The sequence below is a fragment of the Mytilus galloprovincialis genome, chromosome 5 (assembly GCF_965363235.1).
Source record: "Mytilus galloprovincialis chromosome 5, xbMytGall1.hap1.1, whole genome shotgun sequence".
In the NCBI taxonomy this organism is placed as follows: domain Eukaryota; kingdom Metazoa; phylum Mollusca; class Bivalvia; order Mytilida; family Mytilidae; genus Mytilus; species Mytilus galloprovincialis.
The window spans coordinates 30,497,524-30,569,612 of NC_134842.1; the positions used below are offsets into that span (position 1 = coordinate 30,497,524).

Below are 72,089 nucleotides of genomic sequence, written 5' to 3' on the forward strand. Positions count from 1 at the left end.
TCAAAGTTACATTTAATTTTTTAATTGCTTTCTTAATTCATTTCAATCATGTTCTATTTATTTACTATTTTACTGAGAGGTTTTTAATAAAACAACAAGATAACTTCATTTTATTTTCTGCAATCTGTTTATATAACCTCTTTAAAATATATTCTTTTTATCACATACCATTTATTTTTTTACGTCATACCTTAATATTGTCATTTCTATTTTTAAAAGACATAAAAAATCTGTAGACAAGTATGTGACACTTTAATGAAATAAATTATTATTATTATTATTATTATTATGTTATGCTTTGAAAAAAATACAGGTAAATCTTAGGTGAAATTCTAATTAACCTTGATTGTTATAAAAACAAATTATTTATCAAAACATCTATTGTTATTTGCAAGTGGGAATAGAAGGAATAGTATTTTTAAAAAGTGGGAATAGGAGGAAGACACCATTGAAATGATAACAAGTAAACAGTTATTGTAAAAGCAGAGCAGTCTTAAATTTTAATAGTTTTGTCAAAAATGATTCAAAGTTTTACCGATGCAACGATATTTTATATATTTTGAGTTGAAATGGCCTAGCGGTAGTCTGATCACTTCGAATGCAACACGCTTAATCTTTGCTGAGCATTCGTAAAGTTTTTAAACTAAAATAAGATCTTTATTATTAGCTATCAAAACATATGTTATGTGTAAGCTATCTATTATAAATCTACGAGGAGTTTCAAGAAAAATGGTGGTGGGTGGAAAAGGGGGGCGGGAGAAGGGCATTGAAGTCTAACTTTATATATAAAAAAAATAAAAAAAGATCGAAATGTGGTATTGATTGCCAATGAGACAACTCTCCAAAAGCATGAAAAGATATTAACTTCATAAAGTTATAATAACTAACCCCTTTCAAGACAGACTTTGTCATTTCTGCGGCTCAAGAAATACCTGTGACGAATATCATTATATCATGACATATTAAGTGTTGGATGTAGCTACAGATAGACAGACATTTTATACTGGAATATTGCTGCAAATTTTATATAAAAGGAATCGCTTTCACATTCTATACTATTCTGTACTATATTAATACACACTTAATCATGTTTTTTAAAGTTCAAACTCTGAATTGAGACAGCACTCTCGGTCATCTTACATAAAAATAATCTAAATTTCTACAAATGTTACAGGTAAATCGGTCCTGCAAGCTACATGCAAGTTAAATCAAGTTTTTTTTCAACCAATGTGCATGGTATTAATAATTGTAAATATATATTTTCTCTGTTACTATGAAATGTAGTTCTAAGGTAATAAAGTTCATTCGTTCATTAAAGTATTCTTTTTTAGATACTGATCTGTCTTATTAAGGTTAAATTCTAAATATTCTAAATTATATTTCTAAACACAAGGACACCAGTATGGTTTAAGCCAGAGAGCTTCCGAAAAGGGGAAATCCCACCTATGTTTACCTAACCAAATCACTCATTTCTGCTCAAAATATCAAAAAGAAATTTTACAGAAATTCTCTTAGATGACCTTACATTCACATTATAGCAATAAAATAGGGGAAAATTCAAAGGAAAGGCAAAAAAAAAAAATTTAAGAAAAAATATATTGAAATTAAAGGGAACTATATTTGTGAACGAAAATTGACAACGAAAATTGAAGGGGGATAATTGTGTTTCCGGACCAGTACTAACAACACAATTCATTAACAAAAATAAGATAATCCGATCAATTTTGTCGATTCAGGGACTTTCCTTCTTGGTTGGATAATAAACGGCTCAGTAATTGGTGTAATTTTTCCATAAGAATTAACAAATCTAAGTTCGATTTCAAATTCTAACAAAATTTAACTCTTAGATAAGCAGCGTGTAACGAATATATGCATCCATCCTGTGTGCAAATACGATGAATATGAAGGATCCTGAGTGCACATTGTATGTCCTGAGTGCACTCAGGAGGCCATTAGCGGTATTCAGACGTACCCCAAATAAAAGATTGGATTTTTTTAAAACTAAGCGCACATGCAATGCACCACCTCTTCGGAGTCCTCCAAAAAGGTAAAATTCACCTGTATTGGTATGTCTGGTGTATGAAATTCATTGTGTATATTACACGTTCCATCGACAATATACGGAAATGACACGGCCGGGTATTGTAAAGCTATTGAGTGACTTTTAATGTCAAATTCATATCCCTGGGCGAAGAAATTACCGGTTTGTGAAAACACTGTGTGAACGGCTTATTCTCATTTCGCCTTAGCTGTCAAAATATATCTATAAAACTAAAATTACTAGGTCCAATTTGTCACAGGCGCTTGGGTCTATGATACAGATTTTTTTTTTTTTTTTTTTTTTTATTAAAATATTCAATTTTCTATATGTATAATACATATCTATCACTTCTGTACATGTCTCACCTAGTTTCGAGTGATTTAAACGACCCAGAGAAAATACTCAATTTTACTATCCATACTAAGAAACTTTTCTCTGGGTCGTTTAAATCACTCGAAACTAGGTGAGACATGCACAGAAGTGATAGATAGGTATTATAAATATAGAAAATTGAAAATTTCAATAAAAAAAAAAAAAAAAAAATCTTTATCATAGACCCAAGCGCCTGTGCAATTTGTCAGCCGTCATCACGTAAAAACGACGAATCAAAGAATTCAACTTTATATACAACTAATATAGTACAAAGGTGTAGATTAAAAATTACACCAGTCCAGGTCTTTTTGTTTTCCACGTAATTAATATTGCCAATAATTAGGAAGTTCCGGGTCGAGTCCGATACCGATACCAATAGTATAATCACCTGTTACCTATTACCTTATCTGTACGTTCCGCATCTGACAGGCGCACCACTAAACATTGTATTCAGGATTAATATGCTATATACACGGGTCATAATCACAGGGTTGACACTACTAAATTGTCAAATTGTTACCTATTGTAGTATTTTAATCCGTAAGTCTTTCTAAGATAACAATACGGATACTAAAAATCTGGACTAAAAATAAGTTTCAATTTGTTAGCGGGCATGACGTAAAACAGCGAATCAAAGAATTCAACTTTATTTATAACTAATATAGGACAATGCTGTTGATTAAAAAATACTCCATTCCAGGACCTTTTGTTTTCCAAATAATTAATATTACCAATAATTGATAAGTTCCAGTTCGACGGGTTCAAACAGAAAGATTTGAAAGCAGAGAAAATTGTGTATCTTATAATCGGCGTGACTTTATTAGATGACAGTACTAATACTAAAATAAGGCTTGCGCATAATTATATACTTTAATTCAGTCACGGACCCGCGATATGACGGGTGTGTTCTAGTATATAATATTAATCCCAGTTTGCCTTAGTACAAATTTTCAGGTACACAAGAATTAACTAAGGCGAAATGGGAGCTTCTGTAAACAATGTAATTAAGTTAAGTTTTGTTAGTATTGCAATTATTTGATATTTGTTATTTTGACCCATTTTGATGTCAAATTCTACCATGAAATACTTTTTAAAGGAAAGATATTTTTTGGGGTCGCACTTTTTATAGTTACTCTTTTTTTTCTGAAAGTGTTTGTTTGTTTACTCATGTGTTATATTTTGTAAATAAAGTCTTATTAGAGATTCATATTTTAATGAATAAATAAAGACAAATATCATACAAGTACAAGGCACTGATATACACATATGAATGTTCAATGTTCATATAGTTTCCAAGTTAGAGGATAGATGCTGCATCACCATACTGAATATTATTAGTTACATAGTGTGCTAGTGACCTAATACGGTATATATGGGGTCAGTAAATTCCACATGGGTGCCAGCCCTCTAAATGCTACTTGTCCTTTTGTCTGGTGGTGGTTCCAAGTTGGTTGTGGGTATCTGCCATCTCTTCATATCACAATTATACGTTAACTTGGTGCAGGCATTAGTTTGTGGTGCGTTGGTTAAGTATTTGGTAAATGTGATTGCAGTTTTGTCTGATAGAGTACTAATCTCCTGCTTTCGAATACCAGGACTTATAATAGTGTGTTACCTTGGTTCTGGTCTTTCACGCTGTCAGAATGAAAGGTTGAGCAATTTTTGTAGGTAATAAATGAAAAAAGAAAAGTCAAATTTTTTAAGAGAACAGAAAATGGGCTTTACAAACGTGTCTCTGACGATAAAAAATGTAGATTATTTAGATCATTCGAACTTGTGTAAATAATGAATATTTAGTTGTTAAGACTCATTCATATAATTGTTTTTTATTTATTTTATTTACAAATTTTATACAAACTTATGTCGATTCAGACCTTGACCTTTTGTGTAGACATCTGTTTCTTGTTGGAGACTAAACATGCGCTCTTGATTCATTTATGATTTTTTGTCGTTTGGTTGTTGTCAAATTGAAATATATCCCACATCTCCTATAGTATGTGTTCCGTTTGATTAAAAAAGGTAATTATATTTAGAGATAGATTATTTAAATTCCAACGATCACAAATCTAATCTAAATCCGATTTCAATTATTTCGTAACATACGTTTTTTGACAGAAATTACCTTTATCTGATTATCATAATAATCCCAGTTTAAGGAAAAGAAAAGACATTTTTTCTATATATTTTTTACAAAGTTGCTAATGGTTTAATTATGTCCTAATTTGCTAGGTCAGTGTCGGATTCCGGGCGACATAGCGTACACTTTCCTTTTAATTTTTAGCGTTATTAATATCGTAATTTTTGTATCCTTGCTATCCTTGCTAAATCTTTTACTGTATATCACAGCTAGTGAATAAGTCTAAATGTCCGTAAATTGTATAGTAAGATCTCTTTTCCACACATGGACATTTCATTAGTATAGAAAGTTCGCTATAGTGTTCCTTCATGGTCTTAGTGCAGTTTCGAGAGCTTATAGTGCACCGAGGCGGTCTAGGTTATTTTTAGACGCACCGTAATGTCCCTGTAACACCATTGCAACAACGTCCTTTTTTGATAAATTTGTTAAAATGCGGGGACCATGATACTAGTAGTATAATATTTCCCTTTTAAATAGTAATTGTTATGAATGATAATATTTTATATGTATGCTGTCTTAGTTTTTAAATAGTTATTTGGTTAATATGGTGTCTCGTAAGTCATTTTTGGACAGGATATTTTTGTTTTATAGTGTATGTATATTCTGCACGAATAATTTTAATCGCTATCATTATAAAAAACTAGACTATGTGAACCGTATGAGATCGCACACAAGACAGCTGATTGGATAAATGGGATGAATTATTACGCCTACATAAAACTGATATCCAATCGAATGCCAGCAGACACCTGTCAGTAAAAACAAATTGCAAGCGTGGATGGTTAGGGATTTATTTGTGTATTCGATATTTGAAAAATAAGTTACATAGTCACTATTCGTTTTCCCTTTTTTTCAACCGGATTTCAATAACTGTTTTTACACTTTCTTATTTAACAGAAAGGTATATAAATAGAAGCGCACCACATGTAACAGAGATTTACAAGCATTTAATATAGCGACTTGTGTTTTCCGGAACGTCCTATTTTCAATAATTCACAGACTTTTGCAATAATATTAAACCTTTTTTTAACGAATGCTTCTAAATCTGGTATGTAAGAAAGTTATAAATGGCTTTTGGATTATAGACACAATAAAAACAAATATGGAAAATCCCCAAATAATCTGTTTTCTAATATTAGAAAAGTGATTAGAGAATGTTGATAAACCTCCTCCTGTTTTAACCCAACTTGAAATTACTTGTAAATAAAAATCGGGTATTTTTGCAAGTCCATCTATTGATTTAATATTATCTAAATTCATGTTAAAGACAAGCAAGTTTTTACCAAGATTGTTAAAATATTTAGTAGGAATAATCTTCCAGTTCGGCATATTGGTTGTTGTTAATTTAGAGACCCATGAGGCTTTCAGTGCTGTAAAATAACTGTCAAAATCGATCATTCTTAACCCCCCTTTTTGGTATTCGCCAATAAGTGTGTTTCTTTTTACTTTGTCATTTTTTCCTTCCCAAATATATTTGAAACAGCAGCTTTCAATTTCTTTCAAGTAAATATCTGGAACTTTGCACGAAGTAGCCAAAAATGTAAATTTTGGTAATATTAAAGATTTTATGATCAATATTTTCCCAACCATTGTTAATTTTCTTTTTTCCCATGTTTTAATTAATGATTTCATGTTATCTATTTTAGGTTCCCAATTTAACTTTTCACATTGAAGTTTATCGTGACCAAAACAAATGCCTAAAGCTTTGACAGGTTTGTCTGTCCAGCGTATGCCCTCAATCTTATCTACGCTGTTTTTAAGCGCCCCAATCCAAATTCCTTCTGTTTTATTACGGTTTAGCTTCAACCCTGAGAAAGAGCCAAATGTTTCAATTATATTCATAGCTTTAGATATATTTGATTTTGAACTACAAAACAGAGTTGTATCATCAGCTAATTGTGATATTTTGATGCTATGTGTTTTATTATCTATAGTAATACGAAAACCGTTAATGTCTGAGGTTTGCCTCAATCGCTCGGCCATAATTTCGACCGATAAAACAAAAAGTAAAGCCGATAAAGGACACCCTTGACGGATTCCTCTAGAGTTTTCAAAAATTTCGGATACCCATCCATTATTTATTACACACGTCTGTATTCCCTTATATAATGTTTCCACCCATGATATGAATGATTCATTAAAACCAAAATGTTTTAGAACACCTAACATAAATTCCCATTCCAAAGAATCAAAAGCTTTTGTAAAATCAACAAATATCATAGCCCCATCTATTCCGTTTGATTCTGCATAGTCCATTATATCTTGGATTTGCCGTAAATTAAATCCAATAAATCGATTTTTTAAATAATTATCCAGTTTGATCTTCATTAATTAATTTAGGAAGAAGTTTTTTTAGTCTCTGTGCTAAAACATGAGATAGTATTTTCAAATCTACATTTAATAATGATATTGGACGATAATTGTCTAAAGATAATGGATCATTTTTCTTGAATAATAAAGTAAGAACACCCGTTCGTTGTGTATATGAAAGAAGTTTTTCCACATGTCCCTTATTTAGAACTTTTACTAACACTGTTTTTAATTTTTCCCAGAACGTCTTATAAAATTCTAATGTTAAACCATCTAGACCCGGTGATTTATTTAACTTCATCGTGTTAATAGCTTTAGTACATTCATCTATAGTAACATCCCCATCACAAATTTTAAAGTCATTTACATTTATCTCCCTTTCCATAACAGTATCACCTACATATTTATGCAGTAGATCTTTATCTGGGGCCGTGGTTGTATATAATATTTTATAATAGTTTTTAATCATTTTTAAAATTTGTTCTTGATTTGTTGTTATCTCGTTATTTTCATTTTTGAGTTTGTTAATAGATTTTTTTACCTGTCGCTGTTTTTCTAATCCCAGAAAATAAGAATTATTCTTTTCCCCTAGCTCTATCCATTTCTCCCTTGATCTAATTTGAGCCCCTTTGCTTTATATTCATAAATTGTGTCTAATTGTACTTCTAATTGTTTTATATTATTTGTAAGTGTTTCATCTTCGTTTAATTGTTCATCTCTGATTGTCGTTAAGTGTTCTAATTCGCTTTCTAATTTTCTTGTTGTCTCCCTTGATAATTTCGATTTTCTTTTACAGTATAGAATAGATTCGTCTCTAATTTCAACTTTTAGATTGTCCCATAGTAGACGGATATCGCTACTGTCATTATTGATTGTACGATTTTCGAACTGATTTATTACTCTGTTGATTGTTTTTTTATATTCAATATCCTTTAAAATAGAATTATTTAGTTTCCAGTATCCATTCCCTCTTTCTGAGGCCCCTGTCTTAAAGTTTAAAACTATCCCTTGATGGTCAGTCACTATAATCAGATTATTTGGGGAAATAAATATATTAAATGTCGCAACAAATGCTTGTTTTCCCCAGCTGGGTTAAAAGTGGATTGGTTTATATTAATGACATATTCGATCGTGAAGGAAATTTATCCGAAAGTTTTATTTAAAAAAAGTTAATTAATAAAACAAACTGGATTGCAGAGTTTAAGATGTTAAAATCCTGCATCCCAAAAGAATGGATGCAAGTTTAAAAAAAAGAAAACTCCTTTAAGAGTATAATCAATATATGTCAGGTCAAATTAAGATGGCAAAATAAACAAATTGAAACAAAAGATATCAACAATAAAATACTCTATAAAACTTAAGAAGATAAAAAATATATAAAGCCAATCGGTATCAACATTTGGACAAGATATTTAAAATTAGAATACATACCACAGATGTCATTTGTATACGATTTTATATTTAAAATTTTAAAGGAAAATAAGTTAAAAATTTTCAGATGGAAACTGCTTCAATATATTATTCCTACAAAGCAGCTACTATTAAAGTGGAAAATATCTGAGAACGATAAATGCAATTTTTGTAAAACAAAAGAAGAAGATTATTTGCATTTCTTTATTACATGTTCATTTTTGAAAGATTTTTGGGAGAAAGTACATTATCTTCTAGCAAAAATGAATTTTCAAAACAAGATATTAGCAAAACATATAGTATTTGGATACAAAATATCAGATCAAGGGTATAACGGTTCTAATTATTTCTTGACAAGTATAGGTTTTTGTATTTACAAGTCGTACTATGTATCCGAGCAAAAACTGAAATTTTTAGAAGAAAGTATTTCACAGGGATACTTTATTGAAGCTTGGACAATGAAGTAAACATGTAACAAGCAATTTGAAGAATAAAGAATATTTATTTGTTGGAAAAAAAATAAATATGGAAAATCAAACGCACAAGTCTGGCAAAAATGAACGGACAATGATATGACAATAAACAGAAAACGACAAAAGACATACATAGTACTGTTATAGTTTTTCCTTGTCTCAAGTTTACAATAACTTAAATGAAATTTATATAGAAAACATGAAAAGTTAAATGATAATGCATATTATTTACAATATTAAAAAATAACATCAACAATTTAATTAAACATATTTAGATTACGTTTTCAAGTGTTAATCCCGACATCCGTAATTTTTCAGGGTATGAAAATTATCTGTAACGTCAAGTTGACAAATTTTTCACCACGGCACTAGTCTATAATTGCATAAATATTTATATACAATCACTTGTAAACCATTTTAAAATATAAAGTTTTTGATGTTTATATTCAATGAAGAAATATTATTTCGGCAATCGGTTGATTTTAAACTCAATTCGCCGCGGTTTGCGCAGCAGTATGACTTTGAACCAATTATCTTTTTTTTAATATAGAAAATGTTAAATAATTAAATAGGAAGAGGTATGAATTAGAATTGATTATTTTCTTTAGTTAATTAAGTGAATATGGTAGACTTTCAGTTAACATATACCGTCTTCTTTTTAATTTTAAAATTTGTTCTTAAAAGGGGAGCAACCCCTGAAAAACACTGGGAAAGTTTTACCCGTTTTGTGTCCAAATTAATAAAATCGGAACACGACTGAACACGATCTGACAGCCTCTTAACGTTCTTTTGTATCCATGGTCTGTTTTGGTCTGACACGGTCGTAACGGGTCTAAACAACCCGCTAGACGATTCAGTCTTTTCCGTCTTGACATGCCTTAACGAACTGATTTACCTGATGAGGCTATCGATCTGAACGGCGACTTGACGATCTTAAATATCTTGACGATTTTTTCTAGCGGTAAATTCAGTCAATCAAGATGTGATCAGACCAAAATGACCGTTTCAGACTGAAATCGTGCTACTAGTGAGGGCTCTTACATAATTATATAACAGTTTTAAGACTAGAGCTGCTTGTTTGGTCCAATTCAGTAGTACAACTATGAGGAACGAGTTGTAATAAATCTTAGATGGTAGCATTGCATATTTAATATATTATTGTGGAGGTAAATTGATGTGAATATTAAAACGACTCCCCCAAAAAACAAATGTATGTATACCAAGCTTGAAATGGACGGTTGATTTTACATTTCAATAAATGCCATAGAAATAGAGTTATTATAATGTACATGAAATGCATTACATGGTTTATCCAGGTATGGAATTTTATCAACACGTAAAACTTTCCTCAGTATTTATCCATACTCGTGAAGTTATGGAATCGATATCCAGTCATGTTTCAAAGTTTGTCATGATTTTCTATAATTAAATATAATATTTTTTTATAGAAAAACTGTCAAATATAAATGTTCGTTTACAACACCAAATATTAGGTTGATGAGATTAATTACTTTAAAGTGTTAAATTGCAACATATTACAGGACTGTGGTAAATAACACAAGTTTAAAAAACATAGAGAGAAAATTGGATAGTCAGCATAAGAAATATACTAGACAATTCTATATTAGGGAATGCTACAAACACGGGGTCAATATCTATATTCAGTTACTCATAAATTTGTTTCATATAAATGTGCCTGTTTAAAGTAAAAAAATCAATATTTTATTTGCATTGTTTTATTATAGGGCGAATTAATAGATAAACAAAAATCAGCTGGGTCTATTCTGTTGTTTAGTTGTTCTTCCTTCATTTGCCCCACATATTCTCACATTTGCTGAAATGCCTTCAAAACTTCATAATAATCAAATAGTCTAACACTTCGTTCCAGTAGATCGTCTATTCTTCGTATCTTTAATGACTATTTACAAAACAGAGGAGGTATGTTAGTCATAATTTTAAGTTTTTATAATTTGGACATCGAAAAACCTTTTATTTATTATAATTATCAAAAACAAATATCTTTTTATTTCACCTTATACTATAAGTTATAATGTTACATATAAAAACTAAAATATTGATATTTATGTTTTTGAAATTTCATCTCTCTGGAAAAGGTTAAAAATACTAATTAGTAGTTACTGTTATCACGATACGTTACGTGGCAATATTCAGAGCAAAGCTGTTATGTGTTGAAAAAACAAACAAACAACAATAATAGGTAAGTATTTTATCCATTTTCTACTTGTTAACTTACTTAAGTTTAATTATGTATCCACAATTCAGGTTTCTTCATCCTAAGAATTTTCAACAAAAATAAAGACCAACACTGAGTATATCCATACCATACTTAAAAATACGACAAAAAATTGGTGTAATTTACATTTTGAGGCAGAAAAATAAATTGTTTGAGCAGAAATGATGATTTAATGTTCATGATTACAAATTAAACATGCGTGAACAATCTTTGTGGTTTGGTTTTGTTCCTTAAAAATATCAATGATAGGGGAGATTTTCACAATAAAATGTTTTAGAATCCCCCCCCCCCCCCCCCCGCCAAAAAAAAAAACACTTAAAGGTGCGTCATGTGCAATGTAGTACGATATAACGTCACTTATATGCATTTCAAATAATAGGAAAAAAACGAACATAATATTACCCACCTTTTTCTTTGCTACCGCAAACTTGCAGATTTTACATTGTTGTGCTGATATTTTGAGTAATTATGTATATAAATATATATATAATTATGGAAATTTTGGCAAATAATAAGAAGACACAAAGTAACTAATTAAAGCTAAATGAATTGCCTGAACTAAATAAAAGAAACACGATAGGGTAGGCGTCCGTTTTGCTATCACTGCAAACAAGTTAAAGTCTTAAATTGCCTATATAAGTACTCGATTGTACTGAATTTTACTCGACCAGTCTGAATTGGTCTGAATTTAACTCGAAATTTCTCAACCTCATTCTTAACTATACTTGACTGTGGTGATTTGTATTTGACCCTGATCCTTGCCATTGAAAACATTCTGAACTATTACTTGACCAGTCTTAAACAGTCCCAATCCATTCTCGACCTGTACAGGACCTATTTTTTTTAAAGTCTAAACCATACTCGACCAAAGGTCTGAACAATACCCCAGTCTGACACATACTTGACCGTACTTGACCAAATATATAACCTCTACCCTTTTATTTTTTTTTAAATTTTAACAGTTAAAATATATATTTTTTTAGACATACAGGCATATCAACAGCAACAATATTATAAAGATGTTTACATCCTTACATGATTCTCGAATTTATCAAATAGAGATAGTTGAATTAATATATCTTGTATAATAATTTAATTTTAATAATTCTAAAGTTTTAGAGTTGGTAAATTAAAAGATTTTCTTTTACCTGAAAACCACACCTTTACTGAGAGTAATAAAGCCTTATTAAGGTTCTTCTTGTTTCGCATACATGTCTGTGTTTTTTTGTTTTTATTAAAAATTTTATAAAAAGTCTGAAATAAAAGACGGTAGGTTTCATGGTTACATACAATAGTTTATAACTACCCTTTTAATCAGTTAACAACAGCAAACTAAATCACTGAAATTGTTTATCTTTGTATTAGAAATATCTCTTTTCTTATTATAATTTTGGATATGTTACATAGTATATAATATATGTAACTAAGGGGTAAATAATGAAAGAAATTGAAAAGACAGAATCTGTTCTTCGATTAACTCTCTTTCAATAAAGAATCATTAAATGGATAATCATAGACAATATGGACAAACTTTCATAAAATGATTTTAATTCTTTTCATTTCCTAAATATAAACATAGTAAAAATGATGGCCTTAAAAAATCTATTTCTGGTTTATTCTTTGATGAAAAGTTTAGATTTCACCTGGTTATTTGAGGAAACTATCTGATAAACAATAAAAGAAGTTAATTTGGAGATCACCTTAAAATTGTTGACTTTCATAATTCTTGAACATATACGAAATCAATTATATTAGATCCATAAAGCAACGGAAATCAACTTTGTATATTTATATGAACAATAATATAATACTTGTAACAGAAAGAAATAAAATTGTCCTTCTGTTTAGTGGTAAAGTATACAGTAATACCAGATATTCTGCTTGAGGTCAATTCATTAAAACGATTACACGTGGTCAGAGAGTAATGCATTTTAAATAACATTCATTAAAACTTGCAACATTCTGTAAACACACATGTTCTAATGTAAATAAATCTTATAAAAGTGCTTCTTGTATGCCAGTTCTTAATTTTTACATAACTTATTTCAATTTAATTGTACTGCAACTTTAGAACACGGTTCCTTTTTGATAAGTTTAATATCAAGGATTGCTATGGAAGTTCTATTGTCATGATTGTATTTAATTCTAAGTTTTACCACAAAAAAATTGTCATTTTTTAAATTTATGAAGTCATGTAAGTAGAGATATACACTATTTTGTATATGTTTCAATAATAAAAAAAAATATTCTCTGCATTATTAACTAAACCCAATTGACACCATAAATCTATATCTGAAACATTCAAACAAATTTGAATAATATTGAAAATATTAATCACAATTCACATATATGTTCAGTTTTGAGATTATTTGATCACCTTGTTTCATTTTTATTTTAAAGGCGACGTATCTATGTAAGTGTTGATGTTATATTATGTTTATTGTGAAATTATGGTTTCAATGCTATATTGAATACATTTTTTAATTTCAAATTGTTGTTCACTTTTTATTAGCCTGGGGGAATAGCTGTTGTTAAAACAGTTCTTAAGTTGATAAAACATGCTAAAGATAGATACAAAAAATAGGTACAGGTTGGTTAAGACTTGGTCGAGTACAAGCTAATGTTGATTTTTCGATATGTATTGATTTTCGAGTTTTAGTTAATTTCATGTAGCTGAACGAATATCGACTATTCCATAGAAACATATGTATGTGACATATCAACATTAGCTTGTACTGCATTGCAGGTTATGATATTATTCATACAAATTTTAAACAAATTAAGTCGTCTAGCAGGCCTCCAGATTTTTTGGTAAAATGTAGTGAATACCCCAAGAACCGGTTTGACCACAACACAACAATTTCAAGTTTATTTACAATTTACACAGTGTGTATATGTTAAGTATGTTTAACATTCCCCATTTCCATTTTCAATTTGAATGTTCCCATAGTTTAGGATTTTATTCGTTATGGCAAAGTTTAGATGTTTATGAAGTGTCCTATATTTTGACTTTAGTGGAACCTTAAATGTTAATTATGTTGTAAGGAGTACAGACATATCTTTTACAAAATAAATAAATTAATAAAAAAATTCGGTATGACTGCCGATGAGACAACTCTGCACAAGAGACCAAATGACACGGAAATAAACAACTATACGTCATCGTACGGTCTTCAACAATGGGAAATCCAATACTGCATAATCAGCTATGATAGAGGGGCCTCGGTGGCCTTGTGGTCTAAGTAGTTACTACTCGACTCCAATCTTAATTGACTAGGATTGTCAGTTTTCCTATTGAAGTTTGGTGGTTTTCTTCGGGCACTCCGACTTCCTCCACCAATAAAACTAGCCGCCACGAATTAGCCAAAAAGCGGTGCTTAAAAGTGGCATTAAAACACCAAGAATCAAATCAAATTAGCTATACTATATTACCAAATGACAAATGTAAATGATCAAAAGGAAAAAACTAACAGCCTAATTAATGTACAAAAAAATTAACAGAAAACAAATGTGTAACACTGCAACAAATGAAAACCACTGAATTAAAGGCTCCAGGTTATACGCATACAATTGAATCCTATGCCATTTGTTTGATTTTTAAAAACCACTATGAAACAACTGTATGTTTATTTCTACTATTGTCGAGATGAAATTCATAAAATAACTGCATGACATTTTTAAAAAATTTATCAACTGATCAGCAGTTTTACTTTCTCACGAATTTTTGGCGATGATATGTATCATCATGAAGTACCTGCATGATTAATGATGTTATATCTGATATTAGTGTGAATTGTGTTTGCTGTTGCTAAATACTTTAAAACTGCTGACAAGATTAAGAATAGCAACAGAAGCGCTGTGTTGTAAATACATTCTTGTTTTCAAGTTTTTCCTGATATTAATGTAATCTCGTGTACACCAATTTACAATGATTTAAAATTTAGTATTGTGTTATATAATAATTACTTTTAAATGTGCATTGTATTCCAGCAATATGCAACTATTCATTGTCATCAGTTGTTTGTGCAGTCTGATGGGATGTTTTGTCTTTGGAGAAGAAATATCTTTCAGGGAGAAATGGAAGAGTCAAATCAAAGTTGGGTTAGCTGATGGGAAGCATCTTGTTGATATATTTAGCACCGAGCCGAGGTCAAAAGTGTTCAATCAAATCAACTTGATGACAAATTTTATAGGTACCGTCGATAGCCTTGCTTCGTTCATTCAGGAGTTTAATCCTAAAACAGAACAAAAAATGTTTAAAGAATTGAAAAAGACATTCACAGATATCAACAGAAAACTTGAGTTATCAACTGACAGGGGGTTTGGTAGAGATTTAAGAGAAATTTACTTCGAACTCAGAAACATTGAATTTAGTTTCGTAATTCTTAATCGGTTCCTGGAGAAACTGGAAGAGTTAAAATGTACAAAACAAGATGAATGTGAGGCAGGCCTGCAGTGGACTATCAGGTTGTTCAAGAACGATTTTGACATTGTAGATAACTATAGGCACATCTTAATGGCAACTTTAAATGGAACAAGATTTTCAAAGATGTCGTTACTCCAGCAAGTGAAGGAAACATCAGGTTGCAATGAAAAGACAATTCTGAAGTTTGGCGCGAATTTACTTTTGAAACTTTTTAAAGCTGATCAAATCATGATTGTGTATGGTAAGCTAGCTAAAACGAACACTAATTCCATATCAGAGATACGTAGTTGGACTCGGGACATGTATGAATTCAGAACGGCCTTACTAGGAGTTGTGCAAGAATGTTCTTCAAAGAAGGTTTGTAAAGCTAAATGCCAAAATGGCAAATGTGTTCACCTTTCGATGGAAAACCGTGATATGTGTTGTTGTCCACATTACTATGATGGAATACACTGTCAAATACATAATCAAGTTATCTTAGCAATGGATACAGTAGCAGTGATGTCAACCTTAAATCAAGTCCCCAAGGCAGACGATATCATTGATCTAAAATTAGCAACCAATTTCTTAATTGCATCCATGAAGTGTATTTCGTTTGCATATGAAACTATTCAAAAAGTTAACACTGAAGCTATACAGACACATGTGTTAACGACTTCTGATCTCGGACCATTTTATAATACATATCTTAGCATGAACTACCTGATTACAAGTGCGAGATTGATAATAAAATGTGATAAAATAGTAACACACGAATACAAGAAATCTAAGTTATCGCGAATTGCGTTTCATTTGCAAAAAATATTGTACAAAATATACTCATACTTCAGTAATCGACGGGATGAAGATACATTCCAGCCAGAGTCGTTGCTTGCTAGAGTTATCAAACGCAATAAAAATGAGGCTTGCACATCAGATTTCAAAAGAAAGATAGACAACCTTTGGAGACAGTTTCATGTTGCGCAGGCAAATGGGTTTTCTGTATTATTGCAGGTTCGCAATGCTTTAGACCCACATTCTCCTAAGGTTCTGAGCTTATTTGAACAGCGCGTTAAAGATCAAATACAGTTGTCAACGGAATCCACTTGTAGTGCAGAAATAACCCATTCTACAAATGTTCATTGTGATAAATTCCATCTAATGAAGGATATGAACATTGAAAATATGTGCATGAAAGGGTATACACGCAAAGGCACTCGCTTTATCAGATGCAACAATATAACATCCGACTGTATACCTTGTAATTGTAACACTACAGGATCAGTATCACCTATATGTAATCCAGAAACTGGGCAGTGCAATTGCAGAGAACATTTTCTTGGAAAGAATTGTGATATTGCAATAAAGCAAGACTGTAAATGGAGTGACTGGGTATCTTGGTCTGTCTGTAGCAAGACATGTGGCATGGGAGGGAAACAAACACGCTCTAGACACATAGTATTACCACAAAAGGGAAGTGGAAAGAAATGTCAAGGTGAAAAGGTGGAAACCAGAACATGTTTCAAGCGATGTTGTAATGGTGCATTTGAGTGTAAGGACAGTTCAAAATGTTTAATGGGTATAAAATGCCAGTCTTGTAACTGTGACCACAGGGGATCAATATCTGGCAGATGTCAGCACATAAATGGTGTCTGTTCATGTAAACCATATTATCACGGAAGGCGTTGCCAAGGTATTTATGATATTTTACAAAGGCAAGTATACATTTTAGAAAAAAACGAACACAAGTGTAACACAGTTGATTTGCAAATGCAATAGTATGGGTTTATTTATTTATATTTTGTTGCTTTGGTTTATATCTATATTAAAAGCATTTATTTTTGCGAATTCAAAAAGAGAACAGAGACTACGAACTGATTATCTAACAATTTCTCTCAACAACTTCATGAAGGCAATCCATAGCTTCTGTACTTGTTCATTATACGTTTCGATGACTACAATTCTGTATTTTGGAATATAGAATTTGTCTCGTTCATAGACGAACATACATAAAAAACGATACTTTATAGAAGTAGTCAAACGCTATTTAAATTTTATCGTAAAAGAGAAATAACCCTTTATGAATTCGGTGCATCTAAAGTGTCTTCTTGTGGGATTAAACTTCAAGGGTGGGGGGGGGGGTTTAAATCATAAATTAATTGAAACCTTAAGATGCATATATATTCGTGAAGGAGCAATATGGCCAACAGGTACCGAAAATTGTGATACTTTCTGAAGAAATTAAAAAGAGAGTCACTCTCAACCAATGTTTTATGGTAATACTTTCTCTTTTCTCTTGTCTTTCTTTTGACTAGATAGACACTAGCCTAATAGTCCGTGTTAAAATTGACCTATACGTTCCCATTGATATAACTCAAGGTTTACACAAAGTTTAAATCATGTTTTGACATACTGTCGGTAGCAAATGTCGGCCTTGTGTACACAAAACAAGGTATTTAGAACATGAATTTGACCATGCATATTTAAAGAAGAAAAAACCCGTTCTTTTGTAAAAGTTAACGAACGCCAGATGCAAAGTGATGAGAAAATGATTAAACGTTACAAATATGTAACTTAAATCTACATACATACATTCTTGATTAATTTTAAGGCAAATTAGAGAAATGTCGAGAAGGACAATTCTATTGAAATTTATAGCATACATTTTAATTTCTTATCTCTATGCCAACTCTATGCCGAATTCGTTAACAACAAGATATCACTAAGTGTATAAGGAAATATGGAAAAATTCAATACGGTATAGGTATCATAAATACTTTATATAAACTTTGAACAACATGGTGTAAGTTTTACCACTTTCCAATTTTTTCTCGGTTAGATGAGACCAATTCATGGGAAATTTGCCCAACATCTTTAAAATAAAAATAAATAATTGAAAATTCATCCGATGCCCCTCCCCTACAAACACAGACAACAGGATTTAGCATGCTTGAAGATCCTCATCTCATCCTGCCATGTGCTGCTTTTCTACTGTTTACAATTGATACCACCCGGTGTATTTTAACAATATATAAACGTTCAAAGTTATTCGTGTAAACCTGCGAACACAAGATAATTAAAAGAAAAATAATAGCATAAATTCCATTCGTGTAAAAACTGTGTACTTTTCGGTATACACAATAACCAGTTTAAAAAATAAGGGTAGAATGAAGTTTTTATACATGTAAATACTCACTGTTATCACTTGATTTGTTAATAGACGTTAATTTAAGAAAATGACAATGGTCGTTAATATTTAGCAACAAACAAACAAAATGTTATTGATAGATTTATGCATACGGACCTGGAATCTGGTTCGTGTTTATCTTATCACTATCCTGAACAGCTATTGCCTTAAGCGAGTTCAAGAATTTCAGACTTTTTCCATTATAGGATAAGATATCAAATGCCGGAAAATTGACTATGTGTATTTCAGTTCCGATCATTAGTTCATGTTTGTTTAATTATCATAAAAAAAGAAGATGTGGTATGATGGTCAATGAAACAACTCTCCACAAGAGACCAAAATAACACATATTACACACTGAAATTCCGACAATATTGAAATATCAATTACTAATACGTGTTTCTTTGCTGTATTAATCTGCAATATGCACGATTTGTTTTGCTAAACAATGTTCCTATACATTGTGTACAAAAATGCATTATCTTTTGTCTATAACTTCTGACAATCTAGGCACATCTCAAGAGAGGCGCACACCAGAGTCTTTCCTATTTGTAAATGTTCTAATTGTCAACAAGTAATTTCAAAAATTTAAAAACATAGGTGTATAACGCACACTGTTTAAGTAAATCCATTTTATATTAATCAATATCTAAAAATACCACATCCTTAATACCAAATCAACAACTACACGTACACATTACCTATAAGTAGGATAGAGCGAAGCAGTCCATAGATTTTATGAAAGCTAAAACTTGTGTGTCCATTGCAGTCGTTTGTATACGCCATTTTAAAATACGTATTAAAGTATACTGTTGTCCGTTCTTCTGTTCTCTCGTCTGTCTATTCGTCTGTCGTCATCATGTCGGACAATAACTCAAAAGCGCTTTAACCAATTTGTATTAAACTTGTTAATATCTATTGACGTAGGCTCCTTTTCGATGTTTAATGATTTTAGATTTTAGGGTTTCGAGTTATTGAATTTTATTCACAACAAGAAGTAATTGTAACAGGATGCTGTTACGAAGTCTCCCAAACAAAGCTCCCATAACTCGCCATTCATATGGTCCCATATTGATTTGATTTGATATTTTGTCCCATACAAGAATATAATTATATGGCTTAGGGGTGGGGATCTCCACCATTTACAAGTATTCAAACAGGAGGGGGTGGTGTTGACTCCCAGGTACTTTACCTACATTTCATTTGATTTTTTTTATTGTCCCATAAAAGAATATTTATGGTATAGGGGTGGTGATGTTGACCGTTTACAAGTTTTCAAACAAGAGGGAGTGGAGTGACTCCTCGGGACTTCCCTTTTATTTCATTTCATTTGTTTTATTGTCCCCTACAAGAACATAATATATGGTTCAGGGGCGGGGATCTAGACCGTTTACAAGATAAAAGTACATTTTCAAATTGAACGGAGTGGGGTGATCCCCAGGAACTTCCCTTTAATTTCATTTGATTAGTATTGTCCCCTACAATAATATGGTTTAGGGGTGGGGATGTTGACCGTTTAAAAGTTTTCAATCAAGAGGGGGCGGGGTGACCCCCTAGGGACTTCCCTTTTATATCATTTCATTTGTTTTATTGTCCCCTACAAGAATATAAGAATATATATGGTTTAGGGGTGGAGATCTGGACCGTTTACAAGATAATAGCACATTATCAAATTGAACGGGGTGGGGATGACCCCCGGGGACTTCCCTTTAATTTCATTTGAGTTGTTTTATTGTCCCCTACAAGAATATATATGGTTTAGGGGTGGGGATCTGGACCGTTGACAAGATAATAGCACATTCTCAAATTGAAGGGGGTGGGGATGACCCCCCAAGGACTCCCCTATATATCATGTGATTTGTTTTATTGTCCTTTCATCATCTCTGAAGACTGCATGTATCTATCACTTACAGTTTTCAAGTTATATTCATTTGAAAATTTTAGAAAATAAAAAACCATAGGGTTCTATAGTAAACCCCTCCTTTCTACCCCTCAAAATACCCCTTAATTTTGGAGAAACACTGCGGACAAGTTCATTTTTAAAGTGGCGGAAGAAGAAGAGGAAGAATAATAAAAATAATAAGAACTGAGCAAAATCAATAAGTCTCCAAACTTTGTTTGGGAGACTTGATAAAAGGGGATTTTCGAGTTTTCAGACAATAACTCAAAAGCGCATAAAGCTATTTCAATGAAACTTAGGTATGTATTTTCTTTTTAAATAACCTTTATTTAGATTTTTTTTAATTTCTGATATAGCACTGAGGAGTCAAAGAACTTTGTTCGTTGAAAAAGCGACGGGCGTATCATGCACTCATCGTACAGCTCTTTATTACTTATAATTCTGATGGAGCTGTTATTGTGTTAACAAATCAGAATGATGTGAACATGCACGAGCTTAACGTTCTTAACTAGTATATATGCCAACCCCAGAGGGATGTAGAAATAGTTATCTTTTTGATATCGTTTAGTCATTATCATTTGCGATAATACACCAGAGGTGATATGCAAATTATTGGAATAAGAAGAATGGTCCAAGACATACCCCTGGTTCATCAACTTTCTGCTCTGACACTGATAACGTTTTACAAAGTCTGAGTAGGAGCTGCAAGCTCTTAAATATCGAATAAGTTGGGAAATATATATCCCATATGCAGGTGAAGTTGGTATATTGCTACTAAGGTGGGGGAAATTTATAATTTCAAAATTGAAATCGTCTCTTTTGTCATAGATTCTGGTACTGAGATGACTGTGTAAGTCAAATTCGAGAAATACGTCTAAAAATGAGGCGGAGGAAGCCTTGTCTATTGTTTCTTTAATTTCTAGTTCTGGGGGATATATTAATGGAACCAAATCAGAAAAGATCGGATTGTTTATGGAAAGAATCGTTGCACAAAATATGTATGAGGAAGTGATTTTCTCGTACGATTCAGGAGACATTCACATTAGAAAAATTTGCATGTGATAATTTGAATGGATTTGCATATGAGAACTAATTTATTAAGACCTATTTTTTTATTCTTTTAAATATATTCTATTAATAATCACCTGTTACATCAACCCTAAGTTGCCCAGGGAAGCAACTAAGGGCCACCAATTTTTACAGTCTCATTTGTCGAGGGAAAAGGAAATGAAAAAAAAAACTCTCATTATATTTCAAGATATGGAGTAGTTATATAAGTTGAGCGTGTTTACTATATAATGCAAACAAAAACGATTTATCTATGATATGATTTTTTTCCAACAACCGTAACGAATTTTTGACTATTTAAGATTTGTTGTTAATGAGAAGATGACAAAATCAATATGAATTTTTATAATCTACCGTCTTTTAATATTAAAATATACAGGATACTAGCATTGTTCTTGAGGTTTAAATTCTGCATTTTCCTTAACTTCAATTTTTATTTTCATCTTTTAGAGTTAAAACCAAACGCGCCCAAGGATTGCTCCGATTTAGACAAAAAGATGAACAAAAGTGGTATCTATAAAATTTTCCCAGATAGTCGCTCTGGTTTTAAAGTTTATTGTGACATGGAGACTGATGGTGGTCATTGGACGGTTAGTATTCAAAATTATATCGAACAGATTTTGACGATACAATAGTTTCAGAAAAAAGTAAAATCACAAAAAAACTGAACTCAAAGGAAAATCAAATCGGAAAGTCCCTAATCATGGCAACATTCAAATGACAAAACACATCAAAAACGAATGGACAACAACTGTCATATTCCTGACATGGTACAGGCATTTTCAAATGTAAAAAATGGTGAATTAAACCTGGTTTTATAGCGCTAAACCTCTCACTTTGTACGACAGTCTCATCAAATTCCGTTACATTTACAATGATGCGTGAACTAAACAGACATAATAAATAAAATAGTCAAAATATGGGTGTAGCAGTCATCATCGTGTTACAATTTTAAAAGAAAAAAATTGCTTCGCGTGTATGACGTCAGAAAATTTATACGTCACATATTTTTGTCGTTCAATGTTTATACAATAAATTTTAAAATTTCACATGGGTGATGTTAGCATACAGGGTTAAAAAAAATCAAAAGTATGTAATTTCAGAAACAGACCAAGATTTAAAATAGTCCAAAAGTTCTATATAATTTATAAGAATCCACAAATGGTTCATTCCACTACGTGGTTAAATAATTCTGACGTTTGTGGTTCAACGTATTTTTTAATTTATAATAGAAATATAACATAATGACATATTATAGAACAATAACATACTGACAGGATCTATTTAAGTACAGAGTCACGTTATAAGAACCAAAGAAACACAAAAAGTCGCATATACAAAACACACTAGCAAAAATGAAAAATAATACAAACACATTGACAGGATGTATAAGTACCGAGCCACGTTTAATGGATATCACAGAAAACAATCCAACAGTAAAGATCAAAGACAAATTAACGAACAATATAACACGTTGTTAAGATGATAAACAACGTCAGTATGCCGAATCTATACATCAAGACCATCATGTATTATATGTGAAGTTGATACGGAATATTTATCAACGAGGTCTTGTTACCTTCCGATGGACTTTTTTTAAAAAAGGACGAGACGTTCTTTGACATACCCCTGGTTCATCAACTTTCTGCTCTGACACTGATAACGTTTTACAAAGTCTGAGTAGGAGCTGCAAGCTCTTAAATATCGAATAAGTTGGGAAATGTATATCCCATATGCAGGTGAAGTTGGTATATTGCTACTAAGGTGGGGGAAATTTATAATTTCAAAATTGAAATCGTCTCTTTTGTCATAGATTCTGGTACTGAGATGACTGTGTAAGTCAAATTCGAGAAATACGTCTAAAAATGAGGCGGAGGAAGCCGTGTCTATTGTTTCTTTAATTTCTAGTTCTGGTGGATATATTAATGGAACCAAATCAGAAAAGATCGGATTGTTTATGGAAAGAATCGTTGCGCAAAATATGTATGAGGAAGTGATTTTCTCGTACGATTCAGGAGACATTCACATTAGAAAAATTTGCATGTGATAATTTGAATGGATTTGCATATGAGAACTAATTTATCAAGACCTTTTTTTTATTCTTTTAAATATATTTTATTAATAATCACCTGTTACATCAACCCTAAGTTGCCCAGGGAAGCAACTAAGGGCCACCAATTTTTACAGTCTCATTTGTCGAGGAAAAAGGAAATGAAAAAATACTCTCATTATAAACTTTTAACATCTTTCTTTATAAATATCATCTATCCTTGTACAAATGTAAAATTGAGAATGGAAATGGGGAATGTTTCAAAGCGACAACAACCAGACCATAGAGCAGACAACAGCCGAAGACCACCAATGGGTCTTCAATGTAGCGAGAAACTCCCGCACCCGGAGTCGTTCTTCAGCTGGCCCCTTCTTAACAAACATGTATACTAGTTCAGTGGTAATGGACGTCATACTCAACTCCGAGTTATACACAACAAACTAAAATTAAAAATCATACAAGACTAATAAAGGCCAGATGCTCCTGACCTTGAACAGGCGCAAAATTGCGGCGGGATTAAACATGTTTTTTGAGATCTCAACCCTCCCCTATACATCTAGCCAAAGTAGAAAAAACAAACGCACAACAATAAGTACAGTAAAACTCAGTTTAAGAGAAGTCCGAGTCCGATGTCAGAATATACATAAATAACAACAGACTACTAGCAGTTACGGACATGCCAGCTCCAGACCTCAATTAAACTGATTTAAAGATTATGTCTTCATCATATTAATATCAGACACAATCCCTCCTGTTAGGGGTTCAGTATCATATCATCATGAACACCACCATAAGATGGTGACGTCACCATCTAAAAATGGATAATTAACGATAGGAAATGAAAAATCATCTCTTTTATTATAAATTGTTGTATTAGGCTTTCCGTTAATGATATAGATATCAAGATCGAGGAAAGGGCAGTGGTCATTGTTAGTATTAGCTTTATTTAAAGTAAGTTCACCAGGATAAATTTCTTTAGTATACATACTGAAGTCGTCATTATTGAGAGCCAATGCAATATATCATCCAAATATCTAAAAGTATTGATTTTTTGTATCAAATGTTGTTTCGATGGGTCTTTGCTAATTTTAGTCATAAATTGTAGCTCATAACAATACAAAAACAGGTCCGCACTAAGTGGTGCACAGTTAGTCCCAATTGGAATTCCGATAACTTGACGATATACGGAATTTCCAAAGCGAACAAAAATGTTATGAAGTAAAAATTCATGCGCAAATATAGTATCAAAGCATGTCCAATTGACATAGTTCTTTTTGTTTGTTGCTACTAAAAAATAACCAAAAAGAGTTTGAACATATGTATTCACATTCTGACTTTTTAAATGCCCAATTATTTAGGGATGTGATTATTTTCTTAATAAGAATATGAGGCAAAGTGGTATATAGGGTAGACAAATCAAAACTTTGAACAGATTTAAAATCATCAATATATGCATGCAATTTAACAAGTACTTCCAATGAGTTTTTGACACTCCAGAAGTAATTAATTCCACTATTTTCTAGGCCTTATTTGAACAATTTATTATCAGGTTTTTAATTGTACCAAGTGAACTAGTAAGTAAAATAGACAATTTAGAAGTGGAACAATGGCTTGAAGATGAAATAAATCTATATTTGTAAGGTGTTTTGTGTAACTTCGGAAGCCAGGACGTAGTTGGGACTTTCATTGTATTTGGTTCTGCTTGAAAAGAAGTAGCTATAAGTTTGTGTTTGTTACAGATGTCGTTTTCTGAAAATGAAGTCAGTTGGAATGTTTGTGAATTCGTGATTTCCTTTTGCAAAACCTCAATATAAAATTAACGCCAAACAATAATGATACTGATAGCAGCTTTATCAGCCGGGACAGAAACAAATTCCTTGGCTAATATTTTCAATTTTTTCGATTTATGTTTGATACGCGAAATAGGGTTTTTATGGTTGTTATCATAAGCACGGTAGTTATAGTGTCCGGCTAGGATCGTAGTTTCTCGAGTGATTTGATCGGGCTTTTTCGAGTGTGACCTCTTTTTAAAGTCCCTTCTACGATAGTAGAGGGGCATTATATTTTCTGGTCTGTGTGTCCGTTCGTCTGTGCGTCCGTTCGTCTGTGCATCCGTTCGTCTGTGCATCCGTTCGTCTGTGCATCCATTCCTCTATGTGTCCGTTCGTCCCGTTTCAGGTTAAAGTTTTAGGTCAATGTAGTTTTTGATGAAGTTGAAGTCCAATCAACTTCAAACTTAGTACACATGTTCCCTATGATATGATCTGTCTAATTGTCATGCCAAATTAATTTTTTTACCCCAATTTCACGGTCCATTGAACATAGAAAATGATAGTTTGAGTGGGGCATCTGTGTACTGTGGTCACATTCTTGTTTCGAGTGATTATGATCAAAAATGTAAACAGACAGACTTCCTTTTTGACAAGACATGATATAGACGCTTGAGTTTAACAAACACGAATATACAAGGTGTGTTAGCATTTAAGATAAAAAAATATATTATCAATCCGATATTATTTTTTGCTAAAAAAGTTGAATTTAGCCTTACAATGCTTTTATTCCAAAAACAGAATAAAGCCAACTTTATACACATACCAATGCAAATTTCGATGAAAATGCATACATAGAATCCTGATATCCTTAATTATACAGACACTATTCAAAAATTCTTGTTTTGCATTGAAAACGACATTTTGAGACTAAATTCATTTCTGTGTTCGGGTTTTTTCGAGAGCAGTCCGGACTTGTTCGAGTGCGTCCGTGTTTTATCGAGTGATTATACAAATTTCTTATAGCTTAAAATGTTAATTGTCAGTGTATTTACGTTTAAAAAAATACAAAAGAGTTCAAGTTATGTACTTTTTAAGTCACGAAACCAATGCATTCATCATTAAACTTTATCGTATATTTGTATATATTGTTGTTTGCCACTTTTCATGATTTTATTTTGTTGAGGTAGGGAGCAGACTTTTTTTATTAGAATATTTCTTATTATATAGAATTTTTCTGATTTTTCTCTGCTGTCCAGTAGGTTTCTTCCTGCGTTTTTGATAATCAGCTGCACCATGAGCGCATGCTACGCCCGTAGCATTTTCAAAAACTAAAGTTCATTCTCTTATGGTTGTGGCTTATAATCTATACCTTGCATGAATAGACATTTCTCGTAGCACACAGCACAGAATGTGATACGAAAAAGTGATACGGAAATCTGCGTTAATTTGATTTGCTTATCCAGGATGATAAACTGATATTACGGCATCTCATTAGCTATTCATTAGGTCATTGATGAGAATGGTATACCGTTTGATATCAACTCTCGTTATTAAATTCAAATATAATAAACTCGCCGTATTATATTGAAATTAAATAACTAGAGATGATATCAAGCGATATCCGTTCTCACTTGTTATGAAACCTATAAATAATTTCTCAATGTCATATCAAAAACTCATGATGAAAAACTTAAGAGAGGTTACCTTAATCTATGTAAATCAGTCACCAAAATTTTGTGAAAACTTGTAAAATCACTTTAAAAGTATTGTCTGAAAACTGTAAAATCAACCCTTTTTAGCTCATCTGTCAAAAAAGAGAGAAGTGAGATTGTCCCATCACTTGGCGTTCGTCGTTGTCCGTCTTCATCGTCCGTTTACTTTTGCAAAAATCATCTCCAAAATAGAGAATTTTGTCATGAATTCTATTCTTGTCTACAATGTTGAAGAGTGTCCTTTGTTTAACATTCACTGCAGCACATAGACCAAGGTGAGTGAAGCCTCTAGTTTGTTTAATAAAATCCAATAACTCGGAAACGTAAAATCTAAAATTTATAAAATCCGAAAGGGTGGATACCTCAATTGATATAAACATTCCTCTGTAGTTTCATGTAAATTGGTTACAGCGTTTGTGAGTTATTTTCCGATTTGCTGACGACTTGCTGACGACGGGCGGACAACAGTATACCATAACCATGATAATACGTCCCATATAAAAACTCCGGGGTTCACCACAGAAAATGTTATTAACTGTGACACCAAAAGAACCATGAAAAGAAGTTGAAAAGATTATGAGTCTCCTGCACTATGTTCTAAATACCTTTTTATAACGGATCCAATAATTTTTAAATCAATACTTTAAAGTTGTGGTGGAACGTTTTCCGATGAGGATTGAATTGAAAAAGGTTCATCTTGATCACCGTAGTACTATGGTTTCGTGATTTGTTGGGAAAATATGATATTGTCCTTCACTTGATTATAATTATGATTATAAATAAGGATTCAAGTAAAAAATACCTTATTTCTATCACAATTTTCTTTTAAAAAAACCAGGACCATTTGTTAAAAAACCCGGACGATTTCACAGTTGCTCTCGAAAAAGCCCGGACAATAATAAATACTCATTTTATTTGTTAGACACAAGGAAACTGTGCTTCTTTGTTGATCAAAACATGTAAAGTAATCAAAATAAGTAGGGTAATTATGAAAAAAAAAAACTATTATAATTACGAAATAGCAGTTAATTGACCTTATCGCTTGTTTTTTTTCACTCGAAAAGCCCGAACTACACCCCTCAAAAAAACGGACCGAATCACTCGAAAAACTACGCTCCTAGAAGGACACTATACCTACCGTGATAAGTAATCTCACGTAGTCGTGATTACTTTAAAGAAAAGTAATTACATTTGAAATCAGGTGTAATTGTAATGTAATCAATTACATTTTATTAGTAAATAAAAGTAATTGTAATTTAATCGATTACATTTTAAAGTAATCGCTCCCATCCCTGCTTTTGACATTGTTTCCCATTTGTAGTATCTGAATGTTATTAGACAAAACGATGAACGTAATTTACAGTGAGACTTATTTATTGGAGGCATATTGTTTGCAGGTAATTCAGCGTAGGATGAATGGAAAGACAAATTTTTATCGTGGTTGGAAGGAATATGAAAATGGTTTTGGTGACCTGAACGAAGAATATTGGTTAGGTAATCTAAGCCTCTTCAAAATTTGCTCTTCTAGAAAATTATAATATGTCATATTTTTTCGAAGGCAAAATATTATCTCACCTGTAAATACTGAAAACTAGATCGTCTAAATGTTTGTCCAATTTTAGCATCAATTGTAAATTCACGAGAAAACGTTCTAGTGAATAGAAAATTTAAAATAAGTTGAAATAAAAACAAAATTGGCATTTAATGGTATTATTTCTGTATTGGGAGCTTGGGAGCTTGATGTAAAATTGGTTTAAAATGTTGCTATGCGAAGAAATTCCTGGAGAACCATCTTCAATTTATTTTTCTATATTTGTATCATTGTAATAACAGTTTAACAAATAATTTCACTAAAATGTACAATTTTATTAAAACATAACTATTGATCACTATCGTCCCCTCCATCATATTATTATTTATTTTTTCGACTCTATCATTAGAAGACTGAACTTTTGTTCTCGTTCACTATAGTTTCTTCTTAATGCCTGTGCAATAGCTTTGACCTTTCTATACCTTAAGGAACATTGTTGTAGTACCTACTTTCATTCACTATTTTCTGAAAATAGTATATTTTAGTTCAAGTTTCAAATGGCAAAATGCCTAATTTTGGGTTTTTTATTCTTTGTTAAAATACTCTATTTGAGTCGCATTGATTCTAAAAGCTCATGAAATAATATTGTATTTCTTCGTTATCCCCCCTTGAGACGAAACCCATAAAAACAAAATGATTGCATTGTCAAAAAATTAGTAACCATAGGACGGCTTCGTGTAGAAAAAATAATAAATGAAATGCCATGGTCATGTAGCGAAATATACTAGGAATAATATGACCATGATAATATACCTCAAAAATATATCAGAAGAAAGATTCATATGGTACTGAAGAATGTTTTTACTGCTACTTTCTATGACCTTCCTTCATTGTACCCGTTTAAAATAGTATGCTATATTTGGGGATCAACCTCTTAATGAGATCACAACCGTTACTGACCAATGTTATTCTAAAAATAAGTGTTTTTAACGTGGAAATAATATTTCAGATAATAACAGATTTCTATTTTTTCATGGAATTGTAAATAAATTACGCAAATGATAAAGCATGTTTCGCTATATATCTCAAATTCAATCTATGCTTTGCTAGGTAGTTTTGAAACAATAATATACATGTACGACAATAAAATTACTTTCAAATTTACTATAACTACAATAATTTTTCTCAGTAGCACCTACATATGGAGTATGTATGTCATAACCATTTAATGTAAATGTGTTTTTGCTAATAAATATTGTCTATTGTCTATTGTATTTGCATTCAGGTATCACAGATCAAATTTATTCGTTCATTGTATGTTAATTTGCGTTTTTTGATTGTGTTAAGCCTTCAAAATGATATTTTAAACGGTGTTTTACTATGTTGTGATGTTATACTATTGTTTCAGAAAAGGGAGAAGGTTTGGTACCATTAAAACGTTTAATTCAGCTGCAAATGAATCTGATGTTCAGTAGTTGTCGTCTGTTTATGTAGTTCATACGTGTTTCTCGTTTTTATATAGATTAGACCGTTGGTTTTCCCGTTTGAATGGTTTTGCAGTAGTAATTTTTGAGGCCCTTTATAGCTTGCTGTTCGGTATGAGCTAAGGGTCCGTGTTGAATGCCGTACCTTGACCTATAATGGTTTACTTTTATAAATTGTTCTTGAATTGAGAGTTGTCTCATTGACACTCATACAACATCTTCCTATATTTATGTATGCAACACTGAACTAAATAATTAAATTGATTTATAATATTGTCTTTGTTTAGATATTTTATCATTCCTGTGGTCTGCTTCAAGAAACACGTTATTGAAACAAACATCATGCATAGTAAACATAATTTCGTGAATGAGCATGCTGCATTTCAACTTATTCATGAAACCTAACTGATTTTAAAAGAAGTCAAAGTTTAAGCGTTGTAAACATTAACTTTATTTTAAAAATCTATTGTTTATTCTATTCTTTCCTCACAAACTTTAAGCCAATTGGTGTCCTGTAGCGAATATAATAAAAAGAATATATAAGCTTATAATCGCTGTGTATGCTTTAAGACGTATCATGACTTTATCTTACCTGTATATTCAGGAAACGACAAGATACATCGTTTAACAACAGGTGGAAAATATGTGCTGCGAATTGATTTAGAAGATTTCAAAGGAAACACTCCATATGCTAAATATAAACACTTTTCCATTAGTAACTCATCAAAAAAATACAAATTGACCGTCAGTGGTTACAGTGGAACCGCAGGTAATCTGTATATTTCAAATGATTTCAATAGGTTAAAACTTAAAGCATATAGTTGTTTTCGAGCAAGATCATATTATCAAATATATTTATAACTTTCTGGTGCATAATCATTTAGAAAGAAAAGTTGTCAATGGTTGAAAAATCTATGTTCCTTACATTCAATAACATTTGTTTTAAGTTTAGGGCTTAATAGATATCAAAGGTACCAGGCTTATAATTTAATACGCCAGACGCGCGTTTCGTCTTTATAAGACTCTTCAGTGACGCTAGGATAAAAAAAAGTCAGACAGCCAATCAAGTTCAAAGTTGAAGAGCATTGAGGACGAATTAAATGCCTCTGACAACCTGTTGGTGCGTTGCTGCCTCTGAATTGATACTTTCAACGAAATTTTGCAGTTTTTGGTTTTTACCTAGAATATCATGATAGATAGAGATAGAAAGTAAACAGCAAAAATATTCAGCTAAGTAAACATGGTAAGTTCTACAAATAAGTCAGCATGATCAAAATTTTCAATTGACCACTTCAGGAGTTATTGCCGTTAACAGTCAATTTTTTCGAATTGTTTGTTATCTTTTACAAAAATCTTATATTCTGAAACCACTGGGCCAAGTTCATTATAGAGAACTATAAACAGCAAGAATGTTCAGTGAAGTTAGTTCTGCAAACAAGAAACTGACCCCCCAAAAAAAGTTTTGTGATGAATTCTATTCTTGTTTTCAATGTTACAGAGTGTCCTTTGTTTAATATGCACTGAAACACATAGACCAAGGTGACCGATACAGGCTCTTAAGGAGGCTCGAGGGTATAAAAATTTCAGAAAAAAATTAAAACATTTTTTTTCATTACAAATTTTATTTATTACTTTATTAGTTGTTATTTTTTCATATGGTACAAAAATCATTAAAAAAATCAATTTTTGTTGGCCCCAGATGACTTTTATAATGTATATATCATTGAAAAAGCTCCAAATTATCTCCCTTTGGTGAAAAAAATGCCATTTTTTGGCATTAAAATTGAAATATCTTTTTTAACTCATCGGAGACCTATATTTTTTATTATTATTTTCAAATAACCTGTATTTAAACTAAACTATTGTAATGTTGAATGTTGAAATCGAATGTTGAATGGATACAAAAAAAAAAAAAAAAAAAAAAAAAAAAAATTTGAATGTTGAATGTTGAATTTTGGAATCGAATGTTGAACAGTCAGGGGCGTTACTTAAACAAGTTATTTTTTTTAATTACTTATGTAAGTAATTTTTTATTTTAAAAACAATAAAATTACTTAATAGAGTTATTTTAATTTTCAATAGAAACATAGACTAAATGTAGTTTTCATGATTTTAAACTACATTTTATATCATAAATTAAAGAATTTATCAAATTTGAGAGGAGTATAGAGATGAAGGGTTACTTTGAAAATAATAACAAAAATATTACTTGAATAAGTTATTTTAAACATTTTTGAAAAAAATAGCAATTACACTTATCTAAGGCACATATGTAATTGATTTAGGTTACAAATTATAAATAACTTCAGGTCTTAATTAATTCACAAGTATCTATCTATTTATATCAGTCTACCTTCAAGATTTTAGAGGAAAATGATAATTTAATAGTCCCAAGAGACCAATCTTTGACCCAGAAGCGTCGGTATGAAAGATAAGTGCGTCGGAAAGTTAATTAGTGTTTCTGAAGAATTAGTTTTTATATATCAAGGGAAAAATAACCAGATAACTGTGAAAATTATTTAAAGCTAGTAAAATCTGTATTCTTGGACACCTATAAAAATAATATTCAGAAAAATAACTTATATAAGTTATATTTAAATAAGCCTCGTTTTCAACATTACTTGTATAGGTAATTTTAATTGTTACTTGTTTAAGTAATGCCCCTGACTGTTGAATGTTGAAAACGAATGTTGAATGTTGAAAATGGAAACAAGAAAAAAACCAATTGAATGTTGAATGTTGAATATTGAAATTGAATGTTGAATGTTGAAATCGAATGTTTAAGGTTGAAAATGGATACCAGAACAAAAAAATAAAAAAATTGAATGTTGAATGTTGAATGTTGAAATCGAATGTTGAATATTGGAAATGGATACAAGAAAAAAAAAAAAAAAAAAAAATGAATGTTGAATGTCGAATATTGAAAACGAATGTTGAATGTTGAAATCGAATTTTGAATGTTGGAAATGAATGCAAGAAAAAAAAATTTGAATGTCGAATGTTGAATGTTGAATATTGAACCAACTTGACATCCGTATAAACACAGGGGTGTGTTATAGGTGTTCGTCATTCTATAAAACATATGGCTACTGTAACTGTAAACTGCTACATTTGGTTCTCGACTAATTTTAAACTGTTTGTTTTTAGTTTCGCCTTAAACTAAGTACCCGAGTAAGGGCGCAGATGAAAACAGTTGTCTTTGTCGAGTTACTGAATTAAGACCTAACGATATTTTATAACCTTTGCTAAGTTAATAGACTAAGTTTATACCGAATTCATTGTTTATTAGATTGATTAATTATCATTAAATTATGAAATTTTTACCACCATTATGTATTAAAAACATAATTTTAAGCATGACAACAAAAGGACTCATTGATATAAGATTTCTTTTAATTACGTATCGTTTAAAAATCAAGAGTACACAAATATTGAATTATCATTGATATGGTAATAATCATGAATTGAATATGTACAAAACTTAGAATTTTTGAAATACTACTGCATTTGGAAAAACTTTTAGGAAGTGTTGGTCCTCAATGCTTTTTAACTTAACTTCGTACTTTATTGGCCTTTTTTACTTTTGTTTTACGAGAGTGTCGTTGATAAGTCTTTTGTAGAGAAACAAGGCCTATACTATTACAGGGAATATGTTGTATTGTTTGCATTTTGTTGAAAGGTCTTGAAAAGACGAACATTTTAAGCACTTGTTGTTTAAAATCCAATATAGGGTTACGAAGGTCCCACTTTTTTCTCCGAGATGGCCGCCACTAAAATTGTGTTGATTTGAGATTTTATAGGCATATTTTGAGGCAAGCAACAAGCACTGTGCCCTAAAATACTCTAATCGAGCAGAACACACTTCACTCTTCAGGGAAAATCATTAATATTCAGCGACATATGTTAGTAAAAGATTTGTTATCAGCATCAAACAACCTTGAATCGTCCATTTTGATATTACCAAAAGGTATTGATAGCCATGTTGAAGCATAACTTTCTACTAAATGACCCAAACAACTAAGAATTGTTCTAAATTCACTATATGTTTTGCATGGTCTGTTTAAATCTGAAATCTTGGTATAACGGAGTAGAAAAAAAAAATAATTTCTTAGTCTCTAAATATGATGTCGCACCAATTTTTGCTAATAAATCTGAATGGCACCAATTTACTAAGACCTGAATTAGCTTTGTTTTGTACCAAAAAACAACAAAATCTGTCATTTCTTTAAAATTGTGCAAGTTATCAAGATGAAAATTGAGATACAACATTGTGAAATATCACTAGATATGATTTTGATAAATGTATATATTTGAAAGTAAAAATAGGCCGACATTTTGACATTTTTTTCCTCGTAAAATCACATTTTCACTCACTGCTTGCTCATTTTTCTACCGATTTTAAAATCTTGATACTTAAATGTTTGTCTTGCATCCACCTTTTTATTTTATTGATTGTATTCTGTAAGGTTAGAGCTCTGACTGATTTATTTGTAGCAAGGATAATGATTTACAGCTGTGTATTTAAATTTTCGGGTACATTTGTTGAAATAGATCATTTAATTTTGTTGCGATATTATTATATGTTGTACCAAGACATAATAACCTGATCTTATTAATATGTTAATTCACAAGATAACACCTCACACAACTATTAGACACTATTTTCTGGCAGTAAATCAGTATCTGACTGGCTAAAAAAATCCTTTGCTCTTAATAATATTGAATACAGTGTTCAAAGTTAATCTTATTGTAGAAAAAACTAATACCAATTTTCAAGTCTAAGATTTGACTGTCATTTTGATACAACCAAAGACATCTTGCATTTGTTATAAGCACAATCAATGAGACTTCCAAGATGAACACCTTATTGTATACACAAATAAATAAAAGATAAAACTAATTCCTGAATCTTGCTTCATATTTTAATTAACAAGAAACCATCACCAAGTAAGACCTTTACACAATACATGTACATCATAACATGCAACCAAATAATACAAAGTTAAGTACAATTACCAACTTGCAACAAGTAGGAACAAAGTCGTGAGTACCATCACCACAAAACATGCAACAAGTAAATACAAAGTTATGAGTACCATTACCATATAAAACATGCAACAAGTAAATACAATGTTATGAGTACCATCACCACATAAAACATGCAACAAGTTAATACAAAGTTATGAGTACCATGCCACTACATAACAAAACCAAGCAAATCCAAACTTATGAGTACCATCACCACAAAAACCATACAACAAGTTAATGCAAAGTTATGAGTACCATCACCACATAAAACATGCAACAAGTAAATACAAAGTTATGAGTACCATCACCACATAAAACAGGCAACAAGTAAATAAAAAGTTATTAGTACCATACCACCACATAAAAAAACAAGCAAATCAAAGTTCAGAGTACCATCACCACATAAAACATGCAACAAGTAAATACAAAGTTATGAGTACCATACCACCACATAAAAAAACCAAGCAAATCCAAAGTTATGAGTACCATCAACACATAAAACATATAACAATAAAACATTCCAAATGCCCTACAACCAGCAAGATAAACTGCATTATCTACATAGTAATAGACTGAAGTTATTGATGAATTCCTTTCTGTTATGCTGAAAAATGAATGAATAAATTCTTTGATGTGTTCTCTATGAAAAAAACTGTTTCTCCCATGCAAAATAGTAAATTTATTCTGTGACCATTTTTAATTCAACTGGACTTTGAACTTCAACTGTGTACTTGCACGAATAAAATCAGAAGTGTTTTAGTTGTATGTAAACTGATGAAAACTTTCAGAATCAAGTACACTCTGTTCCTATAACTTTAAGCCTGATTCCGCCTGTGACGCTAAGATTACTAGAATGTGCAGGTTACATTTAAAACCATTTAATTTTGATATTTTTTTCCGTATTTCTTCAGAATTGTCAGAGCTGTTCGTTATACATTCTTGTTTAATATTTTCCAGTGATGTTTTAAAATAAGTATTAACTATGTGTATGTCTGTCATTGTATTTTGTGTTGACAACAATAATTCATTTTTTCAGTGTAATTTTCATGTACAGGTTTTTCCATATCTGTAATTACTAAATCAATAATTTATAAAATGTTTTCTGTATCCCCACGCAACATTTCAACCAAACTGATACTGTACTGACCACTATCAGTTCCTATTTGCAGCCCCCAAATTTACGACCATCCCTTTTTGTTCCATCTGTGTGTAGAGTGTTATTTTTGCTACTAAGCATTGCTTCTGTTGCCTGCAATTGTGCTATCATTTTTGCTTCTATTGACATAGTTTCTGCAAATGATTTTTTGGTAAACGATCAACCTTTAGCCCCCCCCCCCCATTTTTTCTAAAACAGTGCGTACAATTTTTTCAACGTTACATACTCCAACGTTCATGGATAGACGTGAAGCATATGCCTCCCTAATAGTGTTATTAGATTTTCCCCCATGAAATGTTTGAACTATTTGTGATTCCATTAAGTTTTCAATATTTTCTTTAAATATTTCATTTTCATTTCCAAATATTTCATTCTGTTTACCATATCTGAATCCATCCTTATACCGTATTTATTTATTGAGTCAGCAGTTTCATTACTATTTTCTTTTTATGGGGTTTTTGCTCCGGTAATATCTCAGAAGTGCTGATTGTCCTTTTTACCTTCTTTTTATGTTCTTATTTCTTTGTCTTAAATATTTCATTTCTTTTTCATGTTTTTTTTAATTTTCAGATGTTAGTAGTGAAATACGTGTTTGCTTACGTTTCAGTTTACATTTCTTGTTGATAATTCAGACATTTTTGATAGATTATCAGTGTATTTAGCTGTTACTTTTTTCTTTTCTTCTTTTTATTTTAAATTACCTCAAGTTTGAACTAAATTTCTGTTGTCTTTTTTTTTCCATTTTTTTTCAAGGTCAATAATAATATTAATTTGTTCTGCAAACTTATGAGAAGCGTTATTGATGTAGTCTTGAAATATTTGATTGTCAACCTTTTCTGAACTAGTCCTTTTTTCATTTGAGTAAAAATTGCACCAGGTATTTCTTTTCTGAGTGGGGAATATATTGTTCTGTCAAGTGGGCACTGACATTTTGCCTATTATGCAAAGAAATCTTTGACATTTTTTTTGTAAACTGAATCAATATTGCGTTTTGACCCATCGGAGTCGGGGGTGTAATTTAAATGACATAAAAATTGAACCCACAATGCAACTGTTTTGTGTAATATACTATCATGTTGACTATGTTGCATTCTTACTTTTCTCAATTCAACAATAAGACCATTTGTTACATTGATTTTATTTGGTATAGGAGATGGATTTTTCAACCAATCCAAACTGATACCCTCTTTTTCACATATGGGACCAACATCTTTGAAAGCAATCCTTTTTCTTAAAAACCGCTTTCATTTTGTTTCGATTTTTTCATAGAAATACCGACACATTTACACTACTATAATTAAGATTTTCTAAAATAATAGGCATTTTTTCCTTAAAAGAGAGTTCTACACTATCTTCAACAACCGTTTTCACACAATATCAAAACAGATATTATTGCCGTACATTCTACTTCGACTTGTCTAAACTCCAATCATCTAAAAAAAAAAAGCATCAAAATTTCATGAGTTTCAAATGTACAAATGTAATATTGGTGTGCTTCTTAGTAATGTTATTAATTGTTTGAAACGTTGACCATCAACATTTTAAAAATAAATAGTAACCGTTGATTGCATTTCTGATAAAGTTCTTTAAATTACATATCATTATATGCAACAATCGCAAGAGTCACCTATTAGTAGGCACTTATTTTTAAAGATGCCTTAGATTTTAAGATTAAAGGAAAGTTACTTGTTTTTTTTTAAACACCATAAATATATAGGATTAGGCATCAAAGTATTGTTCCATAGAGACCACAATCGTCCAGCGATGTCTTCAATGCATCTCACCACTGACCAGCAAAGTGCATAAATCATATACTGAAAAAAAATCAGAGGGACCACAAAGAAACAGTTCTAGTTATCATGTTGAAAAGTTGTGTATATATATTTACACATTTATATATGACGTAATGAATCTGCATATTACAAAACACAGGAAAATTTAAAAATAAAAGAGATGTCGAAAAGTACAGTATTTATTTCTCTCTTCTTTTCTTGAAATCAGTCTTTGCTTATTTTTCATGGAGTTTAATTTTGTATACATATATCTAAATGTTTTTGGTGAATATATGTACATGGTGTAAATAAACTCATCATAGATATCAGGACTAAATCTATGTACGCCAGACGCGGGTTTCGTCTACAAAAGACTCATCAGTGACGTTCGAATCCAAAAATGTTAAAAAGGCCAAATAAAGTACGACGTTGAAGAGCATTGAGGACCAAAATTCCTAAAAGTTTTGCCAAATACAAAAACACGTGAAAAAAGTCATTGATTATAAATATGAAAATTTATTTAATTAATATATTTGAAGCCCATAATCATGATAATGTTTTCAGTATAATGCTGTCATTTACGGTTACCGACTAATTATGTCTAATAAATCTGATTACGAAATGCAAATTATATGAAATTTATAATTAACTGTAGCTAATCTTACTATATAAAATACTAACCGGTATACATGCAATTGATGAGAATAGAATGTATCATGTGTCTGTTAACTCCCTTGCAGGATAAGTACTTCCAAACTTTTTTCTCTTCTGTCAGTTGGGCCACAGGCACAAAAGATGGGGATCCTGAATTTAAATTTAAACAGTCTTTAACTATTTCTTATTTATGTAATTTATCACAATTGTGACTTGCTTTTATAAAATGAAAGGGTGGAGGTTCTTACAATTCATGAATGGCATGTACATCTACAATTGCATGCAAGTAAAACACTGGAAACATATTAAAAAAACTTTAATTTCAATTAAAATAATTTCGGATATACGGTAATAATATTTATTCCTACCGATATTTACACGATCGCTGATTTCGTACGATGTCTGTTGACGCTGCTCTGCCATGTTGAGAGGCAGTTAAAATTGCCTAAAAATAAATATGTTCCTTGTCAGAAATCGTTTTAAAATAACTTTAACTAGACTAAAATGCCATCGAGGAATTAAAAATTGTAGTCGTTTCCAAAAAATATAGATATTTCTACTTAAACATTATCTCTGAAGTTTTGTCAAATTCTTTTGCTGGTGAGCATAAATAGGAACCGGAAAGTGACCTCCAGAAAAAAACGTGCCGCCCAGTTAAAAAAGACGTTCACGTAAGTTTTCTTTCGACTCGATAAAATAAAAACGAAACGATGTTCAATAAAAACAAAGATAGTAAAAGAAATAAAAAAATAATAACAAAAAGAAATGCTACATATAAAAGATAAAAGATTAGCAATTAATTAACAACAATGGTCATTTTCCAGTGATATCAGTCACTTGAAACAAAATAACGTTAAACTGGCATCTCTATCTTTTGTAGACGAAACACGCGTCTGACGCAAATAAAAAAATCATTACTGGTATCCATGATGAGTTTATTTACAACCACTTGGTCACTATCACTGCTGGTGGACTTCTTATTCCCTATGGGTATCACAAGCCCAGTATTCAGCACTTATGTGTTGACATGAATTATCATTGACATGGTCATAATTATAAATTAAATGCGTAAAAAACTTGTGAAATAATAAATCTTTTCTACCTCAGAAATAGATTACCTGAGCTGTATTTGTCAAAACTTGTAGGAATTGTTTGTCCTCAATGCTCTTCAACTTCGCTCTTTATTTTGCCTTTTTTACTTATTTTACTCGATCGTTACTGATAAATAGAAACTTTTCTATCAAAATATATGAACGACACATTTGTGTATTAGGTTATTGAAATTGAAATTGCAAGTGCAATTATATAACCATGATAACATATTACGACTATTATCAATTAGATAGGAATAACATGTATTTGATAATATTCTTCCTCACAGATTACCTTCAATTTTTGCAAAAAATATAATCAATAATAAAAAAAAATAGTCAGCAAATAAAGATCTACAAATAAATCGACATGGCTGAAATTCACAGTCGTTTCCTAATCAGAGCAATTGCTCTTTAATGATGATTTTTTACCCATTTTGTGTGTTAACCTTTTATCTTGTAACATATAAGAGATATAAAGACAATTTGATCAGTAAGACAAGACCTCTAATAAGAGTAATTAAACTTACAGTAAATTCTATTAAAAGAGATACGAATATTTGGTATAATTTCAATTTAAACAACTATCCATCAGAGGTCAAATGAAGTTGATTAAAACACAATCATGAACTACCTTACGGCCTTAAGAATTAACGTCCTAGTTCATAAAATTACGAAAACAAATATGACAGACATGAATCAACAACAACCACTGAACTAGAGACCCCATTATGAAGGACAGACGTTTACAAAAATAGCGGGGTCAAACATGTTTGTGAGTGCTCAATACTCCCCTTAACATTGGATTTAACAAACAAAAAAACATAAGAACAAAGTGTAAAAATCGGTTGCAAAGAGCTTAACTTAACAAATCGGTACTAATAAAAAAAAGAATAATTCCGTCTCACATCAAACAATAGATACAAAGGACCAGAATAAGAGTACCCGCAGTCTCTGAAAGCTAGTCCAGAGGTTATAACAACCAATGCATAAATTTTGACATCCAACATCCCATGTTCACAATAATGGAGAGTGTCCTTTATTGGAGATATAGACATCGGCTATGGAGCCTGCTTCTAGTTTTATTACTAATTTTGTATTTCCTACTTCTGTATTTTTATTTTATTTTGTTGGTATCGATAACCCTTCCCCCAATATAAAACAACAATTAAAACAAACAAATATTTCCCATTTCCATTCTCATTTTTATAATGTAGGTTACCGGAAAATCAAATCACACATCAGAAACTATGAATCATATTATCTAAGCTTTAAAACAATCGATGAAATCCAAGTTTGGTAGTCACAGAAAAATTGAAGAATATGTTGTTATTGCTAAATATAAATCACAAATAAACTGATTGTGTCGACTACATTTGCTTGATTTTCACATATGGAATTAATGGAGCTTATGACATTTGTCCACAATGCTAAGTTAATTCTTTGTCATTTGAAGGTGATAGTCTGGCTTACCATAACGGTAGGACATTCAGTACAAAGGATGACAACAGAGGAAAATGCGCAGTGAATTATACGGGAAGTTGGTGGTATGGTGGCTGTTATCATTCTAATCTGAACGGTCAATATAAAGGAAAAAATGCAGCAGGAATTTCGTGGTATCACTGGAAGTCACAATATGACAGTATTAAAACATCAATCATGATGATACGCATGGGAAATGTGTAAAAGTATCACTTATTTTACACATGTTATTTTTGTGACAATATTAAAGCTTACTTTGTTTTAATGGTATCACATCTTCATCGAGCATCTGTTTTCGTGAATTGGAAGCATAAATAGGTTTTTGAACTGACAATAATTTGAAAACTTTAAATTATTGTATACCTTTTTTTTGGTTAGAATGCTTTTAGCTTGCCTCGATAAAATTATTATTATTAAGTAAATTACCATTTGAAAGCCAGCGTTTGAAGCTAGTTTTATTTTTAATTTTTTACTGCAACTTGGTTTTGAGTGTAAAGGCAAATGGAATATCTATCAGGAATAAACAATGAATCAGTTTGTTTTGCGTTTTCTCTGCTGTTATTGAGCAATTTGTATGAACTTACGGCTATACCCAAATATCAAATGAATCTATGTATCCTGCTTTCTTTACAAAATTGGTTATAACATATTTTTCTTATATTCAACAACACTATTAATATTTAACGTGGCAGAACAATTAACTACAACAAATAGACTCATCATAGATACCAGGATTAAATTTTGTATTTACGCCAGACGCGCGTTTTGTCCACAAAAGACTCATCAGTGACACTCGAAATGTTAAAAAGGCCAAATAAAGAATGAATTTGGAGAGTATTGAGGACCAAAATTCCGAAATGTTTTGCCAAATACAGCTAAGGTTATCTCTTCCTGAGGTAGAAAAGTCTTAGTATTTCAAAAGTTCAAACGTTTTGTAAACTTTTAATTTATAAATATGAACATATCAATGATAATTCATGTCAGCACAGAAGTGCTGACTACTGGGCTGGTGGTGCCTCGTTGAATTAAAACTCCACCAGCAGTGGTTTCGAACCAGTGGTTGTAAATAAACTCATCATAGATACCCCAAATGATAAATGGTTACAAGTGTTTATACAGTTACATAGAGTTATTTCCACCTACAAAGATAGAATAATAAGAAGATGTGGTATGATTTTTAACGTTACAACTCTCAATTACAAACCAAATGACGCAGAAGTTAACAACTATCGGTTACCGTACGGCCTTCAACAATTGCAAAAACCAATACCGCTTAGCTAACAATAAAAGGTACAAAAATGACTATGTGTATCAATTTAAAAGAGAAAACTACGGTCTGATCCATGTAAATAAAAAAAGAAAAGAAAAACATTTATGAAATACAGCAAAAACCACAATTTCTAGATTAAAGGCTCTGGTTATAGGTCGGCTACATACGGAATTGTATGTCTTTCTTCAAAGGAATCACCCGGTTGATAGGAAGTTTTAATGAAAAGTGTTTTAATGTAAAAGTAAAAAGTCACTATTTGTCATGATAAGACTGCCAGCTACAATTTGTTGAAACATTATTCAATAGCCTTTACATGAATTTATCAAGTGTTGGCTCTGAACCATGTTTTTTTAATCTTTTTTTATTAAAAAAAGTTTGTAAGCGAAAACAAATAAGTCTTTCATGTATCTCAAACGTCATTATCGCTCAGTTTGTCATTCGAAACACATAACATAAAGTTCTGATGATTCATCCCTACTACAAAGGGACGTAACTTGAGACAAAATGAACAGTGACAAATTTTCATAATATTTATAATTAAAAAAAGCAGTTACATAAGAAAATGCCTTTACCAAGTCAGGAATATGACAGTTGTTATCCATTCGTTTGATGTTTGAGCTTTTGATTTTGCCATTTGATTAGGGACTTTCCGTTTTGAACTTTCCTCGGTGTTCAGTATGTTTGTGGTTTAACTTCATACATAAGACTTGTTGGTTTACACCGTACTGGAAATAGTACTCCGACATTAGGATAATCGTTAATCGTGTAACAGGTATACAACGATTTTGTGTTGTCATCATATCAAAAAGAAGGTGTTGTATGATTTCCAAGGAGACAAGTCTTTACAAGAGATTAAATGACACAGACAAACATAGGTCACCGTACGGCCTTCAACAATGAGTTAAACCCATACCACATAGTCAGATGTATGAGCCCACACAATCATAAATGTCAAACAACAATGAACAATTCAAACGAGAAAACCAAATACCTACTCAATGTCCTAAAATATGATAAAGAATATGTAACACAGCAACAAACGACAACCACTGAATTACATGCTCCTGCCTTGGAACAGACACATACATACAAAATTTGGCGGGGTTAAACATGTAAGCGGATCCCAACCCTCCAATGTGACCTGTGCCAGTGGTTTAACAGTACAATATAAGAACTAACTATAAACATTAGTTGAAAACTAATCTGATGGATACAAATAGAAATACATCTAACAAAAACACTGAGTGGACGTGTCTAGGTACTTCTAACAACAGATCTGAGAGTACTTTCAGTTACTGACAGCTAGTTCAAAGTCAGGTTGTGCTTATTAACATTCATGTAAACCTATTACACAATCCAATAAACTTATATTTTCATATGCAATAGAGGGAAATCCATTTTATCAATTGAGAGGAGAGTATTTACAAAAATATCCTCATACTCATTTGCTATAGAAAAAAAAGTATTGTCAAACCAATAAATATCTATAAAAATTCAACACCTATACTGGAGCCCCCTTTCATAAATTTCACGAACTACTTACCAATTTGAAAGTGATATATATTTTCATACAACGTAAGTTGGGTCATCACTTTTTATAGAGTTAATATAATGAATTACTTACGGATGCCGATAGTAGAGCAGGATTTGCTTACTCATGGATCACACCCAGTTATTTGTGTGATTTTTGTTGCTCAGTCTTTATATATATTAATTAATTTTCTATGTTGTGTTTTGTTTTTTCTGCTGTTTTCCTGCTTATCTCTTTCTTTTTTAACTATAGCGTTGTCATTTTTTTTTTCAACTGGTGAGTTTGAATGTCACTCCGGTATATTTTGCCTTTTCTTTACAAAAGTGATTTTTTTTAATGAAACATAACAGGTCATTTCTTGGTATTCCAAATGTAATAGGGTTATTAGTTTTAATGTTACTGAAAAGTGATTTTTAACGATTATATTTAGATAAATGAGTTTTATATCAGCTTGTATTAATTGATCTGTATAAATAAACTAAATTGAAGGCTTTACATTGACCTATAATGGTTTACTTTTATAAATTGTTATTTGGATGGAGAGTTGTCTCATTGGCACTCACACCACATCTTCCTATATATATATAAAGTACACGAACACTTATCCAACATAGTTATGAGGAAGAACGAATAATGCGTCCCAATGGATTTTTCAGTCATCATAAAGAATTGGTTGTACGATACGATGTATCGGTGTATTAAACCCGTATGAACATGTTTTCGCCATTTGAAATTGTTAGATACCATTCAAGTCGCCTGATCTACCATTTTACCTATTGTGTTATATTCCCGATTGTCACCTTTTGGCCTAGTATGCTTTTGCATGGCAGGTGATATATGCATAGCGGGAGATGATTTCTCCGTCAAGATAACCGATCTCTCTCTCCTTATAGAATGGATGTGATTTCCTCAGAATTTGTCGATAAATTGCTGTTCCCTTATTGTGACCCTTTATATGAAACCATGTGCAATAACTTATTATTTATCTGTAAGATAACATAACTCTATGTAATGAGATGGTGAACGATCAAACTCATCGTAGTACTGTTATATTATACATTGCGTATTTTGAAGGTTTTGTGTTCTCGCTATTTGTGCAATATAATGGTTACAATAACAGAAAATGTTCAATATTTCTTTCAAATTATATAAAAATAACATTTTATAAATTTTGGAAGTCTGAAACGTTTTTTTCTGGATTGTCTTTCACTGTAATAAATAGTATTACATAGATTGAACATCTAAATGGAACCTGCTTCTTCCCTAATATACTTTCTTTAAATTTTATTGTATCAAAATATTATCAGGTGTCTTATCATTTTCAAATGTTTAAGAAGAAAACGTTCGTCCTAACTATTTTGAAAAACGTTTAACAAATAAAGGTACAATACGACAATCAAAATGTATGTAACCAAATTATTTACAATACGTTGGATGGATAATGCACTAATAACAACCGAACGTTTGTACATGCGAACACCGACAATCATCCGGACAGCGCTGCTTTAATGATATTTGAAAGAACGCTACACAGACGACACCCGACTGATGATCGAACAATAGCCCAATGCAAAATGTCAAAATAATTACGTTATTTTTATTTTTATCGTTGATCATCTCAACGAGATTGATTTTCTCGCTTGATCCGGGACGTTACAAGGTGATATAAAAATCATTTATCTAGATATAATCGTTTAAAATCACTTTTCAGTAACATTAAAACTGATAATCTGTTTATCGCTATTTTACCTATGACGACGTTGTTAATTTCATGTCAATTTCATCAGCAACGCCACGTGCCTGCTTAGTTTCTAGCGATAATTTTCACTCTCAAGCGAGTAGAATGATATGAAAAATTATCACAAAAACAGCTCAAAGGAAAAATGCACAAATAGCGATAATGAATGTTATACCCGGAATACGTCAGAGATTCCTGATTCAAATCAAAATAATAACGAATACTGATATTATTAGATGACAGCACCACCAATTGTCAAGGAAAACAGTACTCCATAATCAATGAGAGACAGCGGTAATGCAACAACACCCAAACAAATCATCTGTTGATAAGATTGCATACATCTTATAATATGATACTAAATGAAGAGCAATCGACAGACCAAATGAACGTCTGAATCTCTAGGATATATTGAATTCATGATCCTCAGGAAAGGATCGTTATCGATCGCTTGATAAGCCAATTGTTTTGTCTTTGTCAGTTGAATGGAAAATGTTTTGTTTTAACAACGTTAAAGAAAAGTAGCAAGGAAACTTTATATACAAAATTTGGCGGCTCCATAATGACACGCGAATTACTTTTCCCTAGATTCACTTTACTAATAATAACATTCCCTTGATTAAGCTTAACATCAAATGTCAAGATAGAAAAACATACCCCACTAACTTGAAACCGTGATTCGTCCAATTTTAGAAAGGATCCCTATAACCATGTTATTACGGGATCTCGTTATCCTCTAACTTGAAACTGTGATTTCGTCCAATTTAAGATATCGTTTCATTGTCGTTGAAGATAGAGATATTAAAAACTATTTGAAAAAGGACCACACTATCGTTCTCCATCTAAAAAAGATTGGAAACAGTGTCGTCATGTTAGTAAAGACGCTCATTTATCGTATTGTAAATAGTGTAATCGGCAAAAATCTGACAAAAAAAGTCTTGAATATTATATATGAATGTTGTGGATATTCATTTATTACATTTTGAAAATAATTCAGAAATAAATAAATACCGTATAAAACACCTACTCATAGAATAAGAAACAAACTTCAAGAACTTTCAAAGCGGTTTGTGTTTGTACCGACCGACAAGGCAACCAGCAATGAATTGGTGGTATGTCGTAAATACTACACAATCGTTCGTACGAATTAAATGAAAAGTTCATCTGCACTTTAGTCCTAGCTCTCCACGGAGAGTCATATAGTAAATTCACGTGGCCCTCATTGTTCATTTTTTTTTCATGTGTATGCCAGATGCAGCACAGGTAGAGTCTTTATAACACCTAAAAATTATTCAGCATATTTGATGTTGAAAGTGACACGTGAAACAGATCTTGACAATTTAAAAGCATTTCTATTTATTCATCGCATAAACTTTTAGGTGATTGGGTTCATTATAACAAGCCGATAAGGCAAAACGAGGTGTTGCAACTCTGGTTTTATAACAATTGCAATCAGAAAAGACACGAATTCCACAAGGCAAAACAAAACATTATCTTTCTAAAATAGATAAATCCAGAGATGATTTGTAGTATCGGGGTAGGACTTATAAGAATTCAAAAGGCCAGAATTTAATGACTTTAGTTTAGGGCAGAGAAAGACATGCGCATTGTATCTGATGGTCATCCACCAGAGCTTTGAAGTATTTCAAATGATTGTAATTTGAACATTGAAAAAATCAGATGATGATGATGATGATGATGATGATGATGATGATGATGATGATGATGATGATGATGATGATGATGATGATGATGATGATGATGATGATGATGATGATGATGATGATGATGATGATGATGATGATGATGATGATGATGATGATTTTGTATCAAACGAAGAATATTGAATGTTGTGAAAAATTTAGAAAGCAGCAAGGCATCGGGGTTTCATACGTTCATTAATGTGTATCTCAAATCAACAATTACTATTAGATAGTCTGTGTTAACATGTAAAAAGATTTTTTTATATGATTTTGAATACTGATGTAGTTTCTCAAATATAGACGATTGAGATAATTATTGCCATACAGCCCGTAACAGAGAAGTGATCGAATTGATGTTTCTTTACCGTCAAAATTAGCTACGTTATCGACAAACTTAATTGAGTAGTGACACTTTAACGTTAAAAAGATTGACAATGCTGACAAACTTTCATGTGTCGATAATCAAGTTTAATACCGATAATATTGAAAATAATTCTAATAATATGAAACAAAATATGTCCATGCACCATTTCGATTGGGCGAAAAGTAGTCATTTCTTCAAAGTCAGAACAGAAAAAAAAAGATTAATCGAAGGACGTCTTGATAGTATTATTTCCTTTACAATTTTACCAAAAACTAAAAGAAATATACTGGTAAACAATTAAAAGGGTGTTTGATAGGAATGAAGTCCTTTATTTTTTCGGACTGCAATGTGTACCGTATGTGTGATGGATTTGAATTCAATCAATAACTTTGAAATGTTTTCTCATATGTATACACAAAAGGGAGGACTGGTATTTGTACTTCTGTTAGAATATGTCTTCGTCCGTTTCACATGCCAAACTTTTTTTTCTAGTACAGTTTAAACGGGAAAATTTTGTTGAGAATTTTTTTTTAATATGACAAAATAACGAGCAAAACTATTTCTTGCACACATTAAGAATATTTTTTTTTAGTAAAAATCAGTAAAAAAAAATTCTCCAAAATATACCATGGCCAGGACCTGACAGTTTTAGCAGTGTACAAATGAAAATCGTCCGGAAAACTGCGCTTGCTGTCATATTGAGGGATCATGCAATATTTCACCTATTACCCATAAACAACATAGGTTCTCAATTACTAAAAAAAGTTCTAAAAGATAATTTCAAATCAGAGTAAACTTATTAACTTCCTTATATCCAGTCGAATTTGTCTATAAGTTACACAAAGTTGGTTCTTAAAACGTTTGTATCAGGGAAAACATTTTTCTTTGACTTTTAAAACATGTAGGGGAAACGGATTTCCTAACCATTCACATATAATATTCCGTCTTTCTGATTTTTTGTTCGATAACGTAAATTTTACGACTTTTTTTATGACTACGTGAACTTGTGTGAATTTATTTTTGCTGGTCTTTAGGAAGACAATTTACAATTGTGCAGTGAACGGAGGCACTTATACATAACCTTATAATTCTGTTTGGAAACAAAAATAAATTCCCAATATATAAATATACATGTATGAATATACATGTATGATATGTCGTGTACATGATTGGATTTTGTAGATATAACTACCGCACAGAAAAAGTATCATGGATTTCGAGGCTTTCATATTCAAGGTTTTGAATTCTACCCTTGTTGAAAACCTGTGGAGACCTCTACAGTTCCTTAAAACATCAATTATTTTTTGGTAAATTTAGTGCCGTCTCCCTGAACATGCTAACACTTAAGTCATATCTTTTCATTTTCATATTTTTTCCCCTGTTTGTCTCTGTTGTTTTGACTGCTGGAACGATTAGTGGTATCTAACAATATTTATGAAAGCTTTCTGTGAATTATGAATATTTCTTCTCTGTCAGATATGGATCATTACCAATGATAAAATGAAATGCCGTACATCATATCTTATAGAGGTTTAAATTTCAAATATTCGTCAATTATTTAACTTAAGATATAAAGCAATTTTGTCTTCAACATTTCAAATGTTAAAGGGTACATTTGTATTTTTTACTTCGATTTGAAGGAAATTTATTTCAGTTTTTTTCTGTGACAAAGTACAAGCATGTTGGTATTGCAACAATGTATGATTGACATAATCCCGGGGACATAATAAACAGATAGGTATGAAAAAGAAAAGATATGGGGTATTTTGTATCAGACGAAAGAAAAACTATTACAGTGTTGAATCCCATAAATATTCACAGTGCAAGCAGTATATAATATCTACATTGAGCATATGTTCGATTGAATAATGATTTCCTCGTAACAAATGATAGAAATTTCGGAGATCCCGTATTTGATCCTTTACCGTTAAAATAAAAATGCCAATAACAGAGGTTGATTATAAAAAATGTTTTACTGTGTTAAAAAAACTTCGATTTAAACAATGTACACTTACATGTTGGACATGAAATATTTTGTCGATGAAGAAAATTAAATTATGTCACTTCTGAAATAAGTTTGTGGATAACGTAACTTATTCTGACGGTAAAGAAACGCGAATTCGATCACTACTCTGTTACGGGCTGTATATAAAAACAAGGGTGATTCATACAGCCCATAAGTGTATAGAGGTATTACACACTAGGGTGCTCACATGGTAAACTTGTCACAGCAGTACTTATAAATAGGTTGACAAATTATGCTAGATTGATAAAAACTATACAAAAGGCACAAGCCGAATTAAGAAAACAATATCGTTCAAATGACACCTTATTTATACTATGTATTTAGAAATATGTTTTTATATTATAATTTATAACAATAAGAAACTACTTTGTAATTTATAAATACCGGGAAACTGTTTGTTATTGTTTGTAGGGTGGGACTTTGGGAAAAAATTATGCTCTATGTAAAATATTAGGAACATATCTATTCCAGTAGGAGTACGCCTTAAGTTATTCGAATCAGAATCTTTAATTGATTCTATACTTTTTCATTCATGTGTACTACGTTTTTTGTTTGACATAATGAACAGTCCTTGATTTGGAGATGAAGTTTCTATTTGTTTTTCTCAAAAAACTAACAATGTTAAATAAAAAGTGTTCTAGTATTATTACAACTTTTTATTTGCCATTGATTATTTAGTACTGAAATTTAAAATGAAATGTATATTCAACAACTAAATAAACTCATTATAGATACCAGGACTAAATTTTGTATTTACGCCAGACGCGCGTTTCGTTTACAAAATTCTCATCAGTGACGCTCGAATCCAAAAAAGTAAAAAAGGCTAAATAATTTACGAATTAAAAAAAACCCCAAAAAGTACAAAGTTAAAAAGCATTGAGATCCAAAATTCCTAAAAGTGTTGCCAAATACAGCTAAGGTAATCTATGCCTGAGGTAGAAAAGCCTTATTATTTAAAAATTCAAAATGTTGTAAACAGTTAATTTATAAATATAACAATATCAATGATAATTCATGTCAGCATAAAAAGTGCTGACTACTAGGCTTGTGATACTACATATTGATGTTTCGAGTTTTTGAAATTTCATCTCTCTGACCCGTTAAAAAAACATTTACACTGCAAATGATAAGGAGCAGATGTTATCCTGAAGCATTTTGTGCACATTAACGACGTGGCAGCATTTACGTGGAAGAGAAACATTATGCACAAAATTGGTGAGTTTTTTTTATTTTTAGTTGTTTTTTTTTTACAAAAGAAACTAATGATCAAAATGTATACTAATTTAAAAAAAAAGAAGTTTTCCCCAGCTACATTCGTAGTATTTCCTTTTGCAGAGGACATTTAACATTAACCGCAGTAAGTCGGACACGTTTTTGTACAGGACAGCACTAACATAGAGCTAAACCATGTATTAGAATAGGCCACAAATAAATCTAACACAAACGTCGGGTTGTTGTCTCTTTGACATATTCCCCATTTCTATTCTCAATTTTATTTGGTCAATGCTCTTCAAATTTGTTCTATTTTATGCGATGGTAACTGATGAGCATTTTGTAAATGAAATGCCCTTCTGCCGTACCAAATTTTAAGCCTTGTATATATGATGATAGAAAACAGAGGATCTATGACACAAAATCAGTAGGTGCACAGCAAAAATAAAAAAAAAGCAATGGAACGTTACTTTAATTGTCGGTTCCCATCTCAAAGTGGCAAAAACACTCTTACAATGTATTTATATGCAATTTAAAGACGGCGTCTACATGTAGCTCCAGTTTCAACGGAATTTTTTCCAAAAAAATATTGAATAAACTCTGCAAGATTTAACTATAAATACCGGCCCGGTCAAAAAAGAACATGCTGGAAGGTAGCACATATTTTTAACAAAATACCTTGTATGAAACTGTTATTGTGTTGTACTAGTAATTTTAGTCTACTATTATGCCGTTCCTGTATCATATATAGTAAAGTACATGTTATTGTACTAAATTTTATGAGATTCTATTTGTCATTTGCATTCTTTTAATGGTGATTAAAATAGAGGAGAAATTGTTATGTCACAAAACCATTCTTGTGCTTGTTATTTATTTGATGGTAAATATTGTTAAACAAATCTCGTCCATTTTTAGAGATTGGACGCATCCTTGCTTGACTTTCTGTTAAGAAATCTGACTATTTTAAACTTATCTGGACTCCAGATGTCTTGATTTGTCTGTGTGTTTGCTTTCACAAATAAAATTTCCACGTCTGTTTAACTTGCGGTATATATAAATCCGGTCGAAATAAGAATGAAAATTCTATGTCTTTTGTCTTTTTCAGACATATCATTGTTTCCCATTCATGCCATTGGTAGTCATATAAATTTGCTGCCAATTCATACCTGTTATATTAATTGTGAATAGTTTCTTCTACTATACCTGCATGCAATAACTGCTATTGGACATTAAGCAAGGAACTATTTAAATAACCTATGGATTGTGGTAATCGGTAATTTGTTTTGGTGCTATTTACGAAAAAATTGTGACCATTACAGCAAGGGTTTTTTGCCTGGGATAAGAACATCCTTATTATTAAATATAATTTATACTTTTCCAAACAGAAAATTTTATAAAATCACTATATAATAGCTATACATGATAGAAAGCAAAGTGTAGACTAATTAAAGAATAAAAACGGATATATTACATAAAACAACCTAAACCAGCACATATAAATACACAGTCAAAGCCGTCAACGCACAAAGTGACGTCACATTTGAATTTCTAAAAAGAGTTCCCAAAGATAAGATAGAATTAGGATGAAATTCAAGATTAGATTTGTAAGGCTGATATAACATTTATTAATAAGAAATAAGATTACAAGACTAATTAATATCAAATTGTGGTAGTAATTAGATAATTAATTGTATTATCTAGCTATGTCGGTCTTTCTTCTGAATCAAACTGTAAATTAGATATATCGTATATTCTTTGTTGATCCAAACTGATAAATGAACTGAATGATTAATTATCTTTACCATAACACACGAATACAACAAGTATTTGGTTCGTGTTATATATTTGCCAATATGTTGTTAAAAAAAAGTTGTAGACGACAATTTCAATATTCGATACCCGATTAAAAAAAATTGTTTTTAATAATTGATGAATGAGAATCACGCTGTGTGTCCAAACCCTACCCGAATTAAAAGATGAAATAATTTTATGTTTGCATTATATTGTTACATTAACTGATTTATCACTCATCAAACGACTAAAAAAGTTTTAGATAGCATTTTATACATGTTGTAGTTCGAATTCATGATATTGATTAATATTATAAAAAACCACGCGTTGTAGACAAACTCATGATAAGTAAAAGTAATATGGGTGCGTGAAAATTTCCACATAGAAAATATGCACATATATTAGATATCGTTCTTCGAACGATTTTTCTGGATTTACCTTTATAAAAGACACTCAAATTTAAACCTTCAAAAATCCAGGATGTTTAACCTATCGCAAATAATACCAGTAATTATGTGTCATAAAACCTAATTGTGATACCTCAGTATTCTATTTCAAAAATCTGTACAATAATTTATCTAACTTATTTAACGCATGCCTTTCTTTAGAGGGCGTGTACAGGTCTACTTTAAATATAGTATTAAATTGATCGAATATGTCCCTCGTATTGAAATCGTAAATACTGCAATTTAAAGATCACTGAAGGCGTAAAATCCAATAATAAGTTACAAACGAGGAATAGGACGAAACGCGCGTCTGGCGTATTAAATTATAATCCTGGTACCTGATAACTTTTTACAACTTAAAAGGCCTTAATTCATCACCTATATGACATACAGCAGTCAAACAGATTAATGTTTCTGTGGAATTAAATGGATTTGGCTATTATTGTGGTCATATATGACCCAACCATGATCAGTGTCGACGGAGACAGACCAAACATATTTCATTTTTTACATAGGCTGAAAAAATAGATTTTGCAAAATACTCTACAAATTGTAAAATTTATTGGTTTGATAAATGTAACAAACATCTGTTGAAGTCACTTCTGAAAAATCATTTTCGTTATGAGATTTCAAATTTGTAATTTTCATGAGATTACGTAGTGATGTACATTATTTGATTTCACGAGGATAATATAAAAAGTAATGATAAGTTTGTCTTTAAAAGATTTCATCTTTGTTTTTTTTAATAGATTAAAACATTTGAATTTGATTGTTTTAGAAAAAAACAAATTTCAACCTCCTTCTAAAGAACAAAAAATTGAAATTACTAACCTTAAGCATTTTTCAATTTGCCTTAAAATATTGAAAAATAAAAAATGCTAGAACGTGGAGCATTTTACAATTTGCCTTAAAAAATTGAAAAAAGGAAAAATACTCGAACGTGGAGCATTTTTCAATTTGCCTTAATGAAAAATGAAAAATACTCCAACGTGAAGCATTTTTCAATTTGCCTTTAAAAATTAAAAAAATAAAGATGCTCCAACGTGGAGCATTTTTAAATTTACCTTGAAATATTGAAAAATGAAAAATGTCCCGTTTCATTGTTTACACTTTTGAAGTTTTGTTTTTATGCTTTAAATATAATGCACATATGTGTATGTGTGAACCCGTATATACACAATTATAACCGTACCCCGAAAAGATATGAGAACAACAACGCACCAGCAAAATTTTGTGATGTGGCGCAGGATTACTTTGCAATTGTTATTTCCCTTGTTTAAAACCATGAATTTTATATTTACCTATTTTGTTATTTACATTCAGGTTATCTCTCTTTATAAGGTATTCTCTATATATCTGTTAAATCAAATAGATATTGGTATGTTGAGTTCATTAATAAAGATATTTATTTTTACTCCCAAGTATTTGCATCGTTGCAAGACATTTGTAAAACAAGTTAATGTACATTTAATATAACATCTGAGCAATTTGTCTCTCTTTGATCAAAGCATAATAAAGCCTGCTTTCCAAAACACGTATCAATTGTGGCCTTTTGAAGTAATATGCCGATGATAGCTGAAAGCAATAACTATATGCCATATAAAGCCCTCAACGACAGAATAGATTAACCGAAGCCAAAAGAGTTATTCGTGATTGCAAAATAAATAAAAAAATATGTTACAGGAAAATTCGTACTTTCATGCACTGGCTACAGGTTTGGTGATATCCTCGTTGACAACCTACAAAAGGTGAAAAGATAAAAACAACACCTAGGAAAGCTGTTCTTTTCCAAGTCTCCCTGTATAAGGTTGATGAATATGCCAGATTCCTTATAAATACGGCTTATTTTTGAAGTAATTGAATGCTCCATTTCTTAACTAGATAAAATGAATTATATAATTTTTTCACTGTTTTTGGTTTTATTTACTTAGCTATTTAGATACCAATAGTGCTTCAATATTTGGCATCCATCGTCTCTGTTTTCAACTAGAACAAGCAGTGGTCTATCTCCGAATCTCAAACAGATTACTCATGCTACATTTTGATCTCGCGAGGTTGATGTTGAATTTTACAGCATTTTTTTTTACTGAAAAACATTATTTTAGGAAAACTAATCAGAAATGAAGCAGACATTTGAGTCAGTGCTTGGTGGAATTAGATACAACTGTCTTTAGGTGACAAGTTTTGAAAATTTAGGTGTATAATTGTTCCTGTGTTTTTTTTAATTTGTATAGACTGAATATGGTTTATTTGGTAAATGTATAGTTAAGATAGGTTGGATGTTGTTAACACTGATATCGCTGATTACTTTGTTTATTTTCAGACAGATTTTCTATTATTTGGAATGAATGTGAGGTGGCATTTCAGTTAAAAATGAACTTCAAATGTGAAGCTAGTTTACGTTTCTCTAGATATAAGAAGATGTGGTATGAATACCAATGAAACAGCTCGCCTTCTAAGTCACAATTTTTTAAATAAAAAGCATTATAGGTCAAAGTACTGTGTTCAACACATAGTCTTGGTTCATACAAAACATTAAGCTATAAATTGTCCCCAACATGACTAGTGTAAAACTATTCAAACGGGGAAAACAACGGTCTAATATATATATATACAGAACGAGAAACACTTATGAATCACATCAACAAACGACAACAAGGAACATTAGAAGATAAAACCTTTAAACAGACTTATAAAGAAGGGATAAAGTAAAGATACAGTTGTCATGTCATTAAAGTTTACATATTTTGGTTTTAATATTGATTCACTTATAGGGTCTTTACATCGGAATTAAACACATTTATTTAAAAACCAGTTGTTGGCATGACACGTGTAAAGTTCTTCTCTTATATATTTTATGATTGTATGATAATGACCCCTAACGGGAGTTGCCTGATATTCCTATGATGAAGACATAATCTTTCAATCAGTTTAATTGAGGTCTGGAGTTGGCATGTCAGTAACTGCTAGTAGTCTGTTGTTATTTATGAATTATTGTCATTTTGTTTATTTTCTTTTGTTACTTCCTCTGACATCGGACTCGGACTTCTATTGAACTGAATTTTACCGTGCTCATGATTATGCGTTTACTTTTCTATATTGGCCAGAGGTATAGGGGAGGGTTGAGATCTCAAAAACATGTTACACCCACCGCATTTTTGCGCCTGTCTGGCCTCTGGCCATTGTTAGTCCTGTATTATTTTTAATTTAATTTTTTTGTGTTTAATTTGTTAGGTATGACGTCCATTATCACTGAACTAATATATATATATTTGTTTAAGGGCAAGCTGAAGGACGCCTCTGGGTGCGGGAGTTTCTCGCTGCATTGAAGACCTATTGGTGACCTTCTGTTGTTGTCTGTTCTATGATCGGGTTGTTGTCTCTTTGACACATTCCCCATTTCCATTCTCAATTTTAGAAAAGGTTAGGAGCCTGTAATTCAGTGGTTTTCGTTTGTTTATGTGTTACATATTTGTTTTTCGTTATTGTTTTTACATAAATAAGGCCGTTAGTTTTCTCGTTTGAAATGTTTTACATTGTCTTATCGGAGCCTTTTATAGCTAACAACGCGGTATGGGCTTTGCTCATTGTTGAAGGCCGTATGGTGACCTATAGTTGTAAATGTCTGTGTAATTTTGGTCTTTTGTGGATAGTGGTCTCATTGGCAATCATACCACATCTTCTTTTTATATATTGTCTTTTTTTTTAAATAGAAAGTACAAAATTATTATGCCTGAAGCTGTCAGTGAGAAATATAAAACCCTTGACATAACATTCTCCATATTTTGGGAGATGGGAGATCTTCCTATAATGCCCGCCCCTCCTCCCCCTACAAAAAAAGTAAACACTAAAATCTCATCCGACATTACAGGTGAAATTTTATTTCATTCACGTGAATGAGGTCGGAGTGACTCGGTGTGCGCCTTTTCCTAAATTCCTCTTTTTTTTGTTCTCCAGATCCCACCTTTGTTGTCCCCTTGATTTTTATTACCCCAATTTTTATAATCCTTTATCCAACATCCCCTTTTTGTAACCTCAACATCACCCCCTCTCTATATCCCACACCGAGGTCTACTTGCAAGATTCATTTTGATCAAGATGGATTTGATGCCCACAATTAACAGCCTGATATGGAACAGGATTAAAGTTTCGTGATCCCTGTAAAAAAGCAAAATAGTTGTGACTTTCTGTTGACATAACGAATATAAAATGGGAGCGGACGAGCTACAAAAAATTTAATAGCATCAAAAAAGAGGCAATATCGATAAATGTTTTAATCAAACTATCTTAAATTTCTTAAGTTACAACAAGAGTGCATACGCTGACATGTCTCGCCTTCTTTACTAATCATTGATATTATGTTGAGGGGGTCGGAGGGGTCCTTATTCCGAAATCCCGGGCTTAAAAATGAAATCCCGACGTCTAGAATTTAGAAAAAATCCCGACATCCCGGAATTTGAATTAAGAAATCCCGGATCCCAAAAGGGTCACCCCGAAATTCCGAGCTTAAAAATACCCGATCCCGATGTCAAGAAAAAGGTCTTGCCTACCCTTATGTTGATAGTCCTAAATATAAAGCTTTATTACAACTATCACATAAACTTAACATGGTCCAAGAAAATTAGATCAAGGTCATATAAACAAAACAAGAAATACATGTACACAATACAATAAATCACTAAGTATATTTGACCTATTGCTAATAGTTTCTAGGAAACGGACTAAACCAAAAAACTAAACACTGACTTATGAACCGTGAAATTAAGGTCAGGGATCTGAACCATGGCTTCAGAAGTGTACAGCCTACAATTCTTCCGTACAGCAAATATAGTTTACCTATTGCTTATAGTTTAAGAAAATCAGACCATAACTAGACAAGAGTACACACGCTGAAATGTCTCGCCTTCTTTACTTATCATTGATATTATGTTGATAGTCCTAAATATAAAGCTTTATTACAACTATCACATAAACTTAACATTAACCAAGAAAGCTAAACATTGACCAATGAACCATGGAAATGAGGTCAAGGTCAGATGAACAATGCCAGGCAGGCGTGTACAGCTAACAATTCTTCAATACAACATATATAGTTGACCTATTGCTTATAGTTTCAGAAAAACAGACAAAAACCGAAAACCTTTACACTGATCAATGAACAATGAAAATGAGGTCAAGGTAAAATAAAACATGCGAAACTGACATGTAAATCATAGAATGTTTCAATACATAAAATAGAGTAGACCTATTGCATATATTATAAGAAAATAAATACACAAACTGAAAAGCCTAACTTTTACCACTGAACCGTTAAAATGGGGTCAAGGTCAGATAATACCTGCCAGTTGGACATATACACCTTACAATCATTCCATACAGCAAATATACTAGACCTATTGTTTATAGTATATGAGATATAGACTTGACCACCAAAACTTAACCTTGTTCAATGATCCATGAAATGAGGCCTAGATCAAGTGAAATTTGTCTGACGAGAGCGGTCCGTGTATATCTGCGTCCATTCGTTTTTCCTTTTGAAATATCAAAAACAAAAAACAAAAAACGAAAGTGTTTTTATTTTTCGTTTTTGATTTCTTAAAAACCAAAATGAAAAACGAAAGTGTTTTCATTTTTCGTTTTTGATTTCTTAAAAACCAAAATGAAAAACAAAAAGTGTTTCGATTTTAGTTTTTGAAAGATCAAAAATGAAAAATGAAAAATGAAAACACTTTCAAAAACGAAAAATGAAAACGCTTTCGTTTTTTGTTTTTTGTTTTTGATATTTCAAAACGAAAAACGAATGGACGCAGACATACACGGATCGGGAACATAGCAAGGCATGCACATACCAAATATATAGTTTATATGAGTCATAATAAGAGAGAAATTAACAATTTAGAAAACATTTTTTTTAAGTAGTCATTGAACCATGAAACTTAGGTCCATGACAATTGGCGTGTAACAGACGGAAACTTCGTAACAACAGGCATCTATATACAAATTATGAAGCATTCAGGTCTTCCACCTTCTAAAATATTAAATTTAAAAAAAAAGTTGGTTAATGACGCCGTCGACGCCGCCGGATCACTATCCTTCGGTCAACAAAAACTGCCCAAGACATTTCTTTCTATTTCAAACTGTTCCCGTTATTCTTAGGGTAATGCAGCTATGTTTTCCTCGATCGTTGCAACCAGCTGTAGTTGTTTTGCAACAATGCAACATTCATAGAAACGAACTAGTAGATAACAATTTGCATATTACTAACTTGATACAGGGCATTTAAGAAAAAAGGATAGGATGAACCTGGTTTTGTGGCTAGCCAAACTTCCACGCTTTACACCAATGTGAAATACACAACTAAAATGTCACCAATACATGACGGGAACACACTGTCAGTACAAATAAATGCAAAAACACCATAGACATAGAAATACATAAATAAATCATATAATAGAACATTTAAACATGTTTACCACAGAAAAACAACGAATAACTCACAAAAGCATCTGTCAAATTAAAAATACATTCATTACTTCGCGTGTCTGACGTCAGAAAACTTATACGTCACATACATGACATAGGAACAAATGTTTTATATAAAAAGAAATGATGATTCTCCAACATTTCCATAAATTACTCTTCAAAATAGAGAAATAAATAGATGTTTTGATATTATTTGTAATGTGTACTTTTCAAGCAATTCTCAAATCTAGTTATACTGTATCAGATTAAAATAACGTTTATGGTACCAATTTTACACCAGGCAGATAACCTTAGCCGCATTTGGCACAATTTTTTGGAATTGTTCGTTCTCAATATTCTTCAACTTTGTACTTGTTTTGGATTTCGAACTTTTTTATCCAAGCGTCACTTGGGAGTCTTACGTAGACGAAACGCGCGTCTGGCGTATTACATTATAAGCCTGGTATTTTTTTATAGCTATTATTTGTGTGTTTTTCTGTCCTGTATGTTCTCCCATTTTGTAATGTAGTGTATTCCAGTCATGTAATGTTGTCATTTAAATGTTATATTTAACATTGCCATAACAGCGGGAGGTTCGGCTAGCCACAAAACCACGTTCAACCCACCATTTTGTCTTAAAATGTCCTGTACCAAGTCAAGAAAATGGCCATTGTTATATTACAGTTCGTGTCTGTGTTATTGCAGTTTAGTGTTTTTGTTGTGTCGTTGTTTTCTCCTTATATTTGATGTGTTCCTCTCTGTTTTAGTTTTTGACCTGGATTTGTTGTTTTTTTCTCAATCGATTTATGAATACGAACAGCGGTATACTACTGTTGTCTTGATTTACTATATATTTTAACCCCGCTTTTTAGTTTTATGCACATATTATCAAGACTTTATTTGTTTTGTAAGTTCTGAACCGGATCTGTTAATATTTATCGTAGTTTGGCTTAGGATGGGACTGCCTTGGTTGTAAAGAATAGAAACGAAGTTTTTTTATGTGATTTTAATTTGCCTCAACACCGAAATCTCATAATACAATATACAATACGTAATGATAAATACAAAAATAAATATATGCAGGAATTATTGTTCACTTTCGGTAGAATAATTGTCACTATAAGTTTCACTATGATAATTATCCAAATATTTAAAGGTTCGAACTGGTTTGTAATCACTTCTGAAATGATTACTTAATGTTCACACATAATATTAGCTGGACTCCGATACGAACATCGTAAATTGTTATGTAACATCGACAATTATGCTATTAAAACACGGGCTAACAATATAAAACCAGATGAGATTAGAAATATACACACAAAAAAGTTAAACAGACATAAACATATTCATAGATACAGATAGATCCTGATTGTTTTCTTTAGACCTGATGCTGATTTCGATTGCCTATAAATAGAATTCTAAATTTGTGAAGAGATAGTTTTTGGTATTTATGATAATGCGTGGTTTTGGAAATTAAAGGTTCTTGATTGTCCTGTAAAGGTGTAGTTAATCTTTGATGTATAATCAATATATTTGCACAGTGTGGTTGGTTGATAATTCGATGGACACAATGAAAATGTTGTAAGATGGAATTGTAGCACAATATCCTTCTTAAGTTTTTCTACATCATAGTTGTGTTATGAGATGTAAGTTTGATAAGCAAATTTTAATAGAAATTAAAAGTATAAAAATAAAAACTTCTGTTATCAAAGATCAATGTAATATCCAAGTAAATTTTTTTAAAATAGATTATTAAGTATTTATTTTTTTGACCGTTTCAAAAAGAAACGATGGTACTATTGACTTTGAATGTACATTATTAACTTGTTGTAATGAAGTTCTTAAAGAAATGAATTATAAAAACATGTAAACAAAACATAGAAAAGTCATTCCTTCTATAGTTATTGAAGCGATTCCTAGATAACAGTAAGTGTCTGGCTAGTTCGACTCAAGTGTGATTTGACCTTCAAGTAAAGGTACTGCTAAACGTTGGAAATAATATCATCTTTCTTAGCTGATTAAGCAATCTTCTTTATATTTAAGTGGTCTTTGATATCTGAAGGTTACATTGAATTAAATTTATGTTTGTAAAATCTAAAATTAGGAATTGATATATTTACTGCAGCTCTCAAATATGTATTGGCAATATACGATTTTACCTTGTCAAACCCAAAAAATGCTAATTTTATTCGATACAGTCCTCTACTTTCTTGTAGTTTTTCATGGGAATTCAATAAACGAGGATGATATGATATTGTGGGGGATTGTAGAGTACAAGGAATATTTTGCTTGCAAAATTGACATCCTGGCAATGTTGATGTTATATCAGGACATTTTAAAATTACCTCTTTGGCATTTGTCAATAAAATTGATGCCAAAGTATGCCAACAGTTAAAACCAAATAGTTTTGTACTCTACTTCAGTAACAAGGTTCAACTCAAAATGATTGTAAACAGACAAAGGTGAATTCCGATGACTTTTTTAAGGATATTTTTAATGGAATGTCTAACAGTAACCATGCAACCGTAATCTCAAAGATAGTTAACATAAAAAGAAAGCATAAAATTGAATTTTTAAACCTGTGTAAAGTAAGCTATCGTTTGGCACCTTAGTTATACATCTTCCCTTTCTTTTTTTCACAAAATTATCATTAAAATAGAAAAATTAAAAAAATTAAATCAACGTGACAATTTTTATCTTAGTGAAAGTTGTCGTTTTTGATAATTCAGAAACTATTTTCTCTCTTTATTACACTACAGTGAACCACCGTGTATTTTCGAATCACTGCAATCTTTGTTCTATCTGTATTCTTTTTCAAGTCATTTGGAACTGTTACAATATTGAAAAGCATTTTTATTTTAAATTGTTTCAGTTTATTACTTAATTTATTTACCAATATCAATATTTCTTTCTAGTGTTAACATCAACATGGTTCTTTATGGTGACTGGTTTGTTAATTGTTTGCCCGCCTGTTAACAGCATAACTCTGGATGACATAGAAACGACGACTAAAGGTCTTGAAGCCGGCAAAAGTATAGCCGAAGTTTTTGAAAAGAAGGAATTTGCTGATGTTTTAAGAAAGATCGGAAAAAATGTTGGTCCTTACCTTGGTGCAATAGGTCCCTTCATAGGTTTTGTATCCGCATTGTTTCAAACCGAATCTGCGGAGTTGGCTTACATGAAACAGATTATGAAATATATTGACTCACGTTTTGATGAAATGGATAAGCGGTTCGATAGTATCGAACAGATGATTAAGTGGAACGTCGTGCAAGTCAATTTCGGTCAGATTGAACAAAGGATAAAGGCAATGGCACGGGAATATAGGTATCTGTATATTGTTCCACCTATTGCTGTGGAAAATAGAAAGAAGATTTATATTTCAAATTATGAAAGTGATTATCAGAATAGCGGCACGAAATTGTACCAATCCATTGTCAATAAACAAGGTATGTTTCAAGAAGATCTGGGTACTTCTGTTTTGCGTTATACTGACGGTGACCGCAAAAAAACACATTTATTTCTTCGCGGAGTTATGCAACTTCTCTTACAGGCTATTAAAATTGAATTAGCCTACCTTTTTTCCTACAAATATGATCATAATGCAAATTTTATGAAGTCGCAATGGATAAATAGAACAGAGGAAGTTCGAACGAAGTTTAAACAAATTGACGAACAGTGTATAAATGTATATTTCGCAAAATCCAGTAAGGATATTGACGAATATTCCTCAAAAAACTATGGCAAACCGAATAAACAATTTGCCACTGAACTTTACAATATACTTGCTGGAAAGTATTACTGGAGGGATTGGATTGTTGTGTCCTATAACCCCATATATGGCCGTAATAGGCATATGATGCGTGTCACAGGAGGACAAACGCTATTAAGAAAACATGGAAGAAACCTGTTAGTTACTAGTGTTGACAAAAACCATTCGGTCATGAATTCAACAAGAGCTGAACAGATATTGGAAACTAAAGTAACAGTGCAAGGACGACAGGCAAAAGATATTTTTTTTTATATTGATCACTCAGGATCATCAAAAGGAGCCTCATTAGTTAGTGTCATAAAATGTTACTCGACTGGAGTAGCTTTCAGGGGTAACATTAAGAGGCTTGTAATCGATGATAGATGTCCATATTGTTGGATAATTATGTGGGGTTGAAAGCTTTAGGCGTCAGAAAATGTCTACAGATAAATATTTTGACTTCATGATATCTTTTTTTAAAAGTTAATTTATATACTGATTTTACAATTAAGGTTAAACAGTTACATGTATTGTATGAAAATTAATTTATATTTCATTCATTGGTAGGAGGACAACGTACATTCTGTTGTTAATGTTCCCCATCAGTTTTTATTTATGTTATGGTTATACCGTTATACCTTTAAACTTTATTTTTAAACTACCTGACTTTTTTAAAGTTTATGATTTGTTCTGGCTTAGTACTACTTTACGTGTGACCTAGTTCGAAATTATTGCTAAATATTTTCAAAAAAAATAATTTTTGACACCATTTTACCGAATCGATTTTAAGCATAACCGTTGCTTAAATGTGTTTTTACTAGCAAGTAGATAATTAACTTTCTCTGTTTTTCGTATCGTTTCGTGATCTGGTATAATTAAATTTTTTATACGTACGTATTGGACAAGCATATTCAACTTCGTGTAATTTCATCATTATACAAAAACACATAATAATTACAAGATTGAGTTATCTTCCAATAACCAAAGTAAGCGGATCATATTAGCTGTCACTTCAAGAAACTATAATCCAATTAAGGAAATGATTTTTTCAAGTATACAAGTTAATCAGTTGATGCTGATCGCTTTAGAAATTTTGAAATGTAGTTGAATTTAAGGACTATTTAACAATTATATTTGGTATTTTTTTCTGTCGTTCGATTACAGAGAAAGGCCACGGTTCATCAGTTGGTTTTTGATCATTGTTAGATTTCTCTCTAATATATTAGAAATTTAGATTCAAGTAAATTCTAATTTGATTGAGCATCTGTTGAAAAACAAACTGTATTCTAATTATTTATTTTAAAAAATGAAGGTCTCTAAAAATATCATGACACAACACGATTATCTAATTTTATTCAATTGCAACACCACTGTCCCAGGTTAGGAGATGTTTGGGATCCCGCTAACATGTTTAATCCCGCTACATTCTGAATGTGTGTGCCTGTCTCAAGTCAGGAGCCTGTAATTTAATGGTTGTCGTTTATGGATGTGTTACATATTTTTCATTCGTTCATTTTGTAGTACATAAATTAGACCTTTAGTTTTTCACTTGAATTGTTTTACATTAATTTATTGTCATTTTTGGGCCTTATAAAGCTGACTCTGCGGTATGAGCACTGCTTTTTTAAGGATGCCGCACGATGACCTATAGCTGTTAATTTCTGTTTCATTTTGTCTTTCGTAGAGAGTTCTATGTCCCATTGGCAATTCAATCATATTACATCTTCTTTTTCTTTTATACAAATAGCAACCTATTTAAGTCTTAGGCATTTTCAGTATATTTTATTAGGGAGTTCATATCTCACTCTAAAATACGATAAATCAATCGCAACAGGTGTATTGGTGAGTTTATCATAGCGGTCATACGATTACGCAATCGGTCTATAGATGAATATTAATATGAAATTGCATAAAAAGCCATATCTCAAATCGATACTCATTTGAAAAAAATGAGATCATAGTGATTCATCATACCAAAAGTTCAAAAAAACTGTGTATACTCCTCAAAACTACTCTGAGTATCGATTGATCTGTGCAGTATGATGAAATCACCCTTTGAAAACTTTCAAATATAGATAACAGTTCGAAATTTTAAATTTATTGCAATATTCTGAATGAAACAAACTTGCACAATCAAAACAATTTTAACATTCGTCAACGTTTAACAACATTCCGTGTCTCTAACCATAACATAGAAATTGAAATATGTCGATATAAAAATAAAGGAGAACACACAGTGTGTAAATTAAAAAAAAAATTAATAATGATGAACACTTTTCCGTCATTGTCCAATCAACAATAATTTCCTTTTCCTAATTTTTACCAGCTTGACTCAAACTCTTAACTTAAAACTAATTAAGATTATACTTTGTCTAGTGTTGTATGCTATACAAAGTAACTAATGGTCTATAATGGTCAATTATCTAAATAATTATTCATATATATTTATATTGATAATATGAACTGGCCTTGTTAAACACTTTTTTTCATGCATTGCATGTTTATTGTCACATGTGTATATTTGTATGTTTGCACTCAACACGTCAAGATTTTACATTTTTCATTTTTTTGCAATATAAAATTCAAATGCATTTTAAGTTTCAGGAAGATAAATCTGTCTTGAATTTTGATGGACATTTGTTTCTGTTCCTGCAGAAGGTTTTAAAATAATCTAAGTTGGGTTAAAATTTTTAGATGCTCCTTCTTAGGTAACAACTGTATTTTATTGTGTTGATTGTCCTTGTTGTTTGGACAAAATATATCTACACAGCGTTACATACGTGAGTTTAAGAATGTTTGTTTCTTTTTTTCAGGAACAAAAAAAAATGTCCATCAAAATCCAATAAAGATTTTTCTTTCTGAAACACAAGTTGCATTTCTTTTTTTTTTATCTAGTAATTGTCAGGATCTAGATTTTTTTTCCATAACACTTTTCTTTAACAATATGTTAAAATGTTTTATACGTGAATTGTTTTATAAGTTTAAAAGGTTAATCAAAATCAAATTAATATTAAATGTTTTTAAAATTTGCCTGGCAAGAGTGTACCTATATAGTGGATGCCAGTCCTTACAACTTTTCCAAGAGTAGTCTGTACCTAGAGTAGTAAGGTGTAAACACAGTCAACTTTGTCAATTTTTTCATTTAGAACCATAGGAAAAGTCACCAGATCAACAACCATAACATTTCTTATGGACAATTGAGATTATAAATAACATAATAAAGCAAATAATCGTGCAGAATTCAATGCACCTTCCGCCAGACGTGTGTTAATAACTCATTAATGTTGTATTTTTGATTTAGTGTTCGTTATTTTCAAATACATGTCACAGGTTATGTGCGTTTTGTGGACCATTTTTTTTCTTTAAAACAAATCTATACATTCATCATTTGAACCAATGGCGACAAAGCAAACCAATTTTTTAATCTCCGTCACTCGTGCTGCAATGTATATATATATACGTACTTCTTCAGTTTGTCCGTCTGTCTGTCCAAACCACAAAACACTCACACATGGTCTTGAAAAAGCTTCCATACCTGAACCATTGTATTCTTCATAAAGATGAATGGTGTGTGCCAGAAGTAATTATGTGCGTCCTTATTATTCAAAAGGTACTGTTTTTGGATTCGTGTGTCTTATAGAGAAACCAAACATGACAGATTAGGGATTATTTTTTTATTTTTCTACTCCATTCAAAATTCAACTAACTCTAATTCAAATGGACTATATTTCCATTTCCAAAATACTGTTTCCAGTTATTATATTCATAAATCTTTTCATATCATTCTGTGGCTGAAAACCATTAGTAGAATTAGAAGTAGAAGTATCAATAAAAAAAAAAAATCCGAAATTTTCATTGTACTAATGAACTCCAAATCGTTAAATGTTTTTGTTACTTTTTTTAATTCTTGCATTTGCACAAAACGCAGAAATCTACTTCCTTTTCTGGTGTCTTTGTCATGAGACTTTAAGTAGTCTAGTAAAATATAGGAACTCATCACTTTGAGTCCGGCGTCCGGCGTCGTTGTCGTCGTCCATCGTCTTTAACTTTTACAAAAATCTTCTCCTCTGAAACTACTAGGCCAAATCATATCAAACTCGGCCACAATCATTATTGGGCTATCTAGTTTAAAAGATGTGTCCGTTGACCTCGCCAGCCAACCAAGATGGCCGTCATGGCTAAAAATAGTACATAAGGAAAAATGTAGATTTTGGCCTATATCTCTGAAACCAAAGCATTTAGAGCAAGTCTGACATGTGGTAAAATTGTTTATCAGGTCAAGATCTATCTAATCTGAAATTTTCAGATGAATCAAAGAACCCGTTGTTGGGTTGCTGCCCCTAAATTGGTAATTTTAAGGAAATTTTGACGTTTTTGGTTATTATCTTGAATATAAGTATAGATAGAGGTAAACTCTAAACAGCAATAATGTTCAGCATAACAAGATCTACAAATAAGTCAACATGATAAAAATGGTCAATTGACCCCTTAAGGAGTTCCTGTCCTGTATAGTCAATTTTTAACAATTTTTCGTAAATTTTTGTAATCTTTAACAAAAATCTTCTCCACTAAAACTACTAAGGCAAATTTAACCACATTTGTCCACAAATTTGTCCACAATCATCATGGCGAAAAATATATTGTTTTGGCGAAAGAGGTGGCGTAAAAAATAATTGACCCAGGAGAAACCCCAATATCGGGTATCTAGTTTTTTTGAAAATGTGTCCGTTGACCTCGCCAGTCAACCAAGATGGCCGCCATGGCTAAAAATAGAACATAGGGGTAAAATATAGATTTTGGCTTATAATTCTGAAACCAAAGCATGTAGAGAAATCTGACATGGGTGAAAATTGTTTATCAAGTCAAACATTTATCTGCCCTGAAATTTTCAGATGAATCAGACAACCGGTTGTTGGGTTGCTAGCCCTTGATTGGTAATTTTAAGGAAATTTTGCCGTTTTGGGTTATTATCTTGAATATTATTATAGATAGAAATAAACTGTAAACAGCAATAATGTTCAGCAAAGTAAGACCTACAAATAAGTCAAAAGAACAAAATGGTCAGTTGATCCCTTCAGGAGTTATTACCCTTTATAGTCAATTTTACCATTTTTTCTTAAATTTTTGTTATATTTTACAAAAATCCTCTCCTCTGAAACTACTACGTAAAAATGTATCAAAACTTGTTCATAATCATCATAAGGGTATCTAGTTAAAAAAAAAGTGTCCAATGACCCTGCCCGCGAACCAAGATGGCAGACATTGCTAAAAATAGAACATAGGGTAAAATGCAGTTTTTGGTTTATATCTCTGAAACTGAAGCATTTAGAGCAAATCTGACTGCTGACAAACATGTTTATCAGATTTAGATATATCGGCCCTGAAATTTTAAGCAAATCCGAGAACCAGTTGATGGGTTGCTGCCCCTCAGTTAGTAATTTTATGGAAAATTTGCAATTTTTTGCTATTATCTTAGATATTATTATAGTATCTAATGATATCTTATACTATAAATTATGATTTTAACCTTATTTTACATGATTTCAAAAGCATCAGTAAATACAGGTGAGCGACACAATTACTAATTCTTTGTCTTTGATATGAACATTACCTGATGATCGCCTATCCATAAAAGTAGCAACGTAAAAGATATGAACGAACAACTATAAACCAATATCTGTACTTCCAATTTTTATATCAAAGATTTTTGAAAAGATTATTTACTCTCAAATTATTTGATAGAATTTGATTCGATTTATAAGTAACAGTCTGGGTAAAACACTCAATTTTATTATAAAAATTAACAATGGATAAGTTTGATTCTCTTTCTTTTGAAAGGTTCAAATCCTGTTTATCAAAGAGGCCTCAAAAAGTAAAAATAAATACCAACATATCTTCAGAAAAAAATAACATTTGGTGTACCGCAGGGCAGTAATCTATGCCCTTTGTTGTTTCTTTTATATATTAATTATCTTCCACTTCAGCTAAATCATACAAAACTTGCTTTGTATGCAGATCACACAACTTTTAAATACTCTTCAAATTCCGTTGATGATATATGTGATAAACTTAATGATGAAATAGCAACTTTTGGTGTGAAAATAATGATATGATTCTAAATATTAAAAAATCCAAATCAATGTTAGTTTGTTCAGATAGAAAGCTTCAGAGTATACAAGATACTTTAAAGACAGAATATAGTGGAATTCTTTTACAAAATGTAAAGAATGAAAAATTACTTGGCATCCTAATCGATGATTGTCTTTCATGGAATCAACAAATAAACAAAGTATGTACTGTGATTAGTACTAGAATAGGTTTACTAAATCGATTGAAGCATTATATTCTACAAAAGGTTTACGTTTACTTTATAATGGATATGTACTTCCTCTTTTTGATTATTGTTGTACAATATGGACTGAAACATGTAATCTAAATATGGAAAAATGTTAAAATTGCAAAAAAGGCAGCCAGAATAATTCTTAACAAATCATATGACACACCATCAAAAACTTTATTCAAACAATTAGGATGGTTAACTTTTAAATCAAGCATCCCATATCACAAATGAGTATTAATGTATAAGTGTGTAAATAGTCTTGCACCTAATTATCTTTGTCAATTATTCAATAAAAACCAAAATGTTAATGCAAGATATTCTTTGCGTTCATCGGACAATAATTGTCTTTTCATACCACGTCCGAGAACAAATTTTATGAAAAAAACATTTCAATATTCCGCGCCGGTTCAGTTCTTTGGAACAGTATTTCTGTTCAAATAAAAAAAAAAGATAGAAACGATAGAACAGTTCAAACAAAGTTTTTATAATTTCTTGTTTCTAAACTAAAAATTTAATTATCAGATGAAATTTACCTATAGAATAAAAGTCCATATATTTATCTTGTACATCTGACATTAACAAAATATGTTGATGAATCTATTCTGTATGTTTTTCGCCTTTTGTTTTGCATAAAAAGTATGTATGTAAATGTATATATTATCTTACTGTATATTTTGAATTATTCAGAGGGCCTCAGGGGAGATAAGTATTGTACTAACTGATTTTACTCTCTTTAAATAAAGTATTTATTATTATTATCATCGAGTTTCTTTGTTTACATTGAACATGACGTCATAACTTAAATAACGTCTGAAGTAAAATCCCTAGCAACAGAACCAAAATCACAAAACCAAAAACGTTGTGGTATTTCCATTTCTTTTTTAACAGATTTTGAAGTTACAAAAAAATAATCCATACAGACTTCGTCCCCTTTCACAGGTTATGCCTGCCTCATATTAGCAGAACGTTATATTCCGACCATTCATTTCTTGTATATGCCTTTGTGGATGATGGAGGAGGTTTTGGCCTTTTTTGTAGGTGGACATTTACATGACATTAACACTCAATCAAAATTGATTTTCTTCAGATGTTTCCGAAACAAAAACAAGAACTAACAACAACCCTCTTGTCCCCGTCAGAGTTAAATGGTCGTTCTCTTTGACTAGTTGGAATGTGAATAACAATATCATAACCGGTACCATTTTTTCTACATCAGATGAGCATTTGGACAATACATGTCTCCTCAGTAATGATCGAGGCTAAAATATTTAAAAAGTCAAAACTTATTAAAAAAAAAATTGAAAAAAGTTACAACTGCTGCAACCGAGTATCCGTACTTCATTGTAAAGTGTAAGCAACTGTCAGAACAAAGACTAGGACAGAGTTGTTATAGTGAAGCTTATACTAATTGCCATTATTAAGTATTTCTCTATGTCATACAAATCCTCTCCGGTAGAATCGTGCTGAACATGCACGAACTATTTGCCACAGAACGTTAAGCAAACAGCAATCAAAATCTAGTAGAATATATCATATTATGAAATTTCTACATTTTCTTTAAAGTGTTAATGCAACGTCTTAATATTAACTTTCTGCTGGTCTGCTCCAGATCTGCATTTGTATATTTAAAGTTGATGTATGTCTTACTTGTCTTCTATTTAATAACGTATGATGACTATGACTTTTTTTGTCGCTATCCATGAATCTATGCTCGGAACACGTTTATTTTTTATTTCTTTGCATAGGACATGATTGCGCTACCTTTTCAAATGGTGTGTACACTAAGTTATAGTTATTGATCAAACGAATCGGTATGTCATTGAATCTGCAAGGCTCGAGTAACCGGCCATCCTTAACCGTGCAGACTAAATTGAATATACCGATTTGATTTGATAATTCTTTTAACACACGATGACATGAATGTTTTGGATATATGCAGACGATATTCAAACCACGGGAAAAAGGGAAAACACGACATTATAAAGTAAACAGCTGGTAACTGTACATGTTAAATTATGCATCGTTTTGTTTATATTCAGGCTTTCTTTCAAATTGCAACAATAAATTATTTGAAGAATTGCGTTTTCAATTGCAGATCTTTGATTGTGTCCATTAAATTTATTTCCAATTTTCCTATAAATTCATGACTATTAAAAACTTGTA

The 72,089-nt window shown here is 31.4% G+C and overlaps 1 protein-coding gene across 1 annotated transcript; it reads left to right on the forward strand.

Annotated features, from left to right (window-relative positions):
- Positions 1 to 10,922: 10,922 nt before the first annotated feature.
- On the forward strand, positions 10,923 to 42,028 carry LOC143075580 (uncharacterized). The gene is made up of 6 exons (XM_076251046.1): positions 10,923 to 10,961; positions 14,988 to 17,095; positions 22,008 to 22,147; positions 28,489 to 28,585; positions 30,711 to 30,875; positions 41,264 to 42,028. Exons 2-6 carry the CDS (start codon positions 14,992 to 14,994, stop codon positions 41,491 to 41,493), a joined length of 2,736 nt encoding a protein of 911 aa, XP_076107161.1. The 5' UTR covers positions 10,923 to 10,961; positions 14,988 to 14,991; the 3' UTR covers positions 41,494 to 42,028.
- The last annotated feature ends 30,061 nt before the right edge of the window (positions 42,029 to 72,089 follow it).

What these genes read in the sequence shown, in the direction of transcription:
- LOC143075580 (XM_076251046.1), top strand. Translation starts at nt 14,992, where the DNA reads ATGCAACTATTCATTGTCATCAGTTGTTTGTGCAGTCTGATGGGATGT. An exon ending in TCACGGAAGGCGTTGCCAAG is followed by an intron (nt 17,096 to 22,007) that starts GTATTTATGATA and finishes TTCATCTTTTAG; the next exon opens with AGTTAAAACCAAACGCGCCC. An exon ending in GAACGAAGAATATTGGTTAG is followed by an intron (nt 28,586 to 30,710) that starts GTAATCTAAGCC and finishes CTGTATATTCAG; the next exon opens with GAAACGACAAGATACATCGT.